The sequence below is a fragment of the Protomyctophum bolini genome (assembly GCF_963924005.1).
Source record: "Protomyctophum bolini genome assembly, chromosome: 18".
Taxonomy (NCBI): domain Eukaryota; kingdom Metazoa; phylum Chordata; class Actinopteri; order Myctophiformes; family Myctophidae; genus Protomyctophum; species Protomyctophum bolini.
The window spans coordinates 26,298,091-26,370,179 of NC_137879.1; the positions used below are offsets into that span (position 1 = coordinate 26,298,091).

At 43.0% G+C, this 72,089-nt stretch overlaps 3 protein-coding genes across 3 annotated transcripts; 2 read left to right on the forward strand and 1 right to left on the reverse strand.

Annotated features, from left to right (window-relative positions):
- Nucleotides 1–42,755: 42,755 nt before the first annotated feature.
- Nucleotides 42,756–44,687, forward strand: crygmxl2 (crystallin, gamma MX, like 2; the record flags this gene model as incomplete). Its single annotated transcript, XM_080790065.1, has 3 exons — nucleotides 42,756–42,764; nucleotides 43,500–43,742; nucleotides 44,412–44,687. The coding sequence occupies 3 exons, from the start codon at nucleotides 42,756–42,758 to the stop codon at nucleotides 44,685–44,687; spliced, it is 528 nt and encodes a 175-aa protein (XP_080646191.1).
- Nucleotides 44,688–45,654: 967 nt separating this feature from the next.
- crygmx (crystallin, gamma MX) lies at nucleotides 45,655–50,350 on the forward strand (the record flags this gene model as incomplete). Its single annotated transcript, XM_080790066.1, has 3 exons — nucleotides 45,655–45,663; nucleotides 46,699–46,941; nucleotides 50,072–50,350. The coding sequence occupies 3 exons, from the start codon at nucleotides 45,655–45,657 to the stop codon at nucleotides 50,348–50,350; spliced, it is 531 nt and encodes a 176-aa protein (XP_080646192.1).
- Nucleotides 50,351–56,930: 6,580 nt separating this feature from the next.
- aldh18a1 (aldehyde dehydrogenase 18 family, member A1) lies at nucleotides 56,931–71,829 on the reverse strand (the record flags this gene model as incomplete). The annotated part of the gene is made up of 16 exons (XM_080790067.1): nucleotides 71,712–71,829; nucleotides 70,854–71,000; nucleotides 70,130–70,234; nucleotides 69,496–69,648; nucleotides 67,697–67,787; nucleotides 66,235–66,359; nucleotides 65,669–65,813; nucleotides 64,935–65,008; nucleotides 64,473–64,566; nucleotides 63,803–64,023; nucleotides 62,554–62,691; nucleotides 61,864–62,059; nucleotides 61,255–61,376; nucleotides 60,557–60,743; nucleotides 58,562–58,657; nucleotides 56,931–57,157 (listed from the first exon to the last, which is right to left on the reverse strand). The coding sequence occupies exons 2-16, from the start codon at nucleotides 70,992–70,994 to the stop codon at nucleotides 56,931–56,933; spliced, it is 2,115 nt and encodes a 704-aa protein (XP_080646193.1). The 5' UTR covers nucleotides 70,995–71,000; nucleotides 71,712–71,829.
- Between the last annotated feature and the right edge of the window lie 260 nt (nucleotides 71,830–72,089).

A 72,089-nucleotide genomic window follows, 5' to 3' on the forward strand; every position in this document is an offset into this window, starting at 1 on the left:
TGTGTCAGGTTGAAAGTGGCTAAAGTGGCACAATAATCGTATTCATCGAAATTGAATTGAAATTAAACATGTATGTTTGTTTTTTGGTTTGTTTATTCCCCCATTTTCTAATTGGCCCAGTAGCACCCCCTGGTGGCCCACACTTTGACCAGCGCATGATGTCACAGAGCTCCTATTAGTGCTACCTGCTGCGTCCAAACAAACCAAGCGTCTGAGGCTGTTTCAAGCACACACAGACTGACCCTCTCCTGAACAATTTGTGAGCCTGAACAATTCCAGGCTCACAACAGCCGAGTATCCAGTGTCTGCTGTTTTGGAAACGTGATCCAATCATCACAAGATGATGATGCACAGAGCAAACAAGAAGACACACACACAGACACAAAAAAACAGATTGATAGTAGGGCTAGAGTTTCATAAAGGGAAAAGAAATACATGCCCAAAGAGAACACAAATGGCAGTGCAGAAGAACAGCAGGTATAGAGCAGATACATAATAGTGTGTGTGTGTGTGTGTGTGTGTGTGTGTGTGTGTGTGTGTGTGTGTGTGTCTCTCTCTCTCCTTGTCAACCAGTCGGAGCACTGTGTGTGAGTGTGCTGGCATCCGCTCGGGTTCGGAGAGAGAGACGTTCTAAGGCCTGTTCTTTGTGCCAGCTCTGCTATACCCTAGTGGGTGTTCGTTTAAGTTCCCCCATCTGCTTCTGTTCACATTATCTAGCTCCAGGGCAGGCACCTTGCCTACAATACAAACGCACGCACACACACTCTTGCACAACACCACGCACAGAGCCCACTGCCAATGCACCTGCACACATACAGTAACAGCGCACTCACACTCACACACACACACAGCTTTATCTTTGTGCTGATGACGCACTTTTTACAGTTGTGTGAAGCCCACACACAGAGGAGGGGGATCTTTTTTTATTTTATTTTTTTTACCTTCCTTTTCTTTCTCAACAGAGCAGGCACAAAAAAAGAGAATCAAGAGACAGCGCGGCGGGCCTCAGGAGAGAGAAGGCCGGTAACTTCCTCAGAGCATAGAGATCACTGGTGGCTGTTCCATATGCCCCTGGAGGTTCAATCAGCCCTGCCGGAACTCTCTGGACAAACTGAGAGTGAACATCACTCACTGCTCTCGCCGTGTGCCAGGGGGGACAAATTTGTGTCAAGAGTTCACCCCACATTTAGTTATTTTATTTCTAACTCTTCCTCAATTAACTCACCACAACTTTGGGGATATCCGAGTGCACGCACACGCACACGCGCACACACACACACACACACACAATATACTGTGTGTAGCCTATTAATGAGTCAGAAAACAAATCTAAGGATTGCTATAGTCCAAAATGCCCCAACCCATGTCATGTCACAGTATTGCGTTGAAATGTCATCAGCAACGGTTTCATCGTGCCCGCATCGCATCAAAATCCACATCATTTCCTAGTTGAAGTTATTTGTAAAAATACGAAAAAAGAATAAATAAATAAAACCTTTGTTAAATCTTTGGCATTGCTGGAATTCCTTCTGAAAATTCTGGCCTATAATGACTTAATGACATGCCCAAAAATAGGAACGGCAGTTTCTTTTTAATTTGTTATTTTTACGCGGTTGAGAGAAGAACATCATGGCAGAGATGTTGCTGCTGCTCCGTGGGTGTTATTCTGCTCCCAGCACTCGTGTCACGCAGGGTCTCTCTCTCTCTCTCTCTCTCTCTGACGACCATAAAAAAGCAGATTGAGCTGTCTGCTGTTGCAGAGTTCAACGGTCAAATCCATCTTGTCAGGGCCCGCGCTGGTGGCCCAGCGGTGTGGGGAAGGGGTCAGATGAGGCCGTTGACCCCGCTGATTGTCCGCGGTATGATGGACCACCGGGGTCCCGCCAACTATGAGGGAAATCGGTGGTGACGCGGGGGCAACTTGGGGTGGGTGAGTAATTCTGTCACCAACATGACACTTCTCTCCTCTCGGGTAAGAAAAGAGACGATATTGGGTTGGAAATATGCAACATATTCTCTCTGCCTTCTACAGCATTTGTAAACTGGAGGATTCATTCGACTGTCCCTCTCACAGCGACCTTAATCAACCCTGGTTTTCCTATTTAGTATATTATTTGCTTGCAGATCGGCTAATTTTGCTGCAGTATGAATTAGTACATAATAGGGCTTAAGCGGTTAACAAAAAAAGTTAATCAGAAGTTGTCTTGTAGTTGAAATTTCTTACAAAAGCAGAATAAAAGCAGGGGTTGGGTTCATGACCTCTGACCCCAGGTGATGTCAAGGTCCTCTGGTATGTCAGCGGGTCTCCGCAGCACACAGACTCCGCTGCCACGGCGTCACGCTCCCCTTCGCTCGTCTGACAACCAAAAGGTGCTTCTGACAAGCGATGTAACGGTGTCAAACAAGCCATTATTTTCCATTTAAAAAGAAATGCCCAGACATGCACGGTTTTCATGTTTCTTTCAGCTAAAAAAAAAAAGAAGAAAAAGAAAACCCTCTCCCGGGCGCCTGCTTTTCACGGCCAACAAGACATGTTGTGATGCATGTCTGCCTCGCATTCTCTCTCTGGCTTTATGTTTGCTTATCCGTTTGCCTTTACTTATTCATATCTGCGTTTTGGGCCCTCCTTTCTTGCCTCTTGATATTTGTCAATACGGGCTTGACCTCAGCGGGCCGAGCCTCCCTTCTGAAGTGGGAGCTCGGCGCTAGCCTTGAAAAACAGACCTTTAAATTAAACGAGGGAGAACACAGATTGTTGTATAATTCATCCTGGACCCCCCGTCGAGGATCCTCTGTGCAGTCGTGTTACTCTCTAGATTAGAATTTCCTTTTGTTGCCGCCTGTTTGTGTGATACACAATGTGAATCCTGCCAGGCCCCAGTAAATTACCTCTTTAAACATTAATTTGCCTTAACCAAGTGGAGAGACACAGAGAAGAGAGAGAGAGAGGTATAGAGAGAGGGAGAGGGAGAGAGAGAGAGGTATAGAGAGAGAGAGAGAGAGAGAGAGAGAGAGAGAGAGAGAGAGAGGTGGGGTGGGGTGGTGGGACTGGGGATGGGGGGCTAAAGGAAAAAACCTCTTGATTTCATATACAATGAATAAGTTAATAAAAAGATTTTCTCCTCTCTCCTGTGCACACATTTTTCCCCTCCCGCACTTGAAGTCATCCTTACCAAATAAAAAAAAGAGAGAGGAAGGGAGGGCAGAAGAAAGAGAGAGAGAGAGGACTAGAGTGAGACAGAGAGTGTGTGCGTATGCAGAAGTACAACAAAAAAAGGAGGGGAGTGAAGCTGATCGGAGTGCAGAGAGAGGGAGTGAAACTAGAGCGAGAGAAAGAGACAGAGGCACAAGGAGAGAGAGAGAAGGGGAGAGAGAGAGCGAGAGATGAGCTCTCGGAATGATGCGCCTCACAGGCCTCCCTTCTCGTGCATTCCCAAAATACCTGGTGGTGAGGGAAAAAAAGTGAAAGCCAGGCGCGCGACGGACGCCGTTCCCCAGAGATCCTCCGCTGGTATCATTAGCAAGGGAAACGGCGGGCTCAAGTGGCGTACAAACTTCAGCAAAACGTCAAGAGAGGGAAATGTGTACGCGCTGCGCCTTCTTTCTTCCCTCCCCATCCCCTTTCTCCTCGGCTTTGTGGCGGGTTTCTGATGCGACTCCAAGCTCTTGCTCTCCTACCAAATTAATATTTCTGAAAATAAAAGCCAGGACAACTTTAAACTAGCTAGTGAAGAGAGAGGAGAGAAGAAAGAAAGGAGAAGAAGAGGGGTTTGCCTGATTTATACTTGGTTGTGCATCGTGTTGCATAATGGAAAAGGGCCGATCTACAAGCTGACATTGCGGCAAACCTTGATGAGGCGTAATCTTGTAGATCAGTCGCTTTCTGTGCGTGACACCGGTATGTAACCAAGCATACATCAGGCTTTAGAGACAGTGAGATAATTTGCTTGTTCTCTCTCTCTTTTTTTGTGTGCCTCCTGTGAAGTCGAGTCTCTCTCTCTCTCTCTGTGTTCTCTGTCTTTTTGAGGTCTGCGGTTTTGTCATCTCAGTCTCGGCGTTGACTCTCTGGGGCGCACTGCTGAACGGTGACATGCAGCCAACTAGGCACACTGGCCTAGTCCACTGCTGAACGGTGGCATGCAGCCAACTAGGCACACTGGCCTAGTCCACTGCTGAACGGTGACATGCAGCCAACTAGGCACACTGGCCTAGTCCACTGCTGAACGGTGACATGCAGCCAACTAGGCACACTGGCCTAGTCCACTGCTGAACGGTGACATGCAGCCAACTAGGCACACTGGCCTAGTCCACTGCTGAACGGTGACATGCAGCCAACTAGGCACACTGGCCTAGTCCACTGCTGAACGGTGACATGCAGCCAACTAGGCACACTGGCCTAGTCCACTGCTGAACGGTGACATGCAGCCAACTAGGCACACTGGCCTAGTCCACTGCTGAACGGTGACATGCAGCCAACTAGGCACACTGGCCTAGTCCACTGCTGAATGGTGACATGCAGCCAACTAGGCACACTGGCCTAGTCCACTGCTGAACGGTGACATGCAGCCAACTAGGCACACTGGCCTAGTCCACTGCTGAACGGTGACATGCAGCCAACTAGGCACACTGGCCTAGTCCACTGCTGAACGGTGACATGCAGCCAAGGAGCCAACTAGGCACACTGGCCTAGTCCCGTGCGGTCTGGCCTGATGATGGGCTGCTACATCATACATTCTAACGGCTATTGCAAGAAACAAAATGAGGGAACAAAGTGAAGCAGTCACGCCCATAAGTAGGACATTTGCATGCGGTTTTGTTATCAAAAGTCAAAACAAAGTATTAATAATAAAAATCCCATAAAGAAAATGCACTCTTGTTCAACGGACAGCTTGAACTGTGGTGGTTTTACAGTGCAAAGCAACTACAGTAGGCACTCAAATACCCATGGTGGAATACTGATAACGTGCTCTCTATAGTCAGGTATACACATAATGCCTATGTTTGTCCTGTGGTGTGCTCAGTTAGTGGCCTGTACAAACTCTGAAGCAGCACAATAGTATATACTGTATGCCCATATATATAAGCAAAAAGGCGTTTCTTTACATTCCAACACACAGCATATAGGAAACGGTTGCGTCTGTAACAATCATCTCTCTAATGATCGCTGTGCTCCCAGAGCTGTTGCAGAAGATGCAGTTTACAGCGGCAGCAGCAACCACTGTAATCAAGAGGGACACCGTGCAGCCTCCGCCGATTGGCTGGCGACCGGAGCCAAATATGGCCGCCCTACGTGGTGCAGTCTGTCGCGGACGTAATTACAAGTTAGATCTAAATAAACAAACAGCTGCTGCCTGACCGCCCCTTCAGGAGCTGTTTGGTGGTGACTGTTGGAGATGTTTGCTCGCTTTGCTGAGGCACAGCGACAACAGAAGAATGGCACACACAGACGTGATCTATATACAGTCGCGCCGCACACAGACGCCATAACAACTAACCCCATTATCACGCAAGACCTTGCATGCACCATACACTTACTAATGACAGCTCGACTAAGGGGATAAACATATAGGAAGACACATACATTCACACACACACACAGACGTGTAATTTTAGACGCGAGAGGCAAACATTAGAGCCTATAGACCTGAAAGACTAGGCTATTTCTGTCCGGCTTGCTCAGTGAAACAGAGCGCAGACCGGGAAACTGCAGTGAAACTGACAAGCAAACTAACAATTTGTCTTTCATTTTGATGAGAGCATTTCAGAGTGTATCAGCGAGCTGTCGAGGTCGACCAAAAGTACGGAGTTGCATTAAAGTGTGTCAGACGTTGTTTTAAAATAGGAGCACAAGGTCAGAGAGAAGGGAAGAAACAGACTGCGCTGGGACATTGAGGAATTTGGCTCCGTCGGTGTGCTGATCTGCCACCTCGACAAAACATATCTGTGGCCATTACGCAACCAGATGAGATGCAAAGCATCCGCCTCCCACTGGGGAAAATTGCAGGGAAGGGACAATTCAATTTGTGCGCTGCGGACTTTGATGCCTGCTTTGTGGCCAGCAGACAACATGGAGTTACATGGCTATTAACAGCTGCGAACATGTAAACCATGCAATGCAGGATACAACAACAAAGAATTCTACAACATTATTGGGTGACATGACATCTTCACATCATATCTCAATATTAAACGGATTAAAGTGTTGGTAATCTTACAGAAGATCGTCTGTGTTGTGCATATTTAGACAAATCAATGAACAACTATTATTTAACAAAGTTCTTTTAGAGGTACACTTTTCTGGCCATCTGAATATACATTCAATAAACTGCATTTAAAATATACAATATATAAAACAGGGATTAACAACAGTGAAGACAAGAAATATATTATGCAAGTCAATGGTGAGCCTGCATGAACTCAAGGCAAAATCGACCAATAGTTAACCAAGATGACTAGAATGATCCAAACAGACTGCAATACAAGCTAGTCATAAATTGATGAGGTCAGTGAAACAAACCTGGCAGGACCCTGTTTTAGCCGAAAGCTAACTTAACTAATCAAATGATATGAATAAAATATGTAAACAATAATTCAAATAAAATTCATAAAAATTCTAAACTATTCAAATAAATGCAAAGCAATTCTAAAATAGCGGCCAGGTAGAGTTTTTTATTGTCTAAATGGCTAAATGTTGTAGGGACTAAGTGGTTTAATAACCGTATTAATGCCCAGCACGCAGGACCTCGTTCTTCTCTCCACAGCCTATGAGTCGGGAGGGATTGTGTCAAAATGGAATCAACACAATCATCAGCAGGGACAAACACACAGCCGAGTGTTAAACTCAACTCATCTACAAAACAATAATGGTTGCTAACAGTGGTGGAAGTACTCAGATGTTTTAGTTAGGTAAAAGTAGCAATACCAGAACATAAACATACTCTGTTACAAGTAAAAGCCTGTGTTCAAAATGTTACTTGAGCAAAAGTAGCCTACAAAAGTATTGGCATCAAAATATAGGCTACTAAAGTACCAAAGGTAAAAGTACTAAAATGTTTGAACATAGCATCCCTGGAACAACCTGTTTTCAGGTCCCTGGAACAACATATTTTCAGATGGGGGTCGGCGGCCAATTACATACATTTTTGGGGGTCCTTCACATGAAAATATTTGTGAACCACTGACATGTTTTTCAGAAAACTGTCATGATTTAGAAGACATTTGTAGGTTCGTCCTCAGGTCTAAATGGGTTAAGTACAGTATACTAGTAAATGTACTCGGACCAATGATACAAACTAATCATTACACTCACTGGACATGAGCCTGTTCAGCATCAGCTTCTAAATTAATAAATGTACAATGGAGTCTATGTCTAGAGAAATGTTATTACAAGTATACTGTGTCGTCACAATAAAAATGTAAAGGGCAGTTTTATTTCTGTGCTCAGTAAATGTAATGTGGTCACATTTGTCTGTGTGTGCGCGTGTGTGTGCATCTGTGCGTGCGTGCGTGTGTGGTCTCTAAGATATGATGCTGATCCTGTCCTCCCATGATGTCCTTGGTGAAGATTTTTGAGGACAATATCCATTGTTTCTTACAATGTAGCTAAATGTGTTACATTGTTGTCATGTCACCAACAATTAAGACAAGACCACGACATTTTGCCAAAAGGCCTTGCCGCTAAGTGTACTTTATTTTATTTTTCGGTTCGTTTTGGGTGTGGTAGTTTATTATTGGTCAACTCTTCATAACAGATCATTTTGAAGGTTACAAACGTGTAGAGTTGGTGACATTTTAAACAATCGTGTAATGTTCAGGTGTGAAAAATATGTCTTCTTCTCACCTTTCAAGCACAACTAAATTTAACACAAATAAATTGAGAATCAGGGCCAGCTGTTTAAATACTTGCATGTTTGAATGCAAACACAGTCACCGACTGACCAAAATCTCAGTAATAGATAGCTTCATTAACATTCACAAATAGTGCTGTGCTGAGGCAAATCTGACTTTAAGCCAGTGTAGACCTCCTTTCTGATGCCTTTGCTTATTATTTCCCTAAGGACATTGAACTTAAAAATGTATGTATTATTTGTTTAGGCATTGACTGCTTAATCTACTATGGTTCTCTATTTTTAGATTTATTTATTTTTTACATTAAAGCACTTACGTGTGATTTGACAAACCCAGGTTACATCCAGATAGCTGGACCACATGACTTGTCTTGCATCACGTCATCCTGTCTCAATACACTGCTCCCTCTTCCCCGCCCTGCACTGTAGCACAGAATAAACATAGAAATGTCTAAAACAATCATGAGGTTTTATATATTTTTTGATTTATCTGTGTAATTTGAAAACCACAGCATTAACATATGTCAGCATACTTTTTGAAAGAAACATTTGTGGCACATCTTACACAGCAAAATTCTGAATCTTAATTTAAGTGTAAAAATAGACCCATGGTCTATTTTTACAGGTCCATTCTTTACCCTCACAGAGTTAAATCAACGCTGGGAATTTTGCAGTGATTTTTTTCCAAGTGTGAGACTGTGTGAGTGTGTGTGTAATGACTGCTCAGTCTGTTCTGTCTCTGTGGAAAGGCTGAGCAGAGTTTGTGTAACATATATGGATGTGTGTCACGACTCACGCGTATGTGCGTGCGTGCGTGCGTGCGTATGGACGTGTTCTTTTATGGATGTGTGTGTTCTTCTTCGCTGCCACTTTGTAACGTTTCCATGTTTGGACTGACAGCAGAGAATGAGAGAAATAATGCAAAAAGTTTTCAAATACAGTAAAACACATTCGATTTCAATCTGAGGGATGTGATTTCCTAATGCGTATTTACTGTAGGTTGAGTAATGTGTATGTAATGTGGCAAGTTGCTGCACTTAGGTAAAAAATATACTTCCAATAACTTATAATTTATAAATACAGGTTGAGTATTCAGTTTGACATTGCCACTGTATGGCTCAAAGTTCGTAGCATTTCTAAATTTTGGGGATGCTCTCAAAAGCGAACCATATTGACTAGTGTCATTAGCTACTGTATTGGCAGTGGCTCTGCTGCAGCCAATATGTGCTGATAGCACAACATTACAGTTGATAGTTTTTGGTGCTTGAAAACAGTGGTGGAATGCGGTGAGCGAATCCATTCCATTAGATAAAGCCCACAGTAATAGGTATCCCATATCAAAGGAAGTACAGTCTAAACTGTTGGAGCTTTGTATGTGCTCACTGCTGTTTATTGTTTTAAGTGGAGCTTTATGCACAGGGGGTGATACCAACACACTAACAAATCCCTTTCAACGCGGGTGGGCGTTGCATGACATCAAATGTGTCTATTAACCAACCTCTTGACAAGCCAAGGTGATTCATCTCAACTGTGTGTGTGTGTGTGTGTGTGTGTGTGTGTGTGTGTGTGTGTGTGTGTCATTCTATCCAAATACTTGAGCATATTCCAGCAACAACCTGAAGTGAACATTAATTAATTGCTACTACCTCCATGCTATTCTCAGAAGGACTTCTCCATTCTCGAAACACACAACAATAAAAGAGAATTCGACAAAGTCTCAAAATATTGTATATACTATATATATTAGCCCACTACTACAGTACATTGATGCGCATAGGATGTCTTTGTGGTGCTTTATGTCAACCAAATAAATGAATAAAACTTCTTCACCGCATGGTGACAGCTCGCCATAGCCTCCTGGAGCTTTGGCGGCTGAACCCAGTGCCATTTTGAAAACAACGCGAGGGAGGGTCCCCCCCTACCCAAAAAAATCAAAGTCCCCTTCAGCTCAATCACTCCGGCTGCCTCCCTCAAACATTAATAATCACTTTCCTCCGTTTTCTCCCTCGTGTGCGACATTGCGTTGCCTTTGATTGGGCTGTTTAAATGATTAGCACGCCACCTCGACGGTGGTGGCGCCGAGGAGGAGGCTAGAGTGCCCCCCTCCCCGCCCGACACCCCCCCTGCTGAGCACGCCAAGACGCACCGAGTAAGAGATAGCGGGTCAGTCCCCCTGTCACATCACAGGAAGACAAGAGCTACGATAAACATGCATGATGCCCAAGTCTATCTCATACACACACCCCTCTCGCCATCTTACCTGCGTGCTTTTCACTAAGTATTTGTTCCCTAGAGAGAGAGATATATATTCACACTCACAACATGTCAACCTTCATGGGCTTTTGTTTTGTTATGTGCCTAGCGGCAGGATTCAAATCTGGGCACAGGTTTCGGCAGCACATTCCAGAGAAAAATGTGATATTATCAGAGTAGGACGATTTATATGCAAACCCTAGAAAAAAATAGAAAAGAACTGCACGGAGCCCAAAATGAGACAGGTAGTCTACCTATCCCTCTGTCCTATTCAGTTAGGGGATGTGGAGCCTCTGGTTTTTCCACGGCGAGCCGAGAGTTGCCACGGAGACAACGGCCCCCTTCCCTGAACACTGTCTGACACTGAAGACAGTTAGACCAAAGTACTCCTGGAAGACCTCTTCCCAAGGAGTGGGTTCTTCTGTGGAGAAAGAATTCGTGTGGTGTGTGTGTGTAACTCTATCTAGCACTTTCGGGTGACAATAGCTTTGCCCTGTGTAAGCATTGTGCCGGGACAAAATTCAGCCTTGATCTCGTGGTTACTTGAGAAGAAGAAGAAGAAGAAAAACCTTGACATGAAGCTAAAAGTCATGTAGGTGAATAGCAGTGACCGATGTCATTCAGCAGCTACACAGTAAAATATTGTGATCATCTAACTCTGAAAGTGTACACTTTCAGAGTTAGATGAACAGCAGTCTGCATTTTACTGTACAGTTCTGCTCCTGGCAAGACCAGAAAGCAAACAGGCAGGTGGGCGACTGGACTGTCCTCAGGTAATGCGTCTGCGGTCCCATGGGTGTTTGGAGTTAGAAATACTACATGGAAAGTTTTATATATAATGTGTTTGATTGACATGTTGAGATCTACTGGTTGAGATCGATAAAGACAGGGTCAAGCATGTGTTAGTGGGATGTTATGCTCTAACCTCTAACACTTACATTCCAGTATAATCCTTTACAATGCTCCCTTCACCTCAGCCAGCCGCACGCACGCACGCACCATACATAATTCAGATATATCTAAACTTAAGGGCATATAAACCATAGCCGTTTTGATTGAAAATTATTGTAAATTAATTGGAAAGAAAAAAATGTAATACTTTAGCTACAACGTATAGAAATCAGTTACAAGATAATGTTTTTTATCCAAATGGTAGAAACAGACAGGCTTAAAAATTATATATTTCTGAAGTACTCCAAAATATCAATAAAATATATGATATATACAAAGAATCCTTAATATTCTGTGGCTGTTCCTTGACTTTATTCTGGTAAAAATCTATATATCATTATAGCCAGACTTATGCTATTAATTAACCACCTTCAGTATATTTAATGGGTTGGGAGGGAGGGCATTATTAGCTGATGCAATTAATAGTACAATGCTAAATGCACTGAACTATGGATAAATTAATTTAAATCTGACCAAATTATGCCTTGCATTTGAATGTGTCCCTATGCTTTTAAATTATACTGCCTTATAGTGAGCCGTTATTGCAAAAGAACAACAATAATAATGTTCACACAAGCCTCTTTTAAAATAAAACTACTACCTACAGTAGTTTTTTAATATAGTTGCATGTGAACAATTCCCCCCAGCGGTGCAGCCATATGATCTGGAATGTTATGAGCATATTTGAATATATGTTTATAAGTTTATAGCGATGTCATTTCCAGGCCTCATGGCATAAACTAGTTTGTAGTTATTTTTTGTAGTTATGTTGCACGCAGGCAAAGAAAAAAAGAAGCGCTCCTCCTGCCCGTCTCTGGTGTTGAGTGAAGCTGGGCCGTTTGAAGGCAGAGGCGGGTTCCTTGTGCTCTTCTGCCACCCGGTGGCCACTGGGGAGACGCCCGCCATCTCTCCACAGAGAGCTTTTTTGCCTGGAGAGGTGGAACTAGTCCTCATCCGACATCAAAATGCCGTGATTGCATCTTAAGAGAATCGTTGCCATCAGCCCGCGAGGCAAAAAAATAAACCTCTCTCTCACTCAACTCGGCTCCTCTTCTTCCTCCTCACACACCGGCTCACTGCCGCTCTTCTCTCTTCTCGGGCGTCTTTTGTCAGTGGCCTGACAGTTGATACCGCTTTAATGACTAAGACAATTAACTTTCTTGTGGGTGCAAAGAAAAGGCATGCGGGTGCGAGGGTGGGGGCCAGGAGGCTCTTTGAGAGAAAAGTAAAGCAGCTACAGTGTGCGTCTGTTTACCCACGTCATCATTAAAGTGACGGCTAACAGTAGCCCAATGGGCTCATCTGCATAATTGAATAGAGTTAAGAGTTGTATCGCCTGGCACCAAAGCCTGCGGTTTTCTCTTTCCCTCTGCCTCTCTCTCTCTGTGTGTGTGTGTGTGTGTGTGTGTGTGTGTGTGTGTGTGTGTGTGTGTGCAATTGCGCATGGACTCTGGAGAGTCCATTTCTCCCTCTGCGGTACAAACGTCATCATTAGACCTCCTTAGCCCAGCACATAACAAAGACTTATAGCTCATTACTGACACAAAAAAAGAAAATCTTTGCTAATGTACCCCCACGCTTTTGCCAGCCCCCTTCTAATCTCACTTGGCACAAATGATTTCAATTTCATGATAACTCTCACAGACACGCGCGAAAAAAATCTGCACACAGAAAACTGTAGAAGAAAGACAGAAAGAAAAGAGAGATAGTGTAAGAGAGAGAGAGAGAGAGAGAGAGAGAGAGAGAGAGAGAGGAAGAGAGAGAGAGAGAGCGCATCTCTGGCGACATGGCCACAGTGTGTACAGAGACAGGCATGCCAAAACACACAGAGAGTGAGAAGAAATGAAAGGGCTTTTCTTCCTGGCAATATCCCTGCCAACATCTGTCACAGGCAATGTGTGAAGGTGCGTCTGTGAGACTATATGCCATGTGTGTGTTTGTGTTACTCAGTCTTGTATGTGAAGGAATACATATTCATGTTGTGTGTGTGTGTGTGTGTGTGTGTGTGTGTGTGTGTGTGTGTGTGTGTAAACGGTAGGCCTATGTGTTCAAGCGTATGCATTGGCGTGCACAGAATGTACACAGAATGTCCAAAGCCTCAGTTAGCCTGTGTGTCTGTGTGTGCATGCGTGCGTACTTCGCCATGTGCGAATGTGTGTGTATGTGTGTGTGTGTGTGTGTGTGTGTGTGTGCATGTGTCTACTGTATGTATGATAGTGTGCCATTAATTTGAGTGATGACAGCTGTAGCCTCCTCACCCTGCAGCCCTCCAACCTGCCTGTATGTCCTGTTTCTCAGAGTCTGCTGTCTCATAATGCTCCATCAGTAGTGATGGCATGGTCGACTCTGTGCTTTGAGGGACGACTGAGAAGGCCTAAATGCATGGGGCGCTATATCGGATGGCAGAATGTATTTTATTTTGTATTGGCCAATAACAAATGGCTAAAGCCAGTCTATACTAGGAATACAGTGTCACGCTGTAATGTGTGGTGGAGATTACACTTTTACTGTTAATATTTTGTGAGGCTTTTATCCAGCATTGAGAGATCTTAACGTCGCAAAAATGCCAACTTTAGGGAGTACATAGGCAGTAGACCACTGTTCAGAATGGCAGCCCCAATACAGCCCAAATCTGATTTGTGGTCTGAATCCAGAGTCACAATGTTTTTAATGCGAATGTATCTAATCTAGTCCAATCTGGACAGGAAATCAGATTGGACTGGATTTGCCAGTCTGTACAGGGCCTTTGTTCACAGAACAGTCACCCTGCAGAATGCAAGGTCGACAGGGTGGCACTCATTTGGCACGCATTTTACTCAAGTACTGAATTTTATAGGTTGTACTTAATTTTCTAAAAACGTGCCATACACCCAGTACAGTACAGTACAGTACACTGATCTTATTATAGTGGAAATATGTTAACAAATTTAGAAAAACGGTTACAAAGAACGGTTCCTTCGCCTTCACTGTGGCGAGGACAAAAAAGATAATTGATCAGATTATTTACTAAAGAGAGTACATAAACATATGATTGATTAATTAATAGGACATTAATTTACATTTATTTTTCGTATTACTTTTAGGCTTTATGACCTCAATTACACCCACAACCTGAACATTCAGTGGATTTTCTGTGGCCTGGGGTTTTCTCTGTGTGAAGCCTTTTGAGCTGCAATGAAAACAGGCAAAATCCCTTAACAGTGACATCTGCTGGCAAATTCCTATGTCATATATGGGATTTATGGACTCTTACCTCACAGAACACTTGTTTGAGCCAGAAAACAGAAAATAAGAAAAACTGTTTTTTTATGTCACTTCAGCTATTCAAAAACAACCGATCAAGGTTACTGTGGCAGATGAAAAATAAATCAGTATGTGTGGCTTTGTAGCCACAGAGCCAAAGGCAGTAGAATAGCTATCAGGTTTATGAACGAACAAGCCAGTGAACAGAAAAGTAAGCTCAGGTAATGCCATTAACAACCCCCGCCCCTACCCCAGCCTGTGTGGAAAACAATGAGATGGTCAATGCACGTACACAGGTAAAAAATTACACAGACTTGGTTTTGTGATAATTATTACTTAAGCCCTGTTTTGTACTAATAAAACTACTACCCTGGCCCAGTCAGTGTGATTTCTGGACTACAAACAACTACTGAGCGCCCGCCTCCGCCCTCCTCCTCCCCTCCCCTACCTGGTAAGGAGGGTTGGCTGAAGCTCATTGGAGCGACCTGTCTGCAACGAGAGGAGGAAGTAAAGCTGCGTCGCTGCCGGTCGCTGCCACTCAAGTGACTACTGGCCAATCAAATCACGTCTTTTCCAGGATCTTCCGTTTACATTGCCAAAGCAAGTGCCGCTGGGAAAGAAGGAGCCTCTGATTGGCCTACCGAACTTCCCCTTCCATTCTTCTGCTTTCCTTCCGCTATATGCTTCGAAGGAATCTCTGGAAAGATTGCCAATATCGCCTCCATGTTCCTTCCGTTGAGATACAGAGTACGCCCCAGAGCCAGAAGAGGCGTCTACATTTATATGTCTATGGTAGAAAACAGCGGAGAACACTGACGTCACCAAATTCACTGCAATTCATAATGCACTGTTATTGGTTAGCAAAATACAAGTTGGCTCCCACTTCCTATGCCAGACTTTCCAATGGGTTTCCCCAGGCTTTCATTTTTTAACCGAATTCAAAAGAAAGGCCTGGGTACCGAGGCCAATTCTACACTACAAGCTCAAAATTCATTGCAAAATTCAGAATAAAAAATATCTATTTACAATTTTCACCTATAAAAGGTATGGTCAAAAGAGTAATGTCCGAGTTAAAGTGGTTGATCTTTTTCTAATAAAGCTGAGTTTCTGTATCTGTGTGTTCTGGGCCCAAAAATCGACCTTAGATGTTGTGCACACGCATGGAGCAGACAGTAGGAGAGACAAGTGATGGTGTTGTGGTGTGACGCTCCATACAAGATGCGTTCTCCCAGTGAAAGACACACAGCCACTGTGTTTGATGAGGCATCGCATCACCCGTCTTCTCCTCCAAACTCATCAACAAGCCATGCACAGGGATAGACAGAAAATGACAGAAACACAGAGAGAGCGAGAAAGATGCAGCCATAAAATAACTGTAAAACCAAACCAGGACAGAGAAAAAGAGAGAGGGAGAGACAGAGACAGACAGTGTGAAAGAGAAAATAATGACTAAGAGTTGAGGACAGGGACAGATGAACAGAGAGAAGTTTACATCAACCCATAGGGAGCGAGAGGGTGAGAGAGAGAGAGAGAGAGAGAGAGAGAGAGAGAGCAAAACAAACACGAAAGATGAAGATCCTCCAAAACAAGAAACAACATTCCTCATCATCGTGTTTAATTTCAAGGCAGAACTTGACTCGACGTCATCACACTACCCAGAGCTGAGTTATGCTCAGTTACAATCACAGCGCTCTCCGTAAAGAGACACATGGTCGATTAAAAAGACCTGAGAGTGTGCTAGAGACATCCGCAAAAGCCATTACACCCCCCCCCCCCCCCCCCCCCCCGAAAATGAAAAATAAATTGCGAACATTTCCTTCAAGTGACGAGAACTGGGGAAAACGACAATTACTGCAAGGAAAGGGGGATAATGTCGTAAATTTGTGGGCAGTAAATTGTGTTCAAGTGTGTTTTCCATATTATTAAAAAAAACTTCTTGAAAAGCAATAGAGCAGATCGCTCAGAGAGCACTAACATCTCCTGAAGGCAAAGCCATAGACGAAAGGTGCTCTATTGGTCTTATAATGACTCCACTAATACGGTTATTGGAAGTCCCATGTGAGGACAGCCTAAATGACCATGACAAGTCATGGCCAATTAGAAACGACAGTATCGGCCTCTTACTATTCAGAAAAAAATGCAATAACGTGACATAAACGTAACATAAAGTGATGCTAAATAAATACATACTGTACACAGATGCAATGTTTATAACTGAGGTAACGATAATTGGTTCTGAGACACACACACATACACACACACACACACACACACAAACAATAAAATACCAAAAAGGGAAAAACAAAAGCACGAATTAGAGTGATAGTGCCACAATGTCACAAAGTGGAGCCATTTTGAAGCTTAAAAACTGTCCAGATCAGTGGCTATTCATGTATGTTCAGGTTTTTTGAAGTCATGTCGCAATAGGTGGGCTGCAGCCAAAGGCTATGGCTATTGGCTACTAGTGGGTCTTATAGGCATGGACAAGTTCATCAACACATTTCAAAATACAGCCAGGTCCATCCCTCTGTCAAGAGGAACTGTCCACCTAAACGCCCAACCTCGCCACCCCCCACCCCTACCCAACCCACCCCAGTCATCTACACCTGGCACTCTCCTGCTCTACAAGGCAATCAAGACCCCTACTCCCTCTGGGATGAAGCTCTTCAAAGGAGGAGCTGGGGCTGACTGGAGATGGTCTGGCCCCGCTCTCTCTCTCTCTCTCTCTCTCTCTCTCTCTCTCTCTCTCTCCGTCTGTCTCTTTCTCCCCACATCTCCCATGTCCCAGTAAGCTTGGGTGCTCGGGCAGGCTGATTGGCTGGGCTCAGCGTGAGGATCTGATAGCATCTTTCTATTTGTCCACCGGCTGCGTCGCCTCTCTATCGCTGCTGTACCTCTGGAGGGGTCAGGGGTACGTGTGTGTGTGTGTGTGTGTGTGTGTGTGGTGGGGGGGGGGTTATCTTGGCCTGCTGATAACCATGTTTTCCTCCCCATCTCTGTTCTCCTTCCCTGACCATGTCTACACTAATAAATGGGAGTCAAGGCCGGGAGATGAGCAGGACACAGCATCAGTCACTGACACCTACAGCACACCGGTCCTTGTCAACAAGATTGTCTGTGTGTGCGTGTGTGTGTGTGTGTGTGTGTGTGTGTGTGTGTGTGTGTGTGTGTGTGTCTACAGAATAATTGAGAATAATCAGGGGAAAGGGGTATAGACATTAAAGAAATCCAGCCAAGTCGTTCCTAAAGACCCTGTAAAGCAGTAATATATATGCTCAGCTTGTCACGCCACAGAATAATGTGTTATAAATCACCCAACCAAAAATAGTTAGAAGTACATCCAAATCATGGAAAAAAACAAGGACCATTTCCACTACTCACTCTGCTCTGAACCCTGTGGGGGGGGGGGGGGGGGGGGGTGTCTGCTGAAGGACACGGAGAGCAGACAGAACATGCTGGTGCGTTCGTCTCCCAGTCTCCCACCCAGTGAATGGCTCCTACCTTTATCTTTAAGCGTTCTTCTCTGAACAACTAAAACATGTTCCCAGCTATCTCGACAGTGAGTTATTGACATGTACTATTATTATCACAACATTTAACCAGTAAAAACATTGAGACAGAGGTCTCTTATACAAGAATAGACTAGCCAAAGAGGCCAAGAGGTTTACACAGATTCACAAAAAAGATTTGTGGACATTACTAAACAAATACAATTAAGACAAAACAATATGTACTGTATACGTGGGTAAACAGCCATGGCACAGTTAGTGCATTAAGATCTGCTTGGACAAACCCCGCCATCACCTTGTGTTTAACAGTATTCTATCACAGGCAGAGTGAGTTACCCCTCTGTGTTTACTGCATCACTGCCAGCACATCTGCCGCTGGCGCGCAGCCCACCTGACGAATATGTGGCGAGCGATATGCGCCGGAGTCGATGGAGTTGAGGCAGCAACTAAATAGTGTCTCTGTCAAGGAAAAACCTTGGCTGATGCTGGGGGTAGAACAGTGTACTTTGCAAAGTGCACCGGCTAAAAAGTCGTAGATCACTGTTGTCAGTTTGGCTGGGGTTTAGGAGGGGGGGCTTGCACATGCTTTTTCATTCATGGTACGGTGGGGAGACGTGCATGGCTGAAACATCTGTAAGCTGTTGCAGAGAGCGGAGCCCAGAGGAAAACATTTACCTAACAGAATACTAATTCTTTCAGGCCCCCGGTGTCAGCACTTCGTAAATAAGCCGGCACATATGGTATTGTTTTCTCAAGGTGGGTCTGGGAGAGCCATTCCGGCTGCGGTTATCTGCCGTATCCACACAGGAGGCCCTTTGAATGACACCACCACACTTTGGCCCGGCTCACTCCGCTCAATCTCCGAGTCAATCTCCCCTCCAAATCCTCTGTCCCAACCAACCCCTTCACTTGTCAAGCTCTCTCCAGCCGACCCCCCCATTTCATTCTATTTCTTATTCTGTGCTTGAACAGATGTTCACTTCTTGATTTAAAATGAACAGTTAAAACTGTAGCAACACACTCTGAGCCAATACCGGATGGACAGAATATGAAAGAGTGCAACCAGCGAATTTATGAGAAAGTTCTCATCCCACCCCTACAAGCCTTTCCTTTTCTGACAGCCCGAAAAAATTGCCTATACCAGAGTAAATATCTTTGGTGCACAATAAGACGACTATTAGTGTTTAAAACCCCACTGCGTTTGGTAGGAATATGGGGTGCTGCAAGATGTCTTCACAGGCCACGAGAACAGTATCCAACTAATGGCCTGGTAGGGCCATCTCCCTGTTAACACGCTGAAAAGCTGTGCTTTTATGTTGGTGCCATGAGTATGTGCATCCCTCCTTGGGATGGCTGTCCTAGATTTAAAAGCCTGTCAGACACCACTGGTCCTTTATTTTTTTTCCCCCATAAACCCCTGTTTCTTTTTAATCTTTTGCATCTTTCACTAGGGAATGCTTGGTGCTGCTATGGTGTTGCGATGGATTATACGAAAAGTGTCCACAACTGGGACTTGCAGAGGGAACGTGCCTTCATCTTCGCCTCGCAGCATATTTTTCTATTGTGATGCCTGTGTGTTGCCGCGCTGCAGTCCAAAACATTATAATACGCTGGGAATTAAATAGTATTGCAGCTTTAATTGCAGGTAACTGAATGAATAGTCTCTTTCAGCTCAAGCATCCAACTGAGTGATTATTGTGAGAACCGCACGCTAATATGGGTTGACAATAAGGAGCATTTCCAGACATGCAGTCTAACTTAATGAAGAATACTTTGCCACAACAGGAGCTCAACGAGGTCAAGGGTTTGTCTGGAATATGAAATGGAGATATTCAACGATGACAAGACACTCTGCAGCGACGCCAGGCCCCAGGATATTCACTGGGTGGCTATGAACTGGCCTCGTCTGGCGAAGGGAGTGGCATTCCCATTGTCTCCTTAGTATATGTCTGACTCCCCGTCACTCCTGGAGGCTGACATCTTCCTCAGCGCCATGGAAGGCAGAGCACCTCGGTGACACAGGTACAGCACCCGCCGAGAGACAGAAGCCACCCTCCCTCATGAATAAATGATTGTGACATGCAGCAATAATTTGCATTTGTGTAAATATGACGCATCAGCACTTTTGTCTGCCGAGGTGTGTTTTTATTTCATTATTATTTTTTCCTTTTTTATGACTTTCATTAACAGTGGCAACCCAAAAGGTGTCGACAGCGATGCTCCGGCTTGTCAAAGCCATCACAGCCTGCTCTTCAAGACGATCACAGCCCCATGCCTCTTCTCTCCCCACTCTAATTAGGCGTACACCGCGAGCATCATAACAAACGCTGAACCAGGTTTGTCCTTGCCTAATCCGGGGAACTAATTTTTGAGGTTATTATGCAAATCGATACTGTTTACAAACATGAAAGCCAGAGTCCTATTTTTGATCTGCCGCATTGGTTTTCGATAGCGTAAAGCCCATGCTCGGCAGGTGTCATGTCAATAACAGCCACCGATCGATCTGTGTCGTTCTGATGGGGGGAGGGGGGGGGGGGGGGGGGGGGGGGACTGGGACAGCAGGGTCCTCAGTCCCGTAAGCAGGGTGATTTTCATTGTATGAAGACTGGGACCTCAGTCGCACTTACATCATTAACCCATTAAGACCCGAGGCATATTCCCGAATGGTGCATCTAAATCCTAACGGTTTGCTGAAAAACCTAGAGTATGTTGCTATAAGTGGTGCTCAAACATTTTCATGTCAAGGACACCAAAAATGATATGTGTATTTGGCCATGAACACCCATCACAAAATACCTCCAGAAGCAAAGATTTGAGTTAAAAGATGTCACGACTTTTCAACAATGGAAGATCTACATTTGTGACACGCTATGAGCTTGTATTTTTAGCCAACCAATGTGCTACGTACATATATAGCTAAAATCTAAGATGACACAGATGCTTTCCCGTTCTTAATTTGTTAACAATTAAGGCACAGCCCTGTCCATACAAGCACAGAAAAACACCTTTAAAAGGCCACCGCCGTGTTTCGGCAGGACACGCTGTGTGTTTATGGTGGCCCTTACAACGCTATTTTTGAGATCTGATGATAAAGATCACATTTTTACGAGATCAAATTGCCGTTTATCAATACTCCAATGGTGGGTTTTTTTCTTGCTCTTGCCTTTGATCATAGTGTTGTGGCTGCACTGCATCCACAGCTATTTATTTTGCCATTTATTTTTTATCCTTTATTTAACCTGGGGGGGGGGGGGGGATCCCTTTGAGAATAAGAATCTCTTTCAAGGAAGACCTGGCCAAGACAGGCAGCAGCCCATAAAAACCCTGACCCTAAAGCATAAAAAGTCCAGAGAACGTAAACTTCTAAATCTAAACACGTAGGATAGACAGTACTGTGTGTGTACTTAATGTATCATTAAGGTGCTGAACCTGAATGCGTTCAAACATGAAGCTCACTTTCTACAAAGGCAGGATGAGTGAAGTCCAATTATCTATAGTCAATTGCAGGATGCATTACGACACATTGTTGTGAGCTTGTAGATCAGCGATTTTTGCCATTTGTTTTTAGTTTTTTTTATTGAAAACGTTATTGACAATGTTTGAACCGTTTTTTGACTGTAACGACGCGCCCAAAATATGGATACCAGGGGTTTATGTGGTTGAAGGTTGATGTGATGGTCTCTTGTTAATTGACTTACAAAATGATCAACTGTGTTGTTGTAAATTTGGGGTTTAAGCTGTAGTGCTAAAACAGCCTTTTGAGAAAGTTACTGAAGATCTGATCACAATTATGTCAGACCTACAAAGCCTTTACTGAGATCTTCCTGTAAAAAGAACTATGTCTACATCACACAGAGACTACCATGATAGCATATCTGATTTTTGCTCACTCCTTAAACAAGGGGTGGACAGACAACCACCTCATTTTGATCTACCAGGTGATAAGATTAGCTTATTACGTGATCAATTGTGTTGATCAAAAACAACCATTATCAAATATTACTGGTTGATGTGCATAAAACTTCTCCCCAGTTAATCTTACCTTTATGATTAATATAAAAATGTTGACCCATTCTTTCTTGGGTTTTATTAGATTATTTTATTGACTTATTCTATGCTTCTAACGCATAGAAGCAATGGGTAGTTTTTGCTGTCTTGCACTGGGTGATCACGTGCCTGATCATGCGACTTAAACTATAGCCATCTTCTTTTCTTGGCCTTGTGTTTGCTCTCTTGTCCCACGGTCAATTATCTCCCAGCTAAACATGCCAAGAGTTCTAAAAGAGTCATCTGGGAGCCCTTGGATGGTGTAGCAATTTTTTAAAACCAAAAGTTGAATATTTTTCAACTCTATGCGATTGGATAAAAATGCCAAATGTGCATAGCTGAGCGTAGAATAGACACTCATCGCCTTGTCGCTGCTGGTGTTTCTAGCATAGTGTATTGAAAACAATTCAAAACATGCGCTGGGCTCAGGAAAAATTAACGACTTGGTGGACACATCCCCCTAAAGCTACAGAAGGAAAAGTGTTCCGTCTACTCTACTTGCCCGCCCTGAAATCTTAACACCCAACATGTGAAAATGAAAATCGTACTGATTAAAGTGTCCAACCTAATATTTCTCTTTAGTAAATCAACAAAGTGATACAGTCGATATTCTGAAGGCCACGGAGGGCTCTCAGATTTCATTTGGGAGAAAGAAAAGACATTCTTTACAGTATATTACCGTTTTCAGCACATGCAAATGCTCTGCATTTAACCGCAGGCAGTATAAACACAGAGAAGTGATGACAGTGATAGAATGTTGAGGACGTGCTATGCAAAATAATTGATGATCCTGGTCAGTGGTTTTCCATAATTTTAAAGATGCAAGCCATGTCCTTCTATTACATGTTTTATCAACAACAAAACAACCTGTGATTGATCTTTTAACTGGGTCCGTGTTCGTACAGCACTGCCAAGATGTGTATTTAAACAAGGACTGCATGGAGTGGACCCATTTTGGTTCCTGTTACGCTCATTTTTTGATCTCCAGGCCTTATCAAAGCTCTACATTTTTCAACTACACTGCTTCTTGGCTAAACCAGTTAACATTCAAGCCAAGAGCACAATTTCAGAAAACGTTTGAGATTTTTCTTTTTTCTTTTCTTTCCTTTGCTGCCTGAGAAAGAGTTTGATACTCTAAACGTGTTGCAAAGTGGCCTGCAAGTGCATGTACAGTATGTCAAGCCTGTGTCAAATGTATATTTTTAAGTGGTTAAGCTCGCTCACCATTTCCTTCTCCTACCACTTTGTATATTGTTCATTAATGAATGTATTTATTGACCTAAGGAAAGAAGCGCAGAGTTTACGAGAGTAAGGGCAAGTGAGGATACGCTTAGGGAGGGGCAAACGTGCCAACGTGGTGTTAACAGTGCAATCACAAAATATGATAGCGTGCTAGTCGGGTCATGAATGCTTATGAATGTTAAGTAGGACTGTTGAAAAGGGCCCTAAAATTACCCCACATATCAAATACTGACCTTGTAGCAAGCCAGGAACACATTTAGATTAGCATTACAATGATATAAAGTGATTTATTTAAGCAATATTACTGTATGAGAGGGGGTGGTTTAACGTCATTAATGCACGCCTGCGATTCTGCAGGAACGAGCCTGCAGGGCGAGTACCGAAAGCAACGCAGAAGTAATATTGCAATTATACAACAGTTACCCTTAAAACTAAGAAAATGGCTGAAAAAACATATTTTTTAAATGACAGATGTAGTCACTACGACCACAAATGTCCCAAGAAACTAGGCAGCCTAGCCACCGAGTTTGCTGCGCTCTGGGAGAACAGAGCAGCTGAATAATTTGTTTTGATTAAGTGTGGAGTGGTGCTCGTTTGAACCAGCTAGAATATTGTTTCAACCAATCAGATTGCTTCCTCAAAACGACCCGTTCTATTTTTTTCTATTCCTTGACATTATAGTAGTGTGGACATGAGTTGTTCTGTTGTGTTGTGTGTATGTCCGTTTAAGCAGGTAATGTGCTCAGCTAATTGGCTGAGCATGGAATGTGATGTATAATGACGTTCTCATCATCATACATCATCATATTAAGAGGCCCCGCTCACTTCACACGGGTGTGATTTTTTAAATATTTGCTTAGCTTAGCTAAAAAAAATAAAGGCTTTTATAATTCAACTAAGCGGAGAGTCTTGGATTACTTTTGAGTTCACCCTTTTGGATATCAGCCCACATACCACAAGGAAAGGAACTTCAAACTTGTTTACCCATTATTGAATCCTCTCCAATGAGCACCTATTTTTAGACAGAGTTTAATGTTTGTTTAGTCGCCAACACAAACAAATTAAATGCCATTTTAATAGCGCCCCCCTCATTTCACACGGTGTGATTTTTGTGACAACTACGGACCACGCATTTATAATATACAAAATGACTAATGTACGAAGGTCTGACAGACATTGCATGGTCAGACTACCAATGTGTCATATTTTGGGACAGAGACAAAGCTGTGTTTTATGAATAGGATTGAAACCCTGCATGTTTCGCCACTTAGTCCAAACTCCCGTGTGGGGGTAAAGACAGTCGTGTCTCAGACATGTCTTTCAAGTCTATGCCATGGTTGACATTAATCTGAAGAATCCGGAGTGCAATTACAAGTTGAAACGCAAAAGAAAATTGTGGATCTAATTATAACGCCTCGCCTTTCCTCTCCCTACAATAACCCTATCCTTCAACCGCTACGAAACCGAGGCTTAGAAATTTAGAACATGCAAGACATTGCCACCAGTGGAAACTTCCCGTTAACTCGGAGCAGCACGCATCCAAGGAGTTCAACTCTTATCAGAGAGCAGGATAATTGTTGAAACAGGTGTAACTGTCGAAGTGTCAGCGCGCCTCTGTCTGTGTTCTGGTACCCCCAACCAGCCTCCGCCTATGACTCCATCGCATAAGTCTTTCAGACAACCTTGGTGTGATTTCGCGACAAAAGCACAGCCGCTCAAGGTGCACTCGAGCACCATGTACAGAAAAGAGAGAGAAGAGGGGGTGCGGGGGGAGGACAAAGGCAGAGCTTGGGAGAAGATGGGAGAAGGAATGGAATTCTTCTCTAATTATGCGAGGAAAAGCGACTTTGTGAAGATAAAGTTGGGTGACACAAGGGCACATTGAGGGACACGCTCACTTTAGGAAGATTTTTCAAAGTAGGAGGCACAAACGGATGTTTGTGCTATAAGCTGTGGCTGCTAATTGGTACAAACTTAATGAATGCAGGGCGCTGCGCGGAGACAGATGCTTTGTGCAATGTGGCAGATTTCAGTGGCTGCGCATCTCTCTCCATCGCTGCAACATCAAGCAGAGGAGAACATTTGGCAGGTCACAAAATTATGCGCGGAAAAGGGGAAGCCCAGGAAAGAAAAATAAAAAAAAGAAACAGTCGTGTGTTTATTTTTGTGTTAATTTATGGATAGCCATGTGCGTGCACACACGCATGTGTGTGTCTGTGTGTGTGTCTATTTGTTTGAGCCATCTCCTTTGTTTGGGCTTTCTTGCCTCGCCAGCTCTGTGACTCTCAATTAGCGTGCAGGCCTGAGGGACCTAATTAACCAGTTCAATTAATAAATAATTTTCTAAAAAATCCTATACAAGCCACTCTGACATTTGTCAGGCAGTCAGGAGCTGCGCGCTTGTGTGTGTGTGTGTGTGTGTGTGTGTGTGTGTGTGTGTGTGTTCACGCTCACGTCTGTTCACGTGCGTGTACATGCGATAATGATTAGCTTGTCTGCAAGCTCTGCTTATCCCCCAGGTGGCTGATGGCGGGGACAGTGCTTTATCTCTCTCTCTGTGTGCGCGTGCGTGCGTGCGTGCATGCATGCATCTAGGTAGAGTGGGGCTTACTCACAGCACTGGACCCCACAGCAGAGGAGGGCCCTGACCTTTCATCGAGTGTCCAATCAATAATGCGCAAGCGACCATCCCTTTGAGTTGGGGGCCATGCAGGCCCAGGCTTTCTGAAGGCCTCTGGTCGGTATAGAAAAGCCGTATGGTAAGGGGGGAGGGTTGTTAGGGTGGGGTAAAATAGTCCTTGGGGGGCATCAGTGGGATCAACTGCCTGATGTTATTTGCTCATAATCAGTGGTGGACAAAGAGGGAGAAAGTAGTACTTGAGTCAAAGTACAGATGCTGCTGGTCAAATATTACTCAACTGAAGTGAAAGTTGTTCAGTCAAATATGCACTTGAGTTGTTGAAGTGCTGGAGAGTACTTAAGTATTCGTAAGTACAACATTTCAAAGTACAGATCCTGCAGGGCAGGACGTCACATCAGTGACTTTGTCAGTGAAAACATTCCCTTTTAGTCTGTCACCAGCGTCACTGATTAAGGAACATAGTCTGACCCATGGCTTTTTCCTCTTCTTTTTTTTCATTAGAATGTGTTGTTTTACGATCACAGCTACCTATACACGTGGCCGTGCCGTCAGGCATAGGCGTTTCATTGTTAATGTACAGCTATATTCCCTCGTGGACACCACAGGACAGATGTGCTTGTTTAATTTGTAGCATAATCTCCAAACATTGACATTACAGGATCTCCTTGTCAGCGCCAAAGAGCCGGCGCTGATGGATCTGACTGTGTACCAGTGTTCATTAAACACACTCCAAACAGCCTTCAAACCGACTCCATTAGTGGCTGCCTCTTGAACAAGAGGGAGGCTTCAATTGTTCTTTTTCTTTAACAGTGAAATGCTCTTTAAGCATATGAACAGTGTTGGAAAAGTGCCTTCGCTTTTCTCTCTTTTTTTTACCCTGTGCTCTAAAACGCCAGCTAAGAGTCAATCACAGCATTATCAAAGCGGCTGTGACACGCAAGGAACTCCTGATGCAACATCAGCCGTGAACATCGACGTTGAGTTGCCGTCTGTGCACCGGTTGAGATAGATGGTCATAAACATGTGCGCCCGCCAACACAAGGGAACAGGCGGTTACGACCCGTCTCAGTGCATTATGCTGAGGAGTACATTAACGGTTTGAGTCAAATTAACATCGAGTTTGTTTTGTGGCTGAGTAGCAGGAGTCCAGAGACACATTCAAGAGACTCGTCTGACCCGCGCTGCCTACAGCAGTCAATATATGGCTCCCTCGATCACTCTTCATCATAGTTCATTTCTGCGTATACATTCCAGCTCCGTCTCATCTTCGGAGAATACCCACACAGACCCAACGTTGCCCTCATTGTGGTGAAAACATTCTGGCAAGACTTATGGGTGGAAGATGAATCAGTTAAAAGCAGACAAAACGAAGAATATATACATAGCAATTAGAGGTAGTGTAAGTGATTTTCTTTAGTTAAAATAAGTGTTAAAAAAGCTACTACTACTAAAGCTACTGATAGTACTCATTGCTATATAGTGTTTGTTGCAGTAACAGGAGTCTCCATGTCACTCCAGCTTTTTATTAAACAGAAAATGCATTTTAAGAAACCGAAACTGAAACAATTTTATCCAATCAGGATAGAGAACGCAGTCAGGATACAGATTAAACAAGAGGAATTGTAAGTGATGACACGAAGAAATGAGCAGACAAAATTGGAACTGGAACACTCGCTCATAAGTCTGTCGCCTACAGTACCTGAAAATGTATTCGCTGTATAGTAAAGAGTTGGAGAGACAGCGAGTCCTCTGTTACTGAACAAACACTCTATAGCAATGAAAACTATCAGAATATAGTGATTTTACATTTTAACAAACATCTTTTTTGTTTTAACACTACCTTTAAACATTTGGCACAGACGTTTAGAGCTATCCATGGCACTGCAGTACTCATTTCCGACCAGGAACCAAGCCAGAGATTGATGTATTGATTTGTCAAAGAAAGGACAAGAACGTCAGTCAAAGGGGGGAGAACGGAAGGCAGACAGACAGAAGTCACAATGATGGACCTGATGATGCCGAGATCACTTTTGCTACACTGGCAAGTTCGAGGTGGCTGTTTCAATCTTTGGGGCCCTCTGACATGCCACGCCCCCTCTCCCAGCTAACTCCAATGCCAGCGCTTTGATGCAAAGCGAACAGTGGGGGGTGGGGTGTTATTGTGTAAATATTTTTGCTTGAGCATTTTGAGCATCTTAATCTTCCATAAGGTGATCTTTGGAGGGGAGGACCATGGGGTGCCGATGTTCAGAGGCGCTCCCAGTTGGAGAAAGAAAGCAAGGGAGAAAGGAGAACCAGAAAGAAGAGAGACAGAGGGTAGAGGGAAAACAAGAAGGGCCTGTGTACTTTTTTCTCTCCATTTTTTGAGAGAGAGCGCGCTGGGAGCTAGAGTTCACTACGGGGGCGTAAGTGTGTCAAGAAGAGCGCTTTTCCCCCATCCGCCAGCCCCGGGCCTTCTCCACAACATTAAAAAGCATAAACAGTCAATACTGAATGTAACTCAGAGAAAGAGCAAAGAGAGAGAGAGAGAGAGAGAGAGAGAGAGAGAGAGAGAGAGAGAGAGAGAAAAAGAGAGAAAGAGAGAGAGAAAGAGAAAGAGAAAGAGAGAGAGAGAGAGAGAGAAGAGAGAGAGAGAGAGAGAGAGAGAGAGAGAGAGAGAGAGAGAGAGAGAGAGAGAGAGAGAGAGATAGAGAGAATAGAAACATGCACAAGAACACAAGGGTTTTTCAAGCGTTACACAACACAGTGAGATCAGAGGGATGCAGGGCCAGGCTGCGGTGCACAGTTGCAATGCTTTCTGGTGGAAGGGGGGGTGAATCATTCATTGCAGGCGGCAGGGGTGGAAGTACGGAGGAGAGGGTTAAAGTAAAACTGAGAGGGGGGTGGGGTCAGAGAAGCACACACCTGGTGCAAGCCAGGGGTCAGAAAGAAAGTGATGGGGGGGGTTGATTGGTATGCTTCTGTTTAAAGGCCCTGTCTATCTGTCTGGCCCGGAAGTACAATTTAAAACCTCCGGGCCAGGAGAACACCCCTTCCACTTGGGCCAGAAGAATGAATGCCATTTAAAAAGAATAACCCCAACAACTAAGTTCAGGTTATTTTCCTGTGGTACAGTGGTACAGGTATTTTGTAATGATGTTGTGAAATTGTCTGGTTAATTACAACATAGTGTTCTGTGACACTGAAAAGACTACAGCCGACGGTCAGCTGACTTGCACGTACTGTGTGCCTGTATGAGGGGATAAAACTCTCCATACCAGGAGGTGTCAGTAATTTGTATAAAAGTAGTAAAAAGTACAACATTTGCTGAAGTATCGAATGGGACAATGGGGCAAAGAACTATGGGTAATTTTCAGCCACAGACGATGAAGTTTGACAGCCGGTATGGGCTTGGTGTGTCAGGGCCTTAAGAAGGCGACCCTCTGTTTGCAGCACTTGTGCAAGGCAGGACGGAGCAGAGTTGCTGTGCACATATGGCGCCTGGCTGTCTATAATGCCGCAAAACCGCATTTCGTGATGATGAAGAGACAGGAGACGTTCAATCAGCCGAAAAGGAAAAAAGAAAGAGCGAAAAAAAAATCAAACGTTGAACATTTGAGACTCGCAGTTTTGAGATGTGAAGGTTTGTTTATCTGCGGTGCATTGTTCTTACTCATAATCGCTCCAAGAGTCTATCAGTCACTCGCCGTCTTTATATCCTCCCCTCCCCCCACCCTTCTGTCTCAAGTTTTTCAAATGATATCTCCAAAAAACACTCGACACCTGGATGGCTGGCTGCCTTCTAGAGCTGCATGTGGAATAAGTGGAGTCTTTTTTAATCATATCTTCAGTCACAATTCTCATTCCTGTGTATTTGGAGAAGCCTTTCTATAGACAGATAGATCACACAGAACAAAGACTAGCTGTAGAAGATGGGATATGACAACATCATATTGATTTTGGGCCGATCAATCACGAAAGCATCTCGTGTGTCAACAAACCATGAAAAAGGGATTTGCAAAAGAAAGATGTCCACTTCACAATCAATGTTCAATATGTGATTCAGAGAATCTTTAAATTAGCTACAGTATTTGTGCGTCAACATTCCTGATTTCCTCCCTAAGCTGAAGTACTATACTGTAATGTACAACGCTACGGTACTGGAGGTCCATTGTGCAAAATGTCCACAAAATCCTTGAAAACAAAGAAATGGAGAAACTTTTATACAACCATAATTGTAAAGCAACAACATAAACAAGTTCATGCTGCTATAGTTTTTTTCCCCTCTAAGGTTTCCAAATCCTTTTGAGTTTTTATAAGGGAGTCATTGAGTGCCATCTTCCACAAACAATTCCATCTTAAACCAAGGGCACACAACCACATACCGTACTCTACGAACACAGATTGTCTCCTTGAAAAATGTCTTTCTCCTGGTTTATCGGCAAACAAACGAGTACCGTCGGAGCCATTTCTCCGCCCGTGGAAGACTCCACATTCCCAGAAACAATATCTACGGAAAAGTGTGGAAATTTGATTTCCACCCCACGGAATAGGCTGTTTCCTTTTGTTGTCAAACAGAATGACTAAACATGTTCATTCACATGCTCCCATGGTAGGCTATTAGTAATTTATTGCCTCAGAGTTATCCATGCTTTTGCACACATGCACACAAAGGATTGCTTTTAGATGAATGACAATATGTTAAATTTTATTTGAATATGCCTGATATGAATTATGTAACCAGAGAGACTTCCGCCTTTGTTGCTTCTCCACTCCGCACTCCACTTTTCCTCCAAGATAACATCCAGTATCATTTACAGTAGAATTCATTGGGAAACTATAAAGAAAGACGCGGCAGCATCAAGAACCCTCAGAGTAGAGTGGCGCACTCAAGCGATCGCGGCGGTTAATCCTGAGCTCTGGCGAAGTCCAATGCGGGAAAGGCACAGCCCCACAGGGTGGTTTGCTAAGGTGAAAGTCACCTGTCTCCCCCTAAATATTGAAATCAACTTCTGCAGTTTGGCCTAGATGTGAGTGACGATAAAAAAGAGAAACAGAAACGTAAAGAGGCATAAAGTAATGAGCAAGGCACCATGTTATCAGATGTTGATGGCTGTGGCTGCCTTTGATAGGCTTGTGAAAAAGAGATGGTATGTTTTACCGTTGTTGCAACTGCTCAAGATTTGGTAACATGAAAAAAGAAATGCCTGCCTGCCTTGTCTGATTGGTCTGAAGACTGTCAAATGTCAAGGAGGTATCAAACAGCAGACATGTTTTCTTAAAAAAAGAAGAAACCTAAGCTCTCAGCGAGTGAGATGAAGTCAGTCATCATATCTCACAGTACTCACAAGTGAAACGCTTAAACGGCTTTCCCCTCTGATTGAAATCTACTGTTTGTCGGCTCTAGTTCACCAGTAAAATGATGACTGAATCTATAACCCCAACCAGCTGTATATAATATTTGGTGACAGGGCCACCCAACAGCTAAGATATACCCTCATTTACAAATGATGCACATGAGCCAAAGGCCAGACTTTAAAATAAGTCATTGTGAAAGTGCGTCTATTCTTCTGCACTCATAGAGACAAAAGAGGGTCTTTCATTCACCTCATGGTCCTTTTCTCCCCCTACAACCGTCTCGAGATCTTATCGTTGGCCTGCGTGGCCGGCGTAGCGGTCCGGGCACCTAGTCTCATGCATCGCAACTTGACTGCGTGTCGTGGGTTCGAGTCCCGATCCCGATGACCGTTGCTGCTTGTCACTCCCCGTCTCCCTCTCCCTTTCCTACAGTCTGATTACTGTGTAATTGTATATACTAGAAACTAGATCAACAAAGGCAGAAAAATTAAGCCCCAGAAAAAATTTACAAAAAACAAAAAACAGAGTCCCACCCATATTATGTTTACATGGCATGTGCCCACAGAGGCTTTCCATCAGCCCAGATCGACAGAGACAAGTTGGTGAACACTGGCTACAATGTTCTATTTAATGTTCCAATTCCTTCAGCTTGTGCTGCAGCCAACTCCCTCTGCACTAATCTCAGAGAGATGGGATGACGGTGACATCATTGTCGAATGCGTGTGTGGCAAGACTTGATTAAAGCCATTGGCTCCGGCGGCGGGTGACTACAGCTCGAGCTGGGCGATATTACATCTATGATACGAGAGTAAATATCACCTGGCGTTTTCTTTATCATTATTGCCACACGACAAATAGAGAAATAGCCGATCTACAACCTCGTAACATGTCAACATGCAAGCTTGTACAGTAGATTCAATATTTTTGTTATTCTCCCCAATTAGAGATACAGAGTGGTAAAAGGCGACATACAATTTAACAAAACGTTGAGAATAAATAACGGTAGTAGGTCACACACACCAAGACTGCAGTTCAAAACATTTATTCTTGCATTTTGAACAGGGGACAAATGATTGACAGATGAAGGCTGGATAGCCGAAACGTTTTGTCCCGTTCAAAATGCAAGAATAAAACTTTTAAACTGCAGTCTTGGTGTGTGCGAACCACTACCGTTATATATTGGATATGTTTTGAACGGGTAACACACCTAAAGTCAGAGCGCGGTGGTCACATGAAGAGTAACCAAACTGTTGAGAGAAATGAACAAGGAATGTTTTTTGGGTCATCATATCCACATTACTATTGATCGCTTCTCAATATTTTCTTGTGTAAATATCTCAATATTTTCTTGTGTAAATAACTATTTCATTAAAATTCCTAGCCCACAGTAAGTAGACAGTTGGATACAGAGCAACTTACTATCTAAACTGAAAGATGGATACAATGTATGTAACCTAGATACCATACCCTGATGGAAAATACTATTTCTTTTATTATTATTATTTTATTTTAATTTTATTTTTTGTTCATTAGTACTTTCAAAACTAGTTTACTAATTACTTTTACTGTCTTGTACTGTCTGTCTTTGTTTTATTTGTCTTGTTCTGACCTTGATTGGGGGGGAGGGGGGGATATTTACATGTCGGATACAACAAAATGTACACATGTTTTTTCATTTATTCAACAATAAAAATCAAAATAAAGTGTTAAAAAAAAAAAAAAATCCTAGCCCAGTAATATCTGGCTCACATCACTACTCTTGCACTATTCAAAGAATGCCATTGAATAACACAATGATATATGATATGGGATATGATATAGGACTGTATTCACCATAACTGCTTGATTGATTGATTGATTGATTATAATATTTGTACATCTGTCAAAAGGATAAAACACAAAAAAGCTCTAGAGTATATTTCCATTATAGTTCTTTCAACATTCTAAAAAGGAGTTCAAGTTCATTTATTGTTGCAACGTTTGTGAATATTAGTGGCCGTAAGGAAATAAACTTGGACCCAAGCTGTTCCCTAGCAACAGATTTCCAGTGACAATGTCTAAAGAGTCTTTTTTAAACCAATCTCTAGATGTGCTGAAGTACTGTATGACGACAAAACCCATTTATCATTTTCAGATAGTGCCATTTTCTGTCCTTCTGAAACAACACAGGTCTAGATGTTGTATTTGTTTGAACCATTTAAAACCCTATATGTACTTCCTTATACTGTACGTCAAATAGCGCCAATAGATGAGCTTGTAGATCTGCAATGTTTTTCTATTTTCACCTAATGTACACATACTTTTGCCTTTTATTTTTGCTGGACGGTCGCCTATCGTGCCCAGAATAGGGACGCTAGGGTTCTTCTGGCCAAAAGCAGGCAGTTGGTCAAGGCCAGAGCCCTCACAACTCTATCGACACCATCGTCCCTGTGGGGGATTTTGCTTGTACTACCATTTCCAAAACAAGGTGAGCGCAGGCAGGCTGAACGATGAACCTTGGACCTTCTCAGCACTGAAGCAAAGGCCAGATAATGAACAACATCAACATCTACAGCCAGCACTTTATGCAACTCCTGCCGTGCCCTTTTCCTTTTCTGTCAGGAGGGAGTATTTTAGCCGTGCACCATCAACAGTGCGGGAACAAAGCCCTGAGAGAAAATATTAAGTCAATTTCCATAGCCCACGACTGCCTTCGCACGCCTTAAGTTTAATCTAATTTGGTCTTTATTGAGAAATGGGTAAGAACGGTTTTGTTTTATTTATGTATGTTTTCTCTTTCCTCCTCTGCTCCCTTCCTTTGTTGCCTCTCCTCGGCTGCCTGCCTCTGACAAAAGACAGCCAGCCTGCCAAGCCCGGCGCTGCACTGGGACGGACCTGTCAATCACTCCTGACGGCGCCCTGACAACGTGTACGTTAAAAATTCAAACGGGACTCAAAGGCGGCGCGTGACAGCCGAGCCTTTGAAAGTGGCTGCAGTGCTAGGCGACAGCCAGAGGAGAACGGGCGGAAAACAAACTCGAAAACAACAGTGCAGAGGGAAAAGAAGTAACAGAGAGAGAGAGATAGAGAGGGGAGGGGGGGGGGCAACAGTTAAAAGCAAAAGAGAGAGGAATGTGGGTCTTGATGATGGGAATTGGCATTAGATTCTCCCTTGGTGTATCGTTGATTCTATTTGTAAATTTGGTCGAAACTCCCACGAGTGAAATGTGTGGGTCTTCCAGGGGCCCCCACGTTCCTGTTGCAGTTCCAGGGACCACAGAGACTCCTCTCCTGCTCAAAATACCCCCACACCGCCCGTGCTTGCATCAAGTCATGCATTCCACTACCCTATCTGTCAACACAAAACAAGTGTTCACCAATGTTAATGCCATGCTTGATGCACAATTAATTCCCGGTGGAACTGCGAACCGCCATTGGTTGCCAAGATAAGTCCCTGTTGCTGAATTCAAAAGTGTAAGGTGGGAATCTTTTTCCGATTGCAAAATGGGAAATAAGACTATACTCAATTTCAATTCGTGCTCTGCTGTGCTGAAGAAGCAGGATAAAAATCTGCTCAAAACGTGAAGAGAAAACCTTTTAGCTGAAGGGAGCCCAAACGGTATATATTTCAACATGCACAGAGGCTTGAGGACATACTTTCAAACGATCAATTGCCATGGAACCCCCTCCCTCCACCACCTCTGAAAGTGTCTTAATGTATAAAGTGAATGGTCAGCTCCACAAAGGGCTGGACCCTATGGGAGAACGCCGGGCATCTCTGCAGTCCTGCAGCTCCTGCACTGATCTCTCAATTAGCACCCACATCTGCAGTTCACGCACGCACGCACGCACGCACGCACGTGTACAAAGAAAGATGAGTGCACGTTGTCTGGCTGAGACTTTGATTAACCATGGTGAGAGATATTGCCTTTAAGTTCGTTTGAATTCAGCATTTTCAAGAACTCCGCCGTACAGTACCCCTATATGTATGTGTCAGTCTAAAGGCACACGCAGAGTGTAAAAGCACCATGTTATATTTGGAGGGAGTGCCGTGTGTTCACTGTAGCCAGGTTGACAGGTCATCACAGTGTGGAAGTGGTTGGTTTATCTCCCCTACCAAGAAGTCTTCCTCTCCTGCACTAATAAGCTTAGGGCACAGAGAGCAGCCCAGGAGCTGTTAGACACCATTGGATTGCACCCTGTGCCCTGCATATCACCCAGACAAATATCTGCCCCATGTCTACTTCAGCAAAATGTACATGTCTACCCAAACTTACTTGCATACAATAAAGGCGTGCGCTCACACACACGCACCCGCGCACGCTCTCTCTCACAAGTATATAGAGCATCATACACTTACAGCCACCCTGACGACTGACAATATTTTGGCTTCTACTGCCCTCTACTGATTGGAATTGGAATCTAGCTGGCCAACTGTGGACACAAAAATCCTAATGAAATAATATAGTTTTATTATTGGTGAAAGATTTCTTTTTACTTTGCAACTGGGAATGTTGAATTCCCTGTCGTACAGGAATGCAAGGCATTTTGAACATTCAAACAAAGATGTTGGCTACATGGCTATTATAGGCTATACACGTGTGTTAAACTTCAAAAATCTAACTTGAACTAGTCTAATTACTAGACAATTGCGCTATATTTGTTTGTTATGTGAAGCACATAACAGTTCTAGCTTCAAATGCCATTTCAAGGCATCAAACAGTTCACAAAGTCATGGCCATTGCAATAGCAATCATTTTATGTGCGGACAGGGTCTGAATCTTGCTTTTGTGTTTCTCTGTTGGTCTGTTTTATGACAATTATATAATGTAATGTAGGCTCTTTTATAATAGCCATTCTGCCTTACAAATCTGGTTATACCAGCAGCAGCAGATTTCAAATAGTTTTACTTGCATGTTAGCTTATCTGTAGAGTCTCATCAAATTGCTTTATAACAAGATCAGTCAAACCAATTAGCACATAGAAATGGCTTTTATTTCACAGCCACACACACACACACACACACACACACACACACACACACACACACAGTTCCCTTTGCTAAAATATAAAATCAAAATGTGTAAAATTACTTTGTTTTTGTTTTCTTGACAGAAATTAGGGCATAGATAAAACTAATCCAATTCCACATTTACCTCATCATAATACAAAATGTTGTCTATTGCTCCAGGCAATATTATATTAAAAACTGACTTAATGGGCCAACATGTTTAAGCTAAAAAACAAAAACGCACACCAAAAGAAAAACACTGAATGCATTCTCTGCAAAACCTGGAAACTAAATAAGTTGGGCATGTCAAGAAAGTAAAAATTCCAGTATTCATGCTATAAATGGGGCAAACATATGTTTTAAAAAACAAAAACATGTCAGCCAAATAAAACTAGTTCACTAGCTTTAAGTATTGAGTGGTTCTTTCGGAGAGAAGTTCAAAGGATGTATTGTGTACATGCTCATGTGCACCTGGTTTGGACACAGGGAGCATGGCATTAATATGTGCTCTGTAGTGTATTATTAATGTGCTTTTTTAACTCCAAAATAGCACTACAAAAAACACTTCATCGCCTGAGTAGATGCAGCAATATTTATTTGTCCTCCATGTGTTTACTGTTTACACACACACACACACACACACACACACACACACACACATACACACAATGTGGATAGCTTAGAAGAGAATCTGCACTTAACTTAATATCTCAAGATGCCCAGCTTATTACAAAACAATATTGGGACAGAAAACTGAAATTATAAATAAGTAATCACGTGCATAGATAGACATAATATTTGGACAAAATGTAGACAAAGTGAGCTTAGGATTGTTATGGAAGCTAAGGCCACTGCATTTTGAACAGCCGGATATTGACTATATGCGATAAATATACTCTTATGCCCTTTTTAATTTTGTACAATAACGAATGCCTTTCTTGTAAATCATATGCAAGCATTCGCATGAGCTTGAGATAGACAGTAGAGGTGGGGATTCGCGAGGCATCTCATAGCTATGATTATCCTGAGTGGCTCTGCCCAATATCATTACCTGCTGGGACAGCCACGCAGCCCCTCTAAATAAATTGCAAGTGCCCTAGGCGATAAGACGAGCCCTCCTTTGATCTGCTTGACTGCCAGCGAGGCAAATGTGCCGTCAGTCAATCAAGTGCATAAGCCTTCACAACAATTGAGCCGAACCTCCGTTTATTATTTATTTTTTAAATTGGTGTATTTCATTATCACAAGGTGCCTATGTGGATGGCTGGGACATGGGGTGGGGTGGGGGGGGTGGGGGGTTGGGGTGTGGAATCAATAATTGATACACGGTGCGAAAAAGCTGATTTGCCGCCTCTCCTCTGGTGCACTTGTCACTAAGTGTTGTCAGAACACATTTGCTTTGATGACAATTTTGAGGAAGTGAATAATGGCATCACATCTGATTACAAATTTAGCGTGCGGTGAAAGGCAAGGGAGGGGGGCGCTGAGGTTGCGTTTGTTCAGAGGCTCTGGAGGCTCTGTCATGTGTCGGTAAACAACGTGACTTGTTTGAAAGGTGCCTGGATCACAGGGTGAAAAGTTGCTCTTTAAACCTTGAAAGCTTTGGGGCATGGAAGACACGCCACGTCAACACAGTGTGGAGATGAGGAGACTGAGATATAGAGAGAAAGGCAGAGTACGAAAGAAAGAAAGAAAGAAAGAAAGAAAGAAGCCATTACTCACCTAGGCAGGTATGTCTAGTAGAGAGGAAGCAGTTGGCTTGCTTTTCATGGAGTTTAGACCACGGCACATGGTGATGCATCTAAATAGCATTCAGTGAAAAAGTGAAAGTAAAGACAAAAGTAGAACATTAATGATTTGTAAATCATTAATGTTCATCATCTGGGAAATATCCCAAACTACCTGTGATGACAGACTGACAGATTTCAGGGATATTTCAGATTCCATTATTTGTAGACAGAGACCCACGTTTTTAAGTCTACAGGTATATGAATAAGGGACGGACATCAGTGATGCCCATGTGCCGATAGACGATGAGACCACTTTTGTTCTGGAGGAACATGCAGTGACTCTGCTGTAGGATGGTCCACCCTTGGCCTTAATGGTCATCTGTACTTGACCAGCCATGAGCCTATAAAGACTGGAAAGAGTGCATGTTCATGCCATGAACGTTGCCATACCACATGCTCAGAAACAGAAGCACTTCTAAAAATGTTTTTAATTACATTTTGGGCAATTAAAAACAGTCATCATACACAAACTTTTAAAACTAAACTATGCTGGAGAATAGTTCTACATAAAGTCACAGAGAAAGGGGGGAAACAAATGGCATATCAACACCTCCACATAACTGACAGCTGCATCCATTTGCTCGGCCCCAAACACCCCCTCCCTCCCTCCCTCCCTCCCTCCATTCATTCTGTTCTTCCAGCACCATTTCCACTTTTAATTATCCCACAGCAAAAAAGATAGAGCACACCAGACGCATGGCGGTAAATCCTGGCCCTGGCACCAGCTCACAGTGGCTCCGGCGTCTGGTGGTCCCGATAGAGCACCGAAGCGCTGGCAGCCGAAAGAGAGGCAGGCCGCCTGGAGATTTTCTGACAGAAAGAATGGAGAGGATGATCTCCACAGCAAAAGAGAGGTCCTCTCGTTGTACACCCATCGTGGAGGGTGGAGGGGGGGTGCGGGCGGCTTTTGGCAAGTGGCGTCCCGATCATACAGCATTTTCAACAACAGATTAGCCCATTCTCAGTAGCAGAACTCGCACAGAAAGAAACCACTTCTGTACACCACCATTGTGGGTTTTGTGGAATTATTGTTCCGAACATTGGAGGCGTTGCAATCAGGGACGATTTTTCCCCTATCTCTCCCTACAATATTTTAGGGATGAAACTCACCACCATATATCGTTTGATCGGAGAGGCCATATTTTGGGATGCAGAAAACATTTTGCTTGATATGTTTGGAATTGCAAAGAAGTGTCTCTTTGGAAAAGGAAGAGCACATTTGCATTCTAGTTTGGCGTCTGCTATACAAACTGGCTTCTCCGTTTTGAAATCCCCATAGATTAAAAAAGGTTTTGCCAGTTAACTAGTGTTGGGCCGCTGTCTGTCAGAGATTCTTCCCTCCCTCTGTGGGGTACACATCAGCCTCTAAGGTGCAAAGTGTGTCGCCATCTCCCATGCGACTATACACACATCTCGCTCCTCCTTCGGACACAATGGAGCCACGAATGGAGCCCCCACACCCCGTTCTCCATTCTCTCTTCCTCATTCTTCCATCATTCTGAGATGAAGAGTGGAATGCTCCTCAGCGGGATTCCTTTCTTCTCCTCCGGGGGGAACCAAGAAAGCAGACGAGGGCCTCTGTGATGTTGCTTTCCCTTCAGGGTGGGGAGGAGATGTCTTGTAGCATTGCTAAAGATGTTCATTTGAGAGCCCCTGAAACAAGGCCCAGCTGCCCCCCCCGAGACACATCCAGAAGCTGAGGTCTCCACTAATGAGTCAAGGTTCCTCAGTGCTGAGAGCAGTGACAATGATGGTCGTGGCCACCAACTCTTACATCAGGAACGGATAAACAGATCACACTTTTTTTGGTTATAATGAAGGAATGAACCATGAACGTGTAAAGAAATGTATAAAACAATATTAGTTTTTTCTGCTATAAATTAAATAAACACAGAAACATACTGCTTTTGGAGACCATGCTCTTGAAATTGACAAAACAAAACAATACAGGCGGCGTCCCATCTGATAATCTGCCACAATTACGCTGCACAGCATGATGAAAGGATATCAATGATCTACTTATGTCATAGAAAAAGAGTGCAGCTTCAAAACATGAAACCTATTGAAGCCTATGAGAGTTTCAAGGCGATGTCTGATCAAAGGAGCAAAAGCTTATCAACGCGGTTCCTTAGCACTGAAACTGAGTCATAATTTGGATTTTCAATATACTGCCACAGTAGAAGCTTTTTTGGGGCGGTTGGGGGCGGGGGGGGGGGTTAGGGATGGGGGTGGGATCATAATGGCTATTGTGTTCGCTGAAAACATTTTGTCTCTTTGCAGAGTCGAGAGCTGCAAAATGCACACACAAAGTGTAGAGAGAGGCCGCTGTCTCTTTATTCTGATGAAAGGCTAAAGGATGAGACTGACCTTTCTGGTATCAGCTGGGCTTTGGGAACAGAACGCATGGGGCAACACTCCCTGGCCTTTCCCCCTTCTGCTCTGGGCTATGGTTACTAGCCAAAGACTTGAGTCCAAACAACTATCACTTTATCCACAGACTCAAACGCACATATGCCCACCCCCACCCCTTTCATATGAAATACACACAAACAAACACACACGGAGCACAGCCGTCTGTGCATTTGTACACAAACAGAGCAGTCCTGTCTGACTTCATAGTACAACTGCAGGCTATGGAAGCAAAGAGAGACAACAGATCACAGTAGATTACATCAACACACAGGCTTGATTCAATCAATACCATCAGTATCACTTAACACCAAACACAACCGGGATATTATGACCTGGGTCAGAGAGGGAAAGCATCGGTCCGAAATTAATTTGTAATGCGGTGCCAACTTGACCATGTCTCCTGCATATTTTTAAAATAAATAAATCAATGGACGTCCATGTTAAATAAAGTTAAACAATATATAATATTAGTAATAAATCATCATATACTATAATTCACTCAATATCTGTCTGAATGAATGTCTCTCTGAATGAATGTCTGAAACACTGTCGTAGCTCCTCACTGGCTGCACCAATCGCTCCGACTTTTCACACAGGCATTGGCCAGAATATTACAGAGGTCTTAACAAAGCCCTTTTTTCACTATAATAAATTATTGATTAATAATGCATTTATTAGTGTATTAAAATGTCCCATCGACTTACATGGGAAAATGCAAAAACTCACATCAACTACTTTTCTCACAGAAACCATCAGAGGCACAGTTACAACACTTGGAGGGGAGGTTCATAATTATCATCATTTATTATATTATCAGTCGGCCTCATGGTGGCCTATAACAGCCCAATTTACATTTCACTTTACATTGCTTATAACTCTTGAACCATAGGTCGTAAAATCTAAATTTCACTTTCACTGGATTCCATGGGTCATGACGCATCCCCATATAGGCCATGCTTATTTGCGTCAAGGTAAATTTTCCACCATTTTGAATTTTCTTCAAAACACACCTTTTGCTCTTCCACCTACATCTTTTGTGCAAATCTCACAAAAAACGGTACACATGATCTCTGGACCTATCCGATTATACAGGCAGAATCTTCATAGTCCGTATCGTTCGGCTGTAATCAACGTCCAAAGTTAGTGGGAGGGTCCTGTTTTACAAAAAATTACACAAATCACCAACGGAATGTCCAATCCACCCCAAATTTCATTCACATGTCGAGGGTGGTTTAATCAACGGAGAGCCCAAAGCAATACCATTTTCATCTATAGGGGGCGCCGCAAATGGCCGCAATGTGGTACGGCAATGTAAAAGGAAGAAGCAAGCTGCAGCGAATAGTGAACCTAGCCTCAAAAATCATTGGGAAGAGACAAACAATTAAGTTGTATATACAAGGAAGTACTTCGAAAAAAAGCTGTCAAGATAGCAAATGACCCCTCTCATCGACTCTGCAGACTCTGCAGTACCAGAAGATAACCGTAACATCTTTAAAAACTCCTTCATTCGTAATGCCATTAAGGCACTGCGCTATAGCGAGACAATTACCTCCCAATAAGTAATGTGATCCAATACATCGCATTACCCTCACTGTACATAATTTGGTGTTCATAAATTCAGAACGGGTAAGGTCTAGTTAAATAAAAGCATTGGCCCAAACTGAAATAAACTGGAACAGAACAGAATAACTTACATATTGTGTGGCTCATGCTCATGCAAAATGGCCTAACCGACTGGATTATGGAATTTCAAGGTTGGCAAATTAATAAAACTAGAATTACAAGCATGTCAAGTAGGTCTTTACTTTCATAAACGCCACAAATCACAGTTTGTCTACCATTTAGACATTTTTTATTGTTAAAAATAGTGTCCTGAAATTTGTCCTGCGTTCATTGTTCAACTTGAACAGTATAAATGGGCTAATATGACCCATACCCTTCCCCCAAATCAAAAGTATTTATTTTGACATTCGTTTACTCTACAACAATAGATGACGCTGTAGCTCAGATGACTGTTTCATCATGACATGATGACCAGTGCTGCTAAAATATAATTTTGATACGAATAACATGCCTAAATTTGGACGACAAAAGTAATATGTATTATTTAGTCATATGTATTTATAGTAAGTAACTTCCCCAACATGGTCCTCTGTAAAACTAAACAAGCTTTGTTGCTGGGGGCCACATACCTAAAGAGCCTTTGTGTGATATTTCAAAAGGTTTGCATGACCAGGTCATGGTTGAACAAGGGTCAAACATAGAATGGTCACTTGTATGGGGGCCAGTTGAGGGTGGGGGTGAATTCTATAGGTAAACTCTAGCAGTTAGGAGTATGTCCCGTGCAATGCCAGACAAAGGCGTGTGACGTCTAAAAAGGTAAAAGAGAAGTCGTCTCTGACGTGTGAGAGGCCTCGTTGCCAGTGCCAGAGTATAAAAGGCCCTGGAAAACACACCTAGGTCTACGGTGCGCAAAACATCAGTCCTTCAACCATGGGAAAGGTATGAGCTCACGTAAATTGTTGTTGCTACTTGATGAATTGAGTTAGGAGTTAAACATTTATGATTTGACACTTTGAGTAGTATATGGTTGGGATGCTGCAACAGGTAAAGCACACAGCCAAGACCTGGGTTAATTTAAATCTATCAGTTTCAGGATTTGACTGTATACACACAGAAAGAAAAAGGAGGATAACATATATTTCCATTATAGATGTAAAATCACAGAACATAATGTTAAGTGGTAAATTCCCAGCATTTCATTTTCCCCTGGGAAAATTATTTTTTAGGCATATTGCACGGCTAACCCGTCTCTGGGATTTCCCAATAGCATGGTAATCAATTGAGAAACAAATTGACTGTTTCTATGTTGAACAGCAGCTATGTGTCTCTTTTCCTCTCACATGTTGACATCCTGTCAGCAGAGAAATCCACTAAAAATATCTCAACTGGTCAAGCTTAAAATGTGTTTTGCAGAACAAACACATAAAGTGAAACTACATTGATTGAATTGCCTTAATTCTCATCAAGCATGGAATGAAGACCATAAAGAGGTGCTGAGCAGACAGCACCTCGGCATAGAAAGCAGGGTTGATGCAATAGCATCTCATGCTTGTTCAAGGGAGAGCAGTGTCCCCTACAGCCCGTTCATAAGCACAGCAGCCAGGCGACTATACATTTAAGCCTTTTATAGACTCAAGACCTACCCTGTCCTCCTCTCTTCCTTCTCCAACCCAGATCATCTTTTACGAGGGCCGCAACTTCCAGGGCCGTCACTGGGAGTGCAGCAGTGACTGCATGGACACCTACAGGCACTTCAACTGCTGCAACTCTGTCCGCGTGTCCGGCGGTCACTGGGTGGGCTATGAGAAGTCTCACTACATGGGCTACCAGTACGTCATGGGCCCCGGCGAGTACCCCGACTACCACAGCTGGATGGGCTACAACAACTGCATGCGTTCCTGCCAGATGTTCCCTCCTGTAAGTCAATCCCACTGACGGATGGGACTGGTAACCCACCACACCACCAATCCCCCCTCCTTGCACATCAAACGCTGCCTTAGAAATCTGTCAGTCAGAGGCCTTTTGATGTCCTTTATAGATACCATGGTGGGTCAAAGCGTAAAAGTCTCTGTTGCAAAGTCCACAAGGAGAGCCAGTCATTCTTTAAAAGGAATACGATACGACCCCAAAAGACGTTCAGTCTTCATTTGAGTTCCATAAGACACGTTGAGTGTTCCCGACAGTTTAGAGGGGGAAATCGGGGTTACATTATGTCACGATCCAAAATGCTACGGTCTAAACAAAACCAAACTGAATGGTTAGGGTGCGAACCACATGTTCTCTGACAGGGAGTACCTGATTCCATTCCCAGACGGCTGGGCCATTTCCTGCATGTCACTCTCCTACTTTTATATCCATTATTCCAGTCTCACTCCACTGTATTATCCCTGGTTCGATTCCGCTTGGACACACCTGTGTTGCATGCCCCCCTTACCCCTCAACACTGAAGAATCCTGAGTGTTGCTCAGAGTTAAGGTCCCTGCACACTGCTGCTTTTTTCAGATTTTTATCAGCGTTGAAAGTCTCAACCCACAGTAGCACAGCAAACACTTTATCTCTCTCTCCGACTCTCTTTCTCCCCAACAGTATAGAGGAGGCTACAAGATGAGGATCTGGAACAGGCCCGAGATGATGGGACACATGATGGAGTTCATGGAGGACTGCCCCAACGTGTACGACCGCTTCCGTTACCGTGACATCTTCTCCTGCAACATCATGGAGGGCTACTGGATCTTCTACGAGCACCCCAACTACAGGGGTCGTCAGTACTTCCTGCGCCCCGGCGAGTACAGGGCCTGCGGTGACTGGGGCTGCCACAACCCCATGGTCGGCTCCTTCAGGAGGATGAGGATGGGTCAGTAAGCCCGCCTCGTGCTCCCCGCCAACCAGCACCCCCTGTCTCCTCCACCTGCTCACGTTGACTATTAAACGCTTTGCTTTTTACAAACGATCTGTGTCCTTGACGATTCTGTTCAAGCTCATGCCTCCTCAAGTTCAAGAGCGACAAGTAAGAAGCAAGAAGTAGTACTAAGTACTTGAAGTTGGTAATATAATGTTATATGTTTTACCAACTCATAAAACCCCACTGGCATTTAATTTGAAAAGAAAGAGAAAGAGAAAAACTGTAAAAAGACAGCTATTCTATTTCCTCTACTAGTACCACAGTGGTTTTCAAAGTGGGGGTCAAGTGGAAAGGAAAGGAAAAACATATATAACACCACTAAAGTAAAACATTATTATATTTTGTATAGCTATATCTAATCTACAAACTCAAAATGTGTCGCATGCGACCCGTTGCAAACTTGTAGATGGGCTATTTTTGCAATTTAATATCATATTCAATATTATAGTGCCAAATCACATCAAGACACTTTACATATAGAGAAGAGCCACAACAATGCCCCACCCTGGGCAAACTACTTTTCTTTAAAAGCCATTTTGCAATAGGGGTCAGAGGCTATGGCTATGTGGGGGTCCATCATTGTCCTGCAAAAGTTTGGGACCCCCTGTTCTACCTGTCCACACAGGGCCTCTACGTCCTATACGTTTATGGTACTCGTGCCAATAAAGGCAGAGGTTGCAACTCTTATTGTGGGCTCTTTGGAAAAAGTGCAGTTGTAGAGTATTTTCCATAGACAGACACTGAGCTTTGACAGAGACAAAGGAGCTGCTGCCGTGCACCAGTCCTATAGTGTTATGCAGAGGCTAGAGTGCATTGTGCTGACGCGACAAAGCTTTGTGTCGGGTTCACAAAGCCCTGATCCGCAGCAGGTCTATAAAGGCCTGGTACTGCTCAGGGCCTGCTATGTTCTGAACTTGAACAGTCAAAATGGGCAAGGTAAGCATGCGATTTAAAATCTATAAGCACATTAATAGTGGGTGAAAGTAGTTTGCACAAATGTCTGATTGTAAAACGAGGGAATTTATTTAGTTGTTGGCCTCAAAAATGAATTATTTTAAGATTACATTTTACAGACAGAACTGGAATGTCATCATTAATGTTTAGAAGCTTAGGAAAACAACTTTTCCTCTAGTTTAAGCATATTAACCCTGGTGTCCCCATTTAAATAAAACAAAAAAGAAACAAATATAAAGAAAAGCATTTTCAAAAATAGCAGATCGCCAAGTTGCATCTTGATTCTTGACGTATTATAAACTTTCAGATATAGATATGCTAGTTTTAATAGCTGCAGTATAAAATAGGACTTATGTGGTTAAAGAGGGAAATCATTTCTCTTTAAATACTCTAGAGATATTAATTTAATTCAGAAATTATTCATTGCCATTATGTAAGCACTGAGCAACAATAGATTCTTTCTTTGTATGGAGTCATTTTATCATTTGTTTTCTCTCATTTCCGTACTGTGGATATTACATCCACATGGTGTGTGATGCAATGAAAGTGCGCTCCGAACTTCCTACTAGACACAAAAACATGACTATAGGCCTAGGGCCAGCATAGATTCATTTAACGTGTTTTTCCTTAATTGTCTTCCTCTTAATGTAAGTGTGTTTAAGTGATTTTTCAAGCATTACAGTTCATGGCAACAGAAGTGTGCATCGTAAGACAAAATGTCACACCCAATAATTTCCCCAAAACGGTTCCATTACAAATGGCTCTACACAAGACTAGCTCTTGCAGCATTGTGAAGGTCCTGCTGATTGACACTCAGAGGCTAAGTTCATTAAACCAGACTGCTGCACATTATTACTGCTGAATTCATTGTCCTTTATCTACCAACTGTGCTTAGACAAGTTTGAAGTTGAGCTCCCCTGGGAACAATTACTCCTCCTATGTAAAGTATGAGGTCTTTCCCCCCATTGAACTGTGCTCATAATGATGTCTGTCTATCCATCTCTCCTAAACGTGTAGATTATCTTCTACGAGGACCGCAACTTCCAGGGCCGTCACTATGAGTGCAGCACTGACTGTGCCGAGCTGCACAGCCACTTCAGTCGCTGTAACTCCATCAAGGTGGACAGTGGCTCTTGGGTGGCCTATGAGAAGGCCAATTTTAACGGCTACCAGTACATGCTGTACAAGGGAGAGTATCCCGACTTCCAGCGCTGGGCCGGCTTCAACGACTGCATCCGCTCCTGCCGCATGGTGCCCGCTGTAAGTGTTAATTGATGGCCTAATGGCTGTAGTAGCTATAGGGGTGGAAAGTACACTAACTATGGAACCATTTTACCTACAGTATTCCCATTTCCTTCTTTGCCACTACATCTCTGAGGCAAATATTGTACTTTGCACTCCACTACAATTGTAGATTTTGATTATTATGAGAAAACACATACAGTAATAACCAATCAAGTCTTTGTCTATTAGAAAATAGCTGATATACAAGCTCACGTCTCGCAATGCATGCGACTAGTTATGACCTGTAGATCAGCTATGTATTTATATATTTGTACAAAATTGACACATTTTGTAAACGTTTGAAATAACTTGCGAAATGGGGCATTCTGCATAATCAGTACTTTTACACATGGTACTTTACGTATATTTTGATGACAATACTTTTGTACTTTTACTTACGTATTGTTACTTTTACTTGCATAACAAATCAGAGTGCTTCTTCGTCGCCATAATAGCTGTAGGGTAGGCTATGCCATAATCGCTGTCTATTGCGTTGGGGACTGGGGCAAAAAGTACTAATATTTTTTACTTAAGTAAAAGTATGAATAATGCAAAGTAGAAATACTCTGTTGCAAGTAAAAGTCCAGAATTTGATTGAGTAAATGTACAAAAGTATTGGTATAAAAATGTACTTAAGTAACAAAAGTAGAAAGTACTCATTATGCAGAATGTCCCATTTAATATAAAATAGCACATTTGTATAAAATAGCAGATCTACAAGCTCACAATGCACCGCATTAGCGAGCTCGTAGATCTGCCATTTTCAAATGGCCGAAATATAGGGCTGAAGTGGTTAATGTGTGGATTAATAATCCAAATCTACAAAGTAACTCGCAACTCTAGTTTCCAAATGAATTGTTGTGGAGTAAAAGTACAATATTTGCCTCTGAGATGTAGTGGAGTAGAAGTAAATACAGAAAGTACAGAAATTTCAGAATACTCCAGTTAAGTAGAAGTACCTCAAAAGTGCACTAAGTACAGTACTTGAGTACATGTACTCTCACCACTGGACTGGGGGAGACATATAGGCAGAGGCGACAGGCTGGGGATAGCCGGATATGCTTTGGCTTGGACCCTACAACAGTATGGCACTACCAGTACCGCTGCCACTTCCATGTTACTCAATTTATTGATTGAATACATCAGGGATGTGCCGAGGCTTGTATAGAAGCCAAAACCACAACAGTGACACTTGGTTGTCAACAAACGCAATTTCCATACTCGGACACAGGGACAGACATATGGACAGTGGACACACATTGCTGTCTATAGGAGTGGCTAACACCACTCAAAAACAGATTAAGCTATATGAAACACCTACCGTATACCACACCACAGCATCAGCTTCTTTCATGAATGTGTTCACCGTCCTTCAGCTGCCTCCAGTGTCTATGGAAGCAGAGCATGGGGAAAAGTAAAGTAAATTTCAGACGGTAAATGTTGTTCACAGTCTCTTAAAATAGCAACTAGGCCTACTGCATGTCTAAAGAAACAACAGCAATAATGCATTTATGGCAGTGTAGCCTGTTTGATTTTCTATCTGATGTTACGTTACCTACCAACAATAGCTCAGTGGTGTAAAGTAACTAGTACATTACATTTAATTTACTCAAGTACTGCACCTAATGTTGAGGTATTTTGTTTTTACTTTACTGGAGTATTTTCAGTTTTCAGTACTTTTACATTCACTTCACTACATCTCAAAGGAAAGAAATTGTACTTTTACTCCACAACAATAATTTGAAAACTTGAGTACTAGAGTAGTTACTTTCTAGATTTTTGTTATTATCATTATTATTACAAAATACCCATTAACCACTTCAGCCCTATACATTTTGGCCATTTGAAAATAGCTGTTCTACAAGATTTTCAAAATATTTGTTTATATATTGTAATTGTATGTGGGGTCACATTCTGCATAATGAGTACTTTTAACTTTTTGTACTTTAAGTACATTTTGATGCCAATACTGTACTTTTACTTTTTAAAGTCCATTTTGAATTCCAGACTTTTTGTAAATAAGTATTTTACATTGCGGTATTGAAACTTTTACCTTTTTCCACCAGTGCAAAGCTTCATTCCCAGCATCATCACATAGTTGTGTTGATAGGCCTATAGGCCTAGTGTAGGTGGTCCAAACCGTCCATCCATAGACTGTAAAAAGAATAAAATAAAATAAAAATCTGCAGGGAGTCAGGGACTACCATGAGATGATGGAAAGAATTAAGGTCATTAGACAACACTCGTGTCCATATTGGCCTCACCTTGTTCTTTCACACAATTCAATGATGCTGCTAGCTTATGCTAAAATCTCTAGCAGTAAGACAATAACAGACTCACTGACTGAAACGTCATTAATTCATTAATCAATTAATTAATTACCAAAGCCAATGTCAACAAACGCTCGAGACTTTCACCTTGCGCTTAGTTTACTTTACACCACTGTGGGATATGTTTTGGTTACACTTACACAACATAAGCCAAGGGAACCTCTTGTCTAGCCCCGCTCGGAACGCTACGTACAGTTTGTTTACAAAAGTGTAGTGTAAACAAACTGTATAGGGTTCCGAGCGGGGCTAACTCTTGTCTTGAGTTTGACTTCCACCCACCTGGTCTTTATTTCTTCCATGTTTCTGCACCAGCTTCATTCTTCGTTCAACATTTAACACCGTTCTTGCGAACGGCAGCCTGAGCCCATTGGCATTAAACCAATGCCGACAGTCACAGCTGACAGCCTGAGCTCGTTTACCTGTGGGTTGCCAGTTTGGTGTCGTTACAGTCGGACTCGTTCCACTTGTTGAGGAAGACCTATGAGGTTGACAGTTGCCTATGCTAGTGCCTTATTGTTATTATTCTCTTCAGTTGATTGTCTTTTTTAATAAATGTATTAGTATTATTAATACATCATTTTTTAACCAGACAAAACAAAATCTGAACAATTCTTATTTACAGTATAATCAGACATGGGGAAAAGCTGTAAAATTGTAAATCAAAATCACAGAAAATCACAATAACATAAGAATAAATTAAACAGTAAAACAGAAAATGTGTTTGTTTATTTATAGAGCTACAAATAAATGTTCATCCTCGATGTTCACTCCCCCAGTACCAAGGGAACTACAAGATGAAGATCTTTGAGCGCTCCGACTTCAGAGGCCAGAACATGGAGGTCAGTGAGGACTGTCCAGATCTGCACGAGATGTTCCACAAAGGCGACATCTCCTCCGCCAACGTCATGGAGGGCTACTGGATCCTCCATGAGCACACCAACTACCGGGGCCGTCAGTACTTCCTGCGCCCCGGTGAGTACAGGAGATACAGCGAGTGGGGAAGCACCAGTCCCATCTTCGGCTCCCTGAGGCGCGTCACTGAGCAGCAAGTCTGAGGATCCTTTCCTTTACATCACTCAGTTATATACTTCGCCGTAGGTCGAGCAACGTGACCGTGTAACGAAGTATTTAACCTTTACCCTCATAATAACACCCTTACTGTTAATCCCCCCCTCCCCCCCAGTCCCGTTCCCCTCTAATGCCGGTGTTGTCTAATTGTGGTCATGATACTGTGGTGTCCAAACCTGAAATAAACTCATTAAATGTTTTGATTTCAGGCCACAGTAAAGAAAGATGTTATACTGTGTAGGCTAATGAAATGACTGGGGTTTTGGCATGTCTGTCTGTTGGGGGTTTGGGTGGCTTTGCATTGCCGGGTGAAGTTGACACCCCCTCAGTGCTTGAGCAAATACTGACACAGTGATGATAACTCTTGCTTTGTTTGTCCCAGAGCAGAACGGTGTATAATCCCCAACCTCATGTCTTATTGGAATTCCAATAAATTAAAACTTGATGAAAGTGAACTAAGAAAGGGCCCGTGTTGTTGTTGTTTTATTATTATTATTGATTACTGAAGTTGTCAAATGTGAAGGCCTTGCTCACTTTGGTGTGGTGACAGGTGTTGGAGCCGTTGAGTTCCATCTGGACACAGAGTCAGACTCAGAAGTGTATTCATTTCAGAACCACCAGGGCCCTAACAAGACCAATAGTTGCTGCAGTCTGCCATGACATGGTCATCCCCCCATCCACAAAGCAAAATTATCAAGGAAACAGAAGCTTGTTCTTTGAAGCATAGATATTAAAGAACAAAAAAAGGGGGGAAAAGAAGGCTATCTGAGGATGGGCATGTAGGAGTCTTTATGAGATCACATGGTAGCAAGCAGGCGCTTTGGGTCTATGAAAGAAGCCTATATTAGACTCACATCACAGGGCCAAAGCCGACTCAAAGAGTCGAAGTCAAAGTGGCCTGGTACTAGCCCGGAGCATCAAGCTCTCTCAGAACGAAAAAACAAAACCCAGTCCTCATCCCTGCTCATGCATATTTCATCAGCCCACGATACTTAGCTCTTTCAGAAACAAATATCAATAATTGAAATTGTTAATTAGACGGTGCGTAATTGGCGAAGATATCCATGAATAAATAACACTGACCATAAATTATTGATTCAAAAAAATGTGGAGCCCAGTGGGGAGTACGTTTGAGAGTCTCTTAAGATCAAGCACAACAAGAAATATGAGTTTTGGCCTTGAGTAATGTCCAATTAAAGGACTGTCAGCTTTGCTGTAGAAGTCCAGTGATGTGCCCTCAGTCCTCTGATATCTATGGGCAACAATACCCAGCAGACGGCAAGCGGCAACAGGGTGCATCATGGGATCTGATCTACTGGGGGCAAAGGCAGATAAGACATGAGAGGAAATTCACAGGCTGCCATGGCCTCTGTCATAAGTAAAGGTTAATCGGGTCAGAGGGTGCAGTGATTTCAATCGAATAGCAGTCAAAAACAGCGACTACATTTGAAAGCTACACACACAGGAGGATTTATATGATTCATGGCTATATATGCTATACAGTATGTCCCAAGAAAGAATGTTCATTATTTTTCTGCATTAAAACAAACCAGAATGCCATCATGAAGACTTAAAATATGCTGTATGAATCTGTATCTATTCCATTACTTGATGCAGAGATTTGAAAATCAAACGACATGACTCCTATGGGTCGAGCTTTATAGAGGGGGTTTTCCCTTTTAGCAGGTATGGAATTGGGAGAGAATAGGGGTATTCAGAGATAATCACAATATGAACTTGTCCAGAGACAAAGCCACCAGGCCAGGTAATACACCTACTGTAGGAGGCAACTTAGGCGGGAAAAGTTAACCTTGTTCTGCCACAATGTATAGTCATGGCATTTGAGATCCATTATTTGGACATTGTAATTTGGTGTAAAAAATAATAATATTTATATGTGCATAACAAACAATAGTGGCGCACCATATCTAAGACAATGGGATATCATATAATCTCACCAGAAGGCCTTTTCCATAGGACGGTTTGTAAGCACAGTGAGCATCAAACAGGCAAACGGTAAACGTCCCTGGATCGCTCCTTATCCACCTCAAGACGTTCAGATGATACTTTCAATCGCTTCGCACATAAAAAGGACACAAGCGAGAGATCCGAGTTTTGTCTCCCGCTTCATCTGCAAACCCTTTGGACTTGGTGATGGGAGGCTGATTGAAGGGTAAGTAGTGCGTTTTGGAGAATGAATTCTTTAGATGGTAGAGAAGAGAAAGAGAAAAGAGAAGCGAGAGAAACACAGAACACAGGCCTGTGATTCCATTATTAGTCTCAGTTCTACGTCTCTCCCTTTTCATATTCTGATGGCTGGATAATTAAACCTCTATAGTATTGTCTTCCATCTTCTTTGCCCCACTTCCAGCAATGCAAATTCCCCCATGGGCAAGTATGAAAAAGGCCTTTTTTTAGACATCTGTATTTTTTTCAGATCAGTGCGAGTTCTTCTCCCATTAATTTGTGTTCTTTGTAGAAATAGAAAAGACACAGTGCCAGGAAAGACAAAAACATACGTGTAAAAATCATCATCAAGATTTCATTCTCTCGCCAAAATATTAAGTGGCAAGAAAAGAATAAAATAAAAATGTCTTAAGCAAAAAAATACAACTTTTTATTCTACAATGCAGTTGTTAAATTACCCAGACTAATCATTGAGTGTGCAATGCAAGACATCAGATAGAACAGTCAATCTAAAGACTGACAGCCCCTTCTCCCCTCTGGGCTAAAGGAGGCAGCTTGTCAGCTAGCCTTCCTTCTCTGACAGAAGCTTTGGGCACTCCAAATGCCATGGAACAAATCAAAAGCAAAAGCATGAAAAATACAATTACAGAACATGACTTATAAAGAAAAGAGTTAAATCAGTGTCAAACTGGAGTGTATCTTAAGCATCGAATCGCTATATAATTCATTGTACGAGGAACAGCAATAGCCGATCTACACTTCTACAGTATATAAGCTCACATGTCACGTGTCCCCCCCCCCCCACACACACACACACACACACACACGTGATCTGTTATATCATTGTGTCTACTTGATTTCACAAACAATAACACTTTCTGTGGAAATGTAAGCTTAAAACAATACTGTAGTGTTTGGTCAAGCTGAGTATCTGTAGCAGGATAGCAAGTTACATAACATTTATCAAATGTAGCAACACTACCTTCCCCAAACTAGAAATAATCTATAAAGTGCCACATCAGTTTTGGTTACATGGCAATCAGTTTGAAAAATTACGGGGATTGGTTCCACAGCATGCAGGTTCTTCTTTCTACTCAACTATCGGTTCCTCTCTATGGTGAAATGGTTACATGTAGTTGGTGGTGAGGCCGCCTCACAGCCACAGGAGATGGACCTCTTAACACAAACAACCTCCAATAATAGAATACAATACATGAAGATGATGTAAAGGTGTATTGTGTTGAAGATTCACATCATGGGATCTCGTACAGTCTAACGGTCAAGGCTGACAGTTTGTCCAGCACCTTTGAGAGTGAGTTCTCGAGACACAAAACAGTTTTATCATGTCAGATTTTCACACAATCTCCTCGCAATGGAACTATAGGATTTCAAAATCTACAAAGACACTCTTTAAGTAGGACAAGTGTTGTTACATTTCTTTTTATTTTCTTAATTTTAATTTATGTAATTTCATTACAACATACAGTAAATTATGTTAGTTTGTTTTGCAGAAAACTGAGATCACCTCGTTACATTTTTTTTTCTATTCCATTTGGATAACAAACATACCAGTATATTTTCAGGAAATGTAGAAAGAAAAAGAAAATAACTTGTGTTCCATTGGATCCAATGTAGTTATTATTTAGTGACAAGGTCGTTAATACTTTTCACTGGTTAAAGCCGCACTATGTAACTTTGTCCATCAGACACATTCTTATCTTGTAGATTGGCTATTTTCACTACATGTTTCGTATAAAATAGGGTAGAGCTTTAATTTGTGAAAAAAACAAACATAAAAGAGAGATGGTTTCGGTCCGACAGCAACTATATACAGGCCTTACTCTCAACCACCAGCACACGTTGAATGTTGAATGCACGTGCCAAGTAAGTACTGGTGGGAGAGGGAGGTCTTTAATGGAATTTAAATATAATGGTTGGAAGGGAGAACATCTCATTCTTATGTTCTTTGACATGTGCATATTTAGAAATTTGTCAAATCACTTTCAATTTCATATCAACTACAATTGGGCAAAGCTCCAACTGACTTAATGGGTTTGGCTTACTCTGATTAAAGCCATAACCACATTTTGCATTACATTAAAATAACAAAAAAATCTGACTAGTGCCATACAATTAATCAGATAATTGGCCCCCAGCTAATAATAGTTTGGAACCAAATGGACCAGTTAGGGTCCATTTGGTTCCATTTGTACACTCTCACAGTTAAATTAACATTGATTATACAATATAAATTGGGGGTCCCAGATATAGAAATGCCATTAAATGGGGGTCCATTACCTAATATGCATGTCAAACTGGGGGTCCTTGAAAATAAACTGGTTGAGAATCACTGCTAGAGCTAGCTCTGGTCCAGCGCCTTCTACTGCTTCTACGATTCTGTCCTGCGCAGTAAGGCTATGGGACTTTCAGTTTTAAATCTCAAATCGAAATCAGACCAGCCTCTCCTCTTTAGCGTAAATAAAAAGAACGTTTTAGCTACTCACCAAAACAAAGGCGGGTTGTGTCATTAGAAAGCCTACTTTCCTTAGTGACTCTGAGCCCCCCACCACACGTATAAACGGTACTTTTTGGCCAGAAAGGGATTTATTTTCACCGGAGGAAAAATATTCTCTATGAGGCAGTTCTCTGGGCAATATCAGTAGAGGGCGCAGCGGAGTAACAAAAAAAATCCCTTTTTGGCCAAAAAGTACAGTTTTTACGTGTGGTGGGGGGCTCAGAGTGCGTCCACTAAGGAAAGTAGGCTTTCTAATGACACGTTCTTTTTATTTACGCCAAAGAGTAGAGGCTGGTCTGCATTCATGCGAGCGGCGGAAGTTGAGAGTAACATAGCTCTAAATGAAACGCATTAGAGCTATGGACCAGAGCTATGCTAGAGCCATAAAAATCTTCTCTTATGGGGGTCCTTGGCGTATGTTTTCTAATGGGGGTCCGAAGGCTAATGAGTGTCATTTTAGGGGTCCTTGACATGAAAACCACTGAGGTAGGACACCTATACTGATTGACAGGTAGTGCTGCCTGAAGATCATGAGTCCAACATCTCCCCTGGCCAAGCGGGATTCCCTCTTGGCTGAGCAGTAGACCTTTGGGTTCCCACAAAACGTAACGTAACGTGCGTCGTATGGAACCTCAAATTTGAGGTCCGGGCTCAACTTCCGCTCACTCGAGCCATTGAGATATAATTGTACTTCCCGCAGTCTTCCGGGTGCTTCAAAACGCCACTGAGCAACTTCCATTGGAAATGAATAGCTGGGCAAACGCTCCGGTTCGGTCTCTATCCTTTTATTACTCTATGGTCCTAGCACCTTCATTAATGAAAGAGACTTAAAGGTCTGAGCTGCTCCAGTGTTGTCTTCTCTACAATGTCAGCCTGCCCCTGCCCATTACACACATCTACATCTCAAAATCAACCAAAGTTAGGTGGAGGGATAGAGCAGTTGAGACGAAGAACCATCGAAGTCCATACTCATTATCCATAATGTATAAATTATGGATGAGGGGTCAGGAGGACAGAGAGGGAGGGGTCAGGATGAATTATGGACTTAGACTCAAGGAAGCTCAAAAGTCCACTCATTTGCCTAGCTAAAATGTAAGGTCTGACTCTGATTCGGTGCAGCTGGGTGAACATTTCAACCTCTAGATGGCAGCATTTACACTTTACACTGTATTTGTGGTTTTATATCTTGTTGGAAATGTTTACATCATGATTAGGAATGATATGTCTTACCATAAAGGCATAACACTGTATGTTTATAGCAAAAAAGAAAAGCTGAGGTAGAATTTAAATAAAATAAACTCTCTTAGGTCCTGAAGAGTTTTAAAGGGGTGACCTCCAGCCGAGTGCATGACAGGGACAGAGGAGCGGGTCTTTGGTTGCATTTGTAAGGTTGGACGATTGACATTGTCCACATTTCGGGGCATCTCACCTTGTGTATCTGTACAGCAGGTCTTGTGTGTCTGTGCAGTTGTGTGGGATGTACAGTAGTCGTGCCTTTCTGTCTGTGTTTCTGTCTTCATGGTCTAGCTCACTGCTTCTCACGGTGGGGAAGCTGAATGATAGATAGTTAGGAACCAACTTGACTTTTACAGGTCTATAACATCCGTCTAATATTGAACCCGTTGTTTCCACTGAAAATGGTTCAGAACCCTAAAAGTTGGTTCGGAAGTGGAACCAAAAGATGGCCGCTGCTTCGGTGAAAGCAGCAAGGTTCCAAGAATCTAGAACCATACTGTACCAGTTTTAGCACCAAAGCTTTTTTTGGTGGGAAAAGGGGCCCAAGAGTTGAATTAACACAGAGGATTGTACACTTGACATACTAATCCCAGAGATACAAATTGTGCCAAATGGGGGCGCATATGAACTTAACACGGCTGAGAATCACTGCTGGTGTCGCTGCTGTCCCTCTGCATGGCCAGGGGCTGCCGTGTGACCGGCAGCTCCTCATGCAGGTATTTCATGGTGCCGTGTTCGGAGAAGTCAGCTGCCGTGTGTCCGTCGCCTCTCAGCAGCCACTTGGTGGTGAGCAGACCCTCCAGGCCCACGGGGCCCCGGGCGTGGATACGAGCCGTACTGATGCCTACCTCCGCACCTGGAGAGACAGAGACCTACGTGATTACCAGTGGCGGGGAAAAGCAGTACTTTTGAGCAGTGCTAACCGTGTGGCTTTTTGTGTGTAGGTATCTGTATAGGACTATAGGTGATTGTGCAGACATCTCAACCGCATGGTCCCTGATGAATTGTGTTTCTTTCAGGAGCCTCCCTTGAGTTCATCTATAAGAAGCAGGAAGTGAATCTCCGGTACACCCTACCCCACAAGACCTATCCAATTCTGAACGCATTCCTCAATCCCTTGCTCTTAAGTGCATCAATGACAGAGGTGCTGCTTGCTCCCGGGGGGGACTCCTCACAGAAATCTGTCTGTGGAGGATTCATTGGTATAATGACTAAATTGGCAGAACAAAAGGGGTAAAAAAAATAATTGGCTACTAAATTGGCACTATAAGAGGCATCAATGCAGACTTGAGAAAAGATGGGAGTGAAGGGGTGATTTATCCACTTCGTTTTGGGACACATTCAATCATGGTGGACAATCACATGAAAGCAGTGAGGCACAGACCGAGAGGATAGTGGGACTACAGTCAACACAGACCGAGAGGATAGTGGGACTACAGTCAAAGAGTGGGCTCTTTTGGATTCCGCCACGGTGAGGTCGAGTCAACCTCCAGTTGTGGACAGAGATTGAGCTGAAATCACCCCCCCCCCCCCCCCCCCCCAACTGCTTGACTGAATTTAGCGAGGTAATGATTTTGAGACTGGGGAGAAGTAGGCGGTTTAGGGATAGAAAATCAAACATGAGGTGTTAGAAGGTAAGCAGATGGTTATGTAATACTTGGGTAGAGCTTGATACTGTGAGTGGTGTGCTACAGTGTGCCAGCTGAGGGTAAAAAAGGAATACAAGATCATTTTATTCCTATTACCTCCAAAGTTATGTCTGTCTGTGACCAATATATCTTCAAAATTAATGGCCGGATTGGCATAAAAGCTTGCTGTGCACATTCACTCTCCCGGGAGAAAGAACCATCAGTCCAAAGTTTCAATTGAGCAAACTGCGGACATTTCTAGGCCTTGCCGACTGTCTGCACTGTACTGTACTGAGAGCATTCATGTGGTTTCAAATGAGTACGCTGTGAGAGTAGGTCGACAGAGACACGAAATGTCTTGAGAGGGGCACACAGTTAGTTGGCCATCTACTGTACCAAATCACTCCACTTTTCTTGTTTAGACCCTACACAAACATTTATCAATACATTCAACATGTTTCCCATCTTTGTTTAAAAAAGAAAAGCTTTGGCATGAGGGATTTCACTGAAAGTTCTCCAGAACAGTACTAGTAGTTAACCATTTTGAAACCTAGCGTCCCTAAAATGGGGGGCGAACATTCCACGAAAATAGCCGATCTACAAACTCACACTGCGTTGCATACATTACGTACCCAGTCCAAAGCGGTAGCCATCTGCAAAGCGGGAACTAGCGTTCCAGAAGACGCAGGCACTGTCCAACTGCTGGAGGAACTGCTCCGCTGTGTCCTCTGAGAGACAAACAGGCAACAGCAACTAAACCTACAGCAATACCTTGCTGTAGGTTTACCTGATACCTTCCCAATCTATCAGGTATCAACTTAAACACTCTTGTCTTCTTTGTCTGACATAAAATGCAGTTTGGCTGTTTTGAGGCAACATACTGTAGTGTAGGCTCTCCTCAGAGGATAAGAAAATCAACATCATATCATATACAGTAGACATTCAATTTAAAGTTTTATAACACCAAGCTAGTGATGTGTCTGATTATAGGTATTCTAACTCAGTGAGAGTCTTTCAAAAACATATTTTTCTTCTCTACAAATATCCAAAACACTCAGATCTACACGTAAAGCATGTTAACATGATGCTACAGCATGGTAGAGCAGCTACAGTATGTGTATTTCAACACCTGGGCATTTTATTCACATTTGAATTTAAAAAAAGAAAAAAAACAGTTGATGATTTTAAAACATAGATTGAAGGACTGGTGACTGCAGAATGCACTACTTTTTAGGTTTCACTTTGCTCAGAGTCCCCATATCAGGATGGAAAAGTACACCTTTATGACAATTAAGATGTCTGTTCTTTTAAGATATTAAATGCAATTCTGCACTGTTGAATCCATTGATATGTGTTTTATGTTGATTTGCGTTTTATGCTGTTGAATTTAGTGGGCTAAATGGTGCATGCTTGGCATGGGCTCACTTCAATTAATAATGATTACTGTAATACAATCTGTATTTGATCTATCTTAAATAAAGGATTAAGGATACAGTACAAAAAAAACCCACTACATTATGTGGTCACTAGATGGCAGTAAAAAGAACTGCTACTCTCTGCCAAGGTGGCAGAGCTAGTTATTTTTTCCCCTGCCAATTTCACACTTTGTTCGCTCAAATGAGTGTTCTTTTCCGATCCCATGAGGGTTTTGTTGCATCTCAGATGCTTGCATTAAGTATCTGAGTGAGCTGCAGAGACACCTTTATTCTTTTCTTAGATCAGTGTTTCTTTACAGCCCCCCCACTGCCAAAAGAATGCCCACCCCCACCCTGGGTTTGGTGTAAATACCCATATCCTCTCGTTGACGAGAGTGCATTACTGCCAGAGAACATTTGCATTGCTTTGACATATTTGGGCTGTATTTATTTTAGTTTTGTGCCCAGAGAATCTTAAAACACATTAGCTCTGGTGTCGCTATTTTAGGCATGTCATTAGAGTTGACCCCTATGAGTTTAAAAGTTAAAACTAAACTAAGAAAATAAAATAGAGTACAATCTGTGACCTATTCCCAAACAGGGGCAGTCCTTGAAATGAAAAAGATTGAGAATCACTGTTCTAGGTGGAGGTAAGAAGGTTCAGAGGCACAGTCTACAACAGTACCGGTATATGGCTTTCACAGTGCCTCATCATTTTCTCTTCAAGTGTGCAGGAAAAGTCTTCTGTTCCCATGTCCAAAACGTTAGTATCAGTTATATCACCTATGCCTCTCTATGTACCGGGGAATAACCTGGACGCTGTCCAAAATAATCTCTGTCTATTAACGAGTCGCGGATCGCCGGGGACACTGGAGAATTAGATGAGCGATGACGGCGACTGGGTTATATGGGCAATCTCTCTATTCTCTAATTTAACTGGTGCTTCATGATCAAGTCAGCATTCAGCACAAACCATTTGGCACAAGACGTACAGTGAACAGACGCGTCATGCGCATATCTTTACGCTTTCTGCCTCATTTCACACGGAGAGAGACAGGAAAGAGAGGTTACAGAGAAGGGAGGAGGACATGAGACACAATCTCAACTATACAGCGCCTACTGTATGTGTGTATACAGTATACTGTATTGTCCCGTCGACATACTATTGCAATATCAATAAAATAAACACTACACCACAGAGCTCGGTCTTACTGTCTTCGGTGACGATGACATCGGTGTGGGAGCTGCCGTACTTGTGGATGTGGTCGATGGCCTCCTGCATGCTGTCCACCACCTCCATGCAACACTCCAGGTCTCCATACTCTGTCCGCAGGGACTTGGCCTCCGACGGGCTGAACGTCAGGTAGGAGGCGAAGCGCGGCCCGGCGTGGATCTTCACCTTGTCACACCGAAACACCGAGATATCATTACTATCTGTGCGAAATAATTTACCAACGAGTATAACCAGTGTTCATCAGGCACTTTAGTTCTTGATCATGATAACGTTGCGTGTCATTTTTTCACCTCAGTCAGAGTAGGTTTATAGGTATATATAATATTTGCTTGGAATTGGAGTTGCATATGTTACATATTTTCAAAAGGATAGCCCATTTCCATTGGGCAGTCCATCTCAATGTAATGTGTTTTGTTTTCCTATATTAGGCGGATATCTGAAAAGTGGAGTAGAATCTAAGCTGTAAAGTGGAGTACGATCCAGCACAGATAAATCCAAAGAGAGAAGATTCTCATCACTAGACAATCTCTGGACACACATTTATATACAAAATGTAACCTTTTAGACTCTAGCACCCCTATTTTGTGGTAAAGCGGAAAATACTCGAAAATGTTTCAATGTATGAATGCGTGTGTGTGTGTGTGTGTGTGTGTGTGTGTGTGTGTGTGTGTATTACCCTTTCAGTTCGCAGCATGTCAATGATCTGGTCGAACATGGGGGTCCTGAGGATGTCTCTGTGAATCAGCAGGGTTTCCATGGCATTACAGGCAGCTGGGTAGTCACACTTGGAGTCTCTGACTGAAGGCAGAACATGTCAGTCAATCACTGTCTCTTTCACCATTGGAGGTAACTGTGTATTTTACCACCAATCCTAGTGCAAGCTTTCTGTAGTGATTGCACGACACGTCCCTGCACTTTTAACACAACTGCAATGAAATTCACTGTAAAACAAGTAACTGGGAAGGTAACCAACGTCACTCAGGGCAGTGCTCAGGATGATGCAATTGATTTCACATACTAGCACAGTGCCGTGTCATTGACGTGGCACGTCGGTCCGACTCGGCCCTAACCATAACCCTAACAGCATGCGAAGCCACTTACTGTAGTTGGAATAATGGGCTGTCGGAATTATGGCCAGTTCCCGTTCTGGACAACCGCTCATCTCACTGACTATTTAGATTGTGAGTGTGTAGAGAGAAAGGAAACCGAGGGCAGAGAGGGGACAAATGCGAGTCATGACGGAAGTCGCACTCAAACTCACGCCACGTGACACGATAATACTGACCAATCTTGATGACTTTGTCCACGCTGGCGTCGCTGTTGATGTAGACATGGCAGATCCCCTCGCTGTGGCCGAGGACGGGCACGCCCTTGGCCGCCCGCTGGATGTCTCTCACCAGCTGCGACGAGCCGCGCGGGATGATCAGGTCGATCATCTTGTCAAGACGACACAGGTCCTCCACCTCCTCCCGAGTGCTCACCTACCCACGCACCAAAAACGCACGCGCATCACAGAAAAGACAAGGATGAGGAAATAGCAGAGCAGTGAAAGGGAATTTCTGCTATCTTTCATTTTGTGGTTTAATAGATATTTTTGTATGTTTTATGTTGTCGCTGTTGGGCAGAAAACTTGTATCTCCATATTACATTTTTCTACGTTTTTCTATGAATGAATGCCCTATTTTATACTTCATCATATAAGTGTCATGCAAAATACCTGTTTCACTGCTACTGTATCTAACTAAATTTGCCCTCAGGTATCAGAATTATAAATGTCATTGTTAAGTTACTTCTTCCAAATAGCCTACAAGTTGCAAGCATGTAGACCTGCGTTTATTTCTTATTTCTTACATTTGTTGGCAATGTTATTTAAATTTTTCTCTAAAATCACATGCCAAAGATAGGGACAATGTCAGAATGACAGTCCAGCCTGCTTCCATGTCTCCAGATGAGATGATTGGGATGGTGGTCTTACCAGCTGTATGGCCTCTCTGACCCCATGCATGGAGAGCGCCTCCTGGGTGAGCTGGTGGAGGATACGGTTGGTGTTTGCAGCTTCCTTGCCTCCCTTCAGCAGCAGAGCGTTACCACTGGCTATGGCCAACGCTGACACCTGGACCACCACACACAGAGAGAACACAACATGTCAAACCCACCACATATTGATAAGGGTTGGGGAACAACATTGGGGACCCAGAAGCGGTTCCATTACATCTGCAAAGAAAAGGCTCCATCACACTGTCAGAGCTGGTACTGTATGTAGACTGCTTTGTCTGCCATACAATTACAATACCAGTGATTCCCAAACTTTTTAATTTCAAGGAGCATTGTAACTCTCATAACAACATAATATTGACGGTGTGATAAGAACAGTCGATATTAAAGTTAAGGCCAAGCGTTGCTTTGTGGTAAGAATACATTTTATGTCAAATATTGCCATACTGTGGTTTTCTGTTTGCTTGAGACCAGGTTGTACTTTGAAGATAGAAGAAATGTTTCATTAAGACATTAATGATCAAAACCACTCTCTCAGAATGAACGTTTCAGAATCTGCAACATTTAGAAGTACAGGCCATCAGAGATAATGCTGAAATGATGTACAATATAGAAAGAAATACAGCCTTTATTTAGGCTTATAGCTTCTATACAGCTGCACAATTCTGGGGGCAGTGGTGGCCGAGCGGTTTGCGGACCGGTCTTGATATCGGAAGGTCACTAGTTCATATCCCCGGACCGGCACGTTAAAATTACCACCGCTGAAGTGCCCTTGAGCAAGGCATTGAACCCCTACCATGAAATGTTCTATGAGCAGGGCCTGGCTGTAAACAAGTTCTTGAGCTTAGTCCAGTTACCCTGGGTAAACATAGTAACTTTGCTTTGCTTTGCCAATTTTCAACACTAGTTCCAAGTAAGCAGATGTGATGCCATGGTGCCATGTAATGCACCACGAGACTGGTAAAGATTTGTCAACACTGTTGACTGTTCAGAAAGTTGACTCTAGCCCTTGAATATAGTTTAGTTTACAGTTTTCTGCACTTTTTTACAGACTGAAATTCCAATGTTTTCATTGTTGTTTCCAGTTTTCCCTGGATGTCACTGAACCTTTAGCCTAGAGGGCCCTTAAACTGCAAAACTGCACGTTAATTCCCCTTCTATGTTTTGCGACATTTTCAACTGTAATGTCACTTGTCCCATTCCTCGTATATCTTTATTCTAGCTGGTACCTGTGGCAGGCAGTCTGGCCTGGCCTCGAAGATGACCAGCAGAACACCGATTGGCACCGTGATCTGCTCCAGCTCCAGGTTGTGGGCCACCTTGGTTCTGCGCAGCACCCTGCCCACACTGTCCCGGGCCGACACCGCTATCTGACGCAGGCCGATGGCCAAGCTGGTGAGTTTGGCCACGGTCAGGCTCAATCGTTTCATCATGGCTGGTGACAGCTGGCCTAAGGGAGAGGGGACAACAGGCTTAATGTTAATGCTATTTTTTTCTTTAGATTAGATAAGATTTTCTAAATATATTCCCCAGGAATACAGCCACTTCTTGAGAAGACAAACAAAAAGGTTTAAAGTGCACAGAAGAATAGATATTGTTTTTAAAGAGAGAGAATTTTTTTATTTAGCTGTGTGTCTCACCCCCTCATCCCAGTCAGTGAGGCACATTTGTATGAACATATTGAAATAAACAAAAGCAATAACAGAATATGTCAAGAATATGTCTTAAATATATATATGTTCCAATAAGTGTTAAATAGCTCTACATTCCCAAAGAAAATCTGTATGCACCTGGTGTCGTGCCGTCCTATCAGAGGCACCAGTCAGTTAGTGGCGTGCACACACACACACACACACACACACACACACACACACACACACACACACACACATACAGTACCTGTGCTAACAGCCAGGTCCAGCTTGTTGGCAGCAAGAATCTCCTCCTTCCTCTCGATGAGCAGCTCTGCTAGTTGACAGATGATCTCACTCCTCTGGTAATAATAACACACACAAACACCAAGACATGCATGAACGAACGCACAGTAATATTACTAGTTAGTCTGCCTGGTAGTTACACAGTTCAACCACTAAGTGTCACCGTTTACACAGGAATCAAACATGGCAGTGATTTGGGATTAAGTATCTAGTATCCAGTGCTTTTGTTTGTGAGAGAGAAAGGACATCTACAGACAACGCACACTCACAGCTACAGTATGTGTCCACACATGTACGTTTTGTTTCGTCGCTGCTGGGTGAAAACTATCTTGTAGGATGAAGTTTTAATTTAATACAAATTAGAAAATTGGACATACAAGGTTTCCGCTCCCAAGCGACGACGTACGAGTTGTATGTTACCTACCTGCTCTGGCTGCAGGGATGCCAGGGTTCTGCCGGAGTGCCGGGCCATGTCTGCCTGCTGCTCTACAGTGGGGCCTGTTGGTGGGGGTCACGGGTGAGGAGATGTGGGGCTCAGATTGAAAGGACACACAGCTATATTGTTGTAATATTGCACTATACTGTATGTACTTTATATACTAGTATATCTCTGCTGCCGGGCAGAAACCAGCTAACTCCAAAATGTTTATTTGTCAGGAAATTAAAAATATTAATGTTTGATGACATCAGCCACGATATGTAGTTTACAGTGCACAAAAGAGCAAAAATTAAGTGTGTGTGTGTGTGTGTGTGTGTGTGTGTGAGTGAGTGAGTCAGTGAGTCAGTGAGTGAGAGTGTGCATACGTACTTGTATTAAAGTATATTAGATTTTTATGGTAAACAAAAATAATAATTTACATTTAGGTTGTGGTTAGGGCTATGATTGATTAGATGTTAGGTTTAAGGTTTGAGTTACGCCTGATCTATACTTTGTCGTGCATCGAAAATATCAGATCTACAAGCAACGCATTGTCTTCTTGTGTGTGTGTGTGTGTATGCTTGTGTGTGTGTGTGTGTGTGTGTGTGTGTGTGTGTGTGTGTGTGTGTGTGTGTGTGTGTGTGTATGCTTGTGTGTGTGTGTGTGTGTGTGTGTGTGTGTGTGTGTGTGTGTGTATGCTTGTGTGTGTGTGTGTGTGTACTCGACAGTGATGAGCTCACCAGCGGGTTTGACCTCAGAGAAGAAGGTTCCCACCTTCTTGCCCTCCACAATGTCTGTGATGACGTGTCCTGTTACCTTGGGGTTGGTGCCGTTGGCAATGACCACCGACGTACCACCCTGCAACGCCCAGAGGGCAGACTTTACCTGCACACACACACACACACACACACACACACACACACACACACACACACACACACACACACACAAACTTTGTAGAGGGCTAAAAGATCAGGGAGGCTACTATCCTCACATTAGTAGAGATTTGTTCTACAGCACACAAAAAAAAGATGATCCATTGAATAAAACCAGACAAATAAAAGGTTTCCAGTTAGAGCAAGTAACTGAAAGTTATACACCAAGTTCAGAACTAGGACTAGGTAATATGGCTGGCACTGACACCCTAAGTCGAGTTCTTCCTTCAAACGCCCAGACAAATAATTTGGCAATGATAAAATTGACTTGACAGTGTCATATACAGCTGGATAAACGAGGCCAGTAGTCAGGCGACAGCATTCCAGCAGGCAGCGCTGCATTACTGTTGTGAACTAGACCACGGATGTACCTTGGCCTCCATGCCTCCGATCCCGACCCTGGACTTTGTTCCGTAGGTAATGGACTGCTGGTCTCCCGGGTAGAAGATATCAATAACCTTAGCGTCATCTGTCCCTGGAGGCCGGTTGTACAATCCTACAAGTCACAGACAAATTGTTATTTATAACATGTATAGTAACTGTTCATTTGCAAATTGCGCTGCTGCAGCATACACATGTGGTCCGACTGGGGAGGCGGTGCTGCACTTCCACAGAGCTACTATGTACAGTATGTGTGCTCGGCTCCTCGCCCTCTCAATCACAGAACGGTATGGCAACACAACCGCCCTTGAGAGGAAACTGTAGGCACAGCGCCTAATATAATTAGCCTGACTTTGGCCATACTGATAACGTGGATTGGCTCTCGCTTCCTCCCCGGTAGAGGTTTCCTCTATATATGACACACATGTCAAACGCAAGATGCAGAAGTTAATCGCTGCCTCCTCTCACCCTCTTCAACATCTCTCCCCTTCGGAAAAGAGATTCCAGAGTTTTAGGTGACATCTCGCCATCAGGTACAGCAAGTATCCTGAGGCTGTTCCATCAACTCTGATGCACATTGCGCAAGAACATTTAACAGTACAGCAAGCCTTAGCCAACAAGCACTTTAAAAAGTAGGTAGGTAGCAGCACAAAGCAAGAGATATTTTAAAACCAGTGTATAGTAGCAGCACAAAGCACTTTTAGGATCATGTTTTGTTTGAATTATAAACATAACTTTTTTGTTGATTAGATTTTATGTTTTATAAGAGCGGTACTAATGCAAATTCCTAACTGTGTTGCCACACCAATAAAGTATTGAAAGTATGAATACTTTAGTCTATTTGAATGTAACAATAAAGCATTGCGTTCAAATACAGATCATTCTGGTGTCAAAAGTCCAGTTAATTTTCTGACTTCAAAAAGCTCTTGTGGGCCTTTCTGTGTGGAGTTTGCATGTTCTCCCTGTGTCCCCTAGGGTAGGTACCCTCACAAAAAACATGCAGTAATCCTGGTCACTAAACTGCCTCCCCCTGGCCAGCCGGGGCGCCTGATGGAGGGGAAAGGAACTGGTTGGAATAACGTGTTCCTTCCACACGCTACGTCCAACCAGGGAAACTCCCCCCTGTCAGCTGTAAAAGGAGCAACTTGGACACTCAGGCATGAAGGAAGCATGAGTTCAAGTCCGTTGCTCTCCCCATGTCCCCCATATATGGGGACTAGGTTGGTGGAGGGTGTGTAGAGCCCAGGATCACATTAGATGTCTGACACAGGGGTGAAAAATGGGTTACAAAATCGTGGGATAAAAAATATATTAGGAAAAAAAAAAAAGCTCTTGTGCACTTGGACAAATACACATACTCCCACACACCTCTCCTGTCAACCACATCGGTATATCAAGTCAAATCATACACCATAAGCCCCCCATACCGCTCCACATGACAGAGTTGTGTACCTTCCACATCAGACAGGGCGATGAGCAGGTCAGCCTGCATCTCCACAGCCAGCCGCGCTGCCAGGCTGTCGTTGTCCTTGATGCTGATCACCTACAGGAATAGTGGCAGAAGTTTCTGCTTTAATAAACGGATGAGAATTCATACAATAAACTCCTGCTCACTTAATTCCGTGTCACTTTTATTGCCGATGTTTGGATTATAAGCCCCTCATGGGAGGGGGCACGGTCTGATGCTGGGGAGTGAGGTTGGTTACTTGTGAGAATGGCACTGTACCATCTAGGGGCTTGGAAGCCCACATGCCCTCTGGTCTTGTTTAGTCTTTACTTCAGATTGGCCAGGAGGACGCTGCCAGCAATAAAAGTGAGAATGACATGGGCATTATGTAAAAAGTTTTAAATGTGAGCTTTTGCTTAAATAATGCCCTATAGGTCCATGCCCCAGGTTACACAAACAATCTAGCGATGAACAGCGTATGAGTGGCAGGAGGTTTGATAGAGATGAGAAGCATTACTGTTATTGTGTACAAACAAGTACACAATATTGTGCACTAACAAACACAAACCTGGGTTTGTGTTTGTTAGTGCCCCAGCATGCACAACTAATGTCCCCCGAATTCCTGCATGCACATGCCTTAGGGGAGGAGGGCTGACAACGAACGTAACCATGATTTATTTTGTACAACGTGGTCAGTGCCAACTGCTTCTCTTTTTGAAAACTGAGGTGAAAACATGTGTGACATAACGGAGCAAGTGAGCAACACAATGCCTTGATTCTACAACTTAAGGTCCAGAAGCAGCTGATCATGAAGAGTTAAAGAGAGTGAATAGTGACATTTTTCTTTTAAATAGGTCAAATTAACTCTATGGGCTGTATTTTGCGTGTCTTAAGTACCAGGTCTTATTCCCTAACTTGAGTAAACTAAAGACCTGGAGGCGTGGTCAATGCTCTTTGGCCACTCAGAATAGCCAAATGGCATTGATCACGCCTCCAGGTCTTTAGTTTACTCAAGTTAGGGAATAAGACCTGGTACTTAAGACACGCAAAATACAGCCCTGAATCTGTTAGTAAATTATTGCGATTAGGCGATTATGTAATAATTGTGACAGGCCTTAGGCCTTAGAGAAAATACACTTCTGTTGTCAATAAGTGGACTGATTCTCACGGCGAGCCTTAATAGTTTTGCACGTCCGGTACGTAAGGTTTCCACGCTTAACGGTGGAGAGGATGAAATCACATCGCTCACTTTTCAATTTGACAGTCAGTCAGCAGGAGCACAATCACCAACAAGTTCCTGAGAAAACTGCATGCAAATGTGCAAGATTTGCTGACTTTGAATCTCAGAAATGATTTGAATTTATTATTTTTTTGTTATGTATTTTACTATTTGCACAATGCAGTGGCGATTATCGTTTGACATACACAATAACCTATGTGCTGCATTTACTAATGTTACGTGGAGCATAGAAAATAAGAACACACTGGGACACATTTATTTCCATAATAGATGTCTGGCCCTTGATTTGATTTCATCTGCATGGCCCCCTCAACATGATTGCGTTTGAGGGCGCTGGCATGGAGTGCACCCCCCAAAGATACTCAAGTGCATTTTCCATTCACTGTCTTCCTCATTAGCTCTTACAATTTCTAAAATTGTTACTGATTCAATTACTCACTTATCACAATGTAATCATTATGTGACCGTACTGAGCCTGCACATCCTCCACCACCATCACTGTCAGCACCTCCTCTGCTGCCAGCAGCACCCTGCCACCCCCATTCTGCCTGTACCCACATTTACCCCCATTAGGTCGTTGTTGGGCTCGGCCGGGGGCACCACGGCGTCGTTGGTGTTGATGATGGGAACGATTTTCATGCGCATCAGCTCCTGCAGCGTGCTGTTGAGGTTCTGCCTCTTCTGGTCGTCGTGGAAATCCAGGTTGGTCACCAGGATCTGAATACGAGGAGGAACAGAGACCAATTATTACCAACAACGGCACAGTGAAGAGACAGAGATTATTGTTGTTCGAGACTTCATCGAAGAGATTGTGCTGTAACAGGATTAACGGTGAAACGATTGATCGAATAATCGATTTCCAGAAAATGTATTGACTGCCATTTACGTGAACGCCTACGTGAACACCTAACGTGAACATAAGTGATTAAACCATTATGAAAATAATCATTACAGCCCAAATAGAGTCTGTTTGAAAGCCTTTGACAGCTAATACACCAGATGTTGTGGTTGATGAAGAGTCCAGGTAAGTGTCTGTATTAGAGATAGCCAGCACCTTTGACCACAGCCTAGACTGACCACAGTCATTAAATAAATACCAACCACTTCTACATACCATCTCAGAGCTTACTTTGTTAAAGTAAGTGTGTGTGTGTGTGTGTGTGTGTGTGTGTGTGTGTGTTCTGTGTAATGTCCATACCTGTGCAGTACATGTGCTGTACTGTGTGAACATGGCTTCATACAAGGCCATCAGTCCACTCTGTCCTGCCGCAGCACACGCCCGGGCCTCCAGGACTGGCACAGACTACAATACACAGTAAACAGTCACAAACACCAACCAAAGTTACCAAGCCACTAAATACAATGACAGGGTGCCTTCTAAGTAGTTTTATGCTAAAATGGGCTTTGTTTTTGTCATGTTTAACACAATTCAGCCTAAAAACATGTGTTGTGACACTGGGTGTTAAGGTACACAGCTATGTATCTTCAGAATAGGCAGGAAATATATAATATATTGATTATTTCATTTATTTGAGCAGGCTGATAGATCAGTCAGCAGGAGCACAATCACCATTTGCATTGCAAATGGGCAAGATTTGCTGACTTTGAATCTCAGAAATTATTTTAATTTATTATTTCTTGTCATGTATTTGCACAATGCAGTGGCGATTATCGTTTGACAGACACAATAACCTATGTGCCGCATTTACTGATGTTACGTGGAGCATAGAAAATAAGAACACACTGGGACACATTTATTTCCATAATAGATGTCTGGCCCTTGATTTGATTTAATCTGCATATATTCATTATTTGGCTGGAGAAATATATATATACATAAAACCATGCATAATATGGACTCATTAAGTAATTTACAGCCAACTCATCTGTCTTTGTAGAAAATATACTACACTGGACCACACCATATCTTGCTGGTTTTGTCCTGAGTGCAGGGCCTGTCGGACACTCTGCGACAGCAGGATCTCATGTCTCAGTCTCTGCTTGCCGAAGGCAACCGCTCCACTGGTGACAATCATCATCTCCCTGCCCTGGTTCTGCAGCATGGCCACCTGGACAACAACATAAGAAAAGTCAAGAACAGCATAACATCTGGGTCTGGTTGCACCAGCTGCTTACAAGTTCAAACTAATCCTAGTTATCACAAAAGCTTTCACTAAATCTACATATTAACAGATTTACATACATACATACATACGTCCAATCAATAAATGGTTTCCAGGCCTTGCTGTGAACTTTTACTCCTTTATGGTTTTAGGTTGCTTTATTACTGTCTATTTTTATATCCATTTTACCCTTGGGTTTTAGAGGACATTTCGGACATTGGTTTAGGTATGCGGTCTAGCTTAACTTGGACTCAGGGGGGTGGACGCCTCTGCCTTGCATAGTCCCCAGTGAATAGGCATTTTGCCCTTCACTGGTAAGCTTATTTTGGATTTGTTTTAAATATATAAAGGTTTGTGGGCTGGGCTTTTTACTAAAAAGCCCCCCCTTTTTAAATACTACACACATACATACATACCTACATACATACATTTCAGACGTTTTAGCAGTTTTTAAGGACCCACTTTTAGGCCAGTGCACCAGAGCAAGCTCTTGCCTTTTTTTAAACCCCACCCATTTTAACCAAATACATACATACAGAACAGGGAAACACAAGACAAACCCCTCCAGTTGTGAATTGATACATAATTACGTATGCTTGCCCAGCTGGTTGACATTAATGTCAGTGTTAAGGCCATAGTTTGGGTTTCCCTCCTCACCTGCTCCACAATAGAGGCCAGCCTGCCCAGTGCCAGGCCACACTCATCGCCTCGGGTGACCACAGCACTGCCCAGTTTGACCACAATCCTCTTGGCTTGGCGGAGCTCACCACGGTGGGCAAAAGAGCTGCTGTTAGCCCGGCCAAGCATCACTGTACAAGAGGAGGAGATTGAAAAGTTACGCTTTGTTTAAGAACTATTTTTATGGTATTTTTCAAATTGTGACCCATGCCAACAGCGCCCTTCAATAGTATACAGTTGTCACCTAATATCAGCTGCTCATGAGGACAAGAGGATGTGCGTGATCATAGAAAGTTTCTATTAATCAGGTCAACTGTTTTTTATTGTTTTGTTGTGTGTGATTTTGATGATTTGTAT